Raw genomic sequence first — 72,089 nt, 5'->3', positions numbered from 1 at the left:
TTTCAAAGACCATGGAATTAATCTCGCAAGGATATTGGTGGCCTCAACCATAGAAGTTCGTCAAGTAATTCATCAAGACATGTGATACTTGTGCTCGATCCAAAGTCACCCACCACAGACCGTACGGTTTGCTCCACCCACTTCCCAATCCCAATCGGCCTTGGGCATCTATTTCCGTGGATATCATCACTAACTTGCCTCTGGTCCATGGATATGACACAATGCTTGTCATGGTGGATCGGTTTACAAAGATGACTCATTTTGGCCCCTATGCAAAGACTATTTCAGTAGAAGAAACAACCAAACTATTTTTAAAGAATGTGGTGTGGCTTCATGGGGTACCGAACAATCCCAATTTGTCTCTCGTTTTTTGCGACAACTCCTTTAGAAACTTGGCACAATAGTGAATTTGTCCTCGTCCTATCATCCTCAAATTGATGACCAAACTTAGTGGGTGAACCAAATCCTCAAGCAATACCTTAGGCGCTCGCTTAACTACCAACAAGATGATTGGATTAACCTCTTGCCACTTCCAGAGTTCACATACAATAATACGCTACATGGTTAACCCAAGGTCACCCCATTTTTCACTAACTATGGCTTCCATCCTCGCATCAGTATCTCCATGCCTGGTAACTCAACCAACCCTTTAGCGGAAATAGTGCCCGTACTTTAGCGGACATTCATCAAGACCTCTCCCTCAAGCTCATCCTTGCAGGGGACTAATACAAAGCGCAAGTTGATCGTCATCACTCAACCACACCCACCTTTGTAGTTGGTGATCAAGTATGACTCTTATGTCGCCATGTCAACACTACTCGACCTTGCGGAAAGTTGGACTAGTAACAAGGAGTTTGGGCCTTTCCGTATCATTGAGCGTATCAACCCTGTCACTTTCCGATTGAAACTTCCTCCACATTCATAATGTCTTCCATGCCTCTCTCCTTGAACCTCTTCATCCTTCCACCATTCCTAGAGACACTCTCCACCTCCACCTCCAATCGAGCTTTCCACAAGTGAGGAGTGGTTCATGCATTTCATCACCAATATCCACAAAAACGAGGGTGGCATCTTAGCCAAGGGAGGATAATGACATGATTTGAACTCCATTAGCCTCTTGTATTATAATAAAGTTTTATGTTTTAACCAATACATCCAATAAATTGTCATGTTATGTATATCTTAGTAGATTATTAGAAGAGTATCTATTCCATGTTTAAAGATTGTTTAGAAGCTTCCAAAAAGCTCCAGAGGTTGGAAAATTCAAGAAGCTTCTACATGAAAATGGGTCTCTGGATGGAACTACATGTAGAGCCCACAAACATGTATAACAACGTCAATTGCGGAATCCTATATTCTACTTTGTCTATCTCTTGCATCTCGCTCTATCTCGCAATATCCTACCTCTTGCCTAGCTTTGTTCTACTTTGCTCTATGTATCCGTGACAATTTGACTACATCGAGATTGTGATCGTGTGATGAACACTCTTGTAGAGGGCACACTAGTACGAAGTACGACTCGATGCCATGGCAATGGTATGGGATGCTGATCAAGGCTTGAGTCCGTTTCAATCCCTTCACTTGGGGGTGGTCAAGTGTTTTAGCACCCTTCTTTCTCTCTCTTTCTCTATCTACCTATTTTATATTTCCTTATTTCATGCTTACATTAGGATTAAGCTCTAACATATGGTATCAATAGTGTAAAGAAGGGAGGATTATTTTTAGTCCTAGGAATTGAGACAACCCTCACACTTTATCCTCGTGAGTAGAATACTACGGTACAACTTTAGTACATATAAATTACAGTCATGCGCGTAACAAAATATCATATTTGCAATCATCTTTTGGAGACTCAAACACCACCTTAAGTTTATGTTTATGCATATGTCACCATTTGTAATAATTACTTGAATCACCCACCTAATTCAGTATTTAATTAATGGTACAATAATGAAATCAAGAATACAACTTATCACAAATTAATAATTGCACCTTCATCCTATTCAAAATTCGTCTAAGAAGTCCTTTGTCTAAAATATCATAGCTTCTATGCAGCAAATTGTGATGTACCCCCAAAATCCGATCATTTCCATTCATCCAATACACTATTTAAGCTTCATACAAGTACTCAACCTAACCTTGGTTTTCAGTTGCTTAACCTTGGGATTAGTTCCTTCCCGTTAGGGTAGGTGTACTTGTGATTATGTGGAGTTGTGGCTCCTTACATGATGTGTCGTGTGGGGCTTACATGGTTCTTGTGATGATGTGGAGTTATGGTTCCTTACATGTTGTGCCTCATGGGTCCTACGTGGATGTGGGTCCATGGGCACGTTACAATATAATCACTTAAAAGCTAGTTTTGCATTTTTCGTTACTGCAATATCACTACTTGTTATGATTTAAAATCTAATGTCTCTAATTATTTTTGTGCTTGGCAAAGGTTCAAATACCATTTTTGAGGACCATTATAACAATTCACTAAATATACGTTGGTCTTCAAACTTCAGCATGCTAAAACTTTAAAGCTCAACCATGACTACTAATGCCTAAACCCTAAACCCTAAGTCGTGATCTTTTCACTTTGGCGGCCATCTACATTGCAAGAAAAAAGGAAATATGTCATAAAAGAGCCCTATATTCCAATAAATATCATCCTGTCTACATCTACACTAGTGTTATAATTTGAATGTGAGATCAATCACAAGGAACATATTATGACAGAATCTGAATATATCTTCAGATTTGGAGACCCACTCTACAAATGTCCAAAAAATGCTGAGTGGGTACCAACATGAAGCCGAAAATGAAGCTTAAAATGCACGCATCTTCATAAAGAATTCACCAGACTCACATGTCAAGATGTCAAAAGAGAACATTTAAAGTGCATCCATTTTCATGGTCTCACACATGAATCATATATCCAATTTCTGTATACTATCATTAGCATATTTGTACACAGGATCATGGGAACAATAGTAGTGGACAACAGAGCCAGACCACAGTACCATCAAATTATAAATGCCAAATGAGCCATGACCAAGATATCTTAGAAACAATAAAAGACACAATCATGGCAACAATATGAGGTGATGCGCATTGAATGCCTCACAACTTACTAGCTGATTTCCGAGTTTATCCCAAGGCACTTCTTTGAACTCACTCACACAAGTTGGGTGTTGAGGTAGCATCATGGCATCATCACCCTAGTATGAGGATACGCAAAGTATGCAATGAAAACCTCATGGAGGATGAATATCACAAGAAAACCTAGTGTATAAGGTGATTCGCAAGAAGTATGATGACTTATTAGACAGGCATGATAAAATACGCATTAAACTCAAATCCACACCAAGAAGGGTGAGCACACATGTGTGTGCATTATTCACATAGTCTTTACTACAGAGTCGTAATCCCCCTCTTAGGAAGAGGACACATGCAATATGATACGTTTACTTGATCCCATAGGCCTTCTCGTGGACAATAAAAAATCTATTCTATTCTATTTTGCTTGCCCCAACATCAACATGCAGTATTAAAGGCTAGATTTTAGCTCATAAATCAGTTCTCATAGAAACAGGAAGATTGCTTACACGTTCTTCTGGGTCCCAGGTATCACTTGACAATCCCAGGTCACAGAGTTATCAGCAACTGAGATACTAAGACGTTAAGATGGTGAAATTAACTTCACACCATCTATAGTCATTGGGAAGGCAAGTTTGACAACAAAGTTGTGGATTTGATGATGGCGTTGCTTACCTCCAAAACTAAATATAGTACTCAATCATTTAGCTGATCCTTTCCTACGCACCCCAGTAAAACTCACTTAGAAAAGAATCAAGCCCAAGGATGTGAGGAATTCACTCACTACATCAAATCACAACATGATTCGCTGGTAAATGAATCATGATTTCTATCCTTTTTAATCTTTTTACACAAATTTCTATCTTTTTAATCATCATTCACTGGTAAATGTGTAGCAGGCATTCGAGGTTAAGTATTGTTGTATAGCTGATATGACTGCTATAAACATCCCATACGGATGTTTTGTTACAACTGCATAAAAACTTACTGAGGTCACTTTTAATTAAGTGATAGACATGAGGAACACCTGCGAATCTTTATAATTCTACCAAGGGAAGATCATATACAGATATTAAGTTCTCTATTCAAACTTAATAACGTCACCTTTAATTAAGTGATAGACCTGAGGAACACCTGTGAATCTTTAAGATTCTATCAAAGAACGATCCCCTGACCAGAAGCCAGAGGGCAACTATGTGATTCTACATGCCCATATTCCGTCCCTGGCGTTATGGGAGTATTATGAACCTATCTATGAGAGGTGTGTGCAAATACTATTTGTGAGCTCTACACCATCTGCTACTATAACATCACCTAGTCTTATTAATGGACATCCATGGAAGCCTGAAGGTAAAGTAAAGGCAAAATCGAGCTGCAAAACAATCTAGAAATTGCAAAGTTGTAAGTGATTCCACTTGCAAACATGCAGACAAAATAAAATGGCAAATAACAAGCGCACAGCAAATGAGAGCAGCAATCATATAATCATGTTCCTCCTCAAATCATTAACCATTAAATTACATGGTACTGCAAATTTGCTATGTGTAAAAACAATCAAAATCACTACAAATTCAATTTAGAAGAAAAAAGAAATTCCAATCTTAATGTCAGACTCCATGTTATTGTCCCATATGGAGTTTCATAAAGACCATCAGTTCTATGAAACAGGGAATATGACATTCTGCTGAATCCAAAAATGGAGCACTTACAGGCAGCCAAAAGGGCAAGATCACTCCCTTGACTGACCTGCACGAGAAGAAAGAATAATTCCCACAATCAAGCCATACAGCGCAAGAGCCTCGGCAAAAATAAGGATGAGAATCATGCCAACGAATAGTTTTGGTTGCTGTGCATTTGCCCTGCAAGAAACAAAAGACAAAAGCATTCAATTTGGGGAAGTGTAAGCACAAAACTGCAGATAAAACAGTTGATTCTTCAATAAGTTAGACATAGCTAAAATGCACATGAAGACATTCGCCTCTTTAGAGAGAGAATAACATATCTATAATGCACAATAAATAGTCCTTTCTTCAAGAGATGATAGTATGGCAATGATGCACACTACTGAGTGGTTCTCTTTTCAAGAGATGATGTCAAGATTATAATGCACATTTTCCTTTATTATTAAATTGTCTGTTCCTGAAAGAGATAGCAAAATAACCATAATGTTAACTAAATGCCCCTTTTTTTCAAAGAGAAAATAGCATAGTTACCTGACACCAGCATCGCCAACAATGCCAATAGCCATTCCAGCTGAAAGGCCAGCTAAACCACAAGCGAGCCCAGATGAAAGATGTGCATAACCATCAAATAAATAGTAAGCTGTGCTCTTTGGGTTGATTCCTGTACTAATTATGACAGCTATGATCAATCCGTAGATACCCAGCACACCAGCCATAACTACTGGAACAATTGACTTCATAACCAATTCAGGCCTCATCACACCCATGGAGGCCACACCAACACCACTTTTAGCAGTTCCATATGCAGCACCCATACCTTACACAACCATCATTATCATCATTCAGTTTGCAGATGTAGAAAACAAAAGAATCGAGTATGTGTCTAATAGATGCAAAACCAAATTTGCACCACCATTTGGTTGCAGATGTAGAAATATAAGAACCAAGAATGTGCCTGCTAGATATGTGCTTACCGCAGTATTATTATCATTCATTTGAGGGGTAGAAAAAATGAAACCAGCGTATGATGCATACCACACCATCATCAATCACTTGCACATGTTCAAAACTTGATCCCAATCATGTATCTAAGAGATGCATATCACACCATCATCACTGTTCATTTCCAGATGGAGAAAACATGTGATAGACTATGTGCTTCATTGACGCATCCCACATCATCATCGTCGTTGCCGTCATTCATGTAGATGTGGAAAGCATCAGAGCAAACATGTAGCTAATAGATGCTTGCCACATCTTCATCATCATTTATTTATAGACGTGGAAAATATAGCATGCATGTGCCTGATACATGCACGTCACATCATCATCATCTTGTATTTGTAGATGTAGAAAACATAAGATTGTGTTCTATAAATCATTGCTCTGTCTACAGCATCATCGTCGTCATTCGGTTGAAGGTATAGAAAACATGAAGTGTGTCTAATAAACGCATATTATATCATCATCAGTTCCATATCACACAAAGTTCATAAATTAGGTCTTAAAATATGATCCTATTAGATAATAATATATGTCTGATGGCTTCCTCAGAGTGATTTTGCAGTGATTGGATCGAGCCTATTTCTAATAGATGCTTAACACATTATTCCCATTATCAGTGAGTTGGAATCAAGGTATAATAGATGCTTAACATCCATTTATCTTCAATCGCAACATTCATATTAACCAGAGCACATAATCTCAGTGTGCACTCGGATGTTTTAAGTTATGAAATCACTTTCTGGAAACTGTAAATGCTTCACAGATTGCACGGTTGTTGAATCCAGGTTTGTGTCAAGTATATGATAGCATATCACCATCAAGTGCACATAATTAGGATCATACATCCAATATTGTAAGGTAAGAAATGCTTCCTTTAAACATTACTCGGTGATTGAATTCAGGTCTACGACCACAAGATTGTCCATGAACTTCAGCATCCATCATTTGCACATAGTTAGTGTCTTCAATCTGATCTCGCAAGTTAAGAATTTATGACAACCCTGAATGCTCTACGCACAAAGCAATTGAATCCACTGTCTATATCTATGCTTATTAGATCGATATAACAGCATCATTCTCCATCGATTGCACACAATTAGGGTTATAAACTAAAAAACTTGATTTTTCAGAAACCCTAAATGCTCTACAGAATATGAAACGATTACGCTTAAATCTATGTCTGATATATTCATAAAACATCATAATCAAACTTTTCTAATTTCAAATCAGTGATTGAATCCAGAAGCATATAATATAATCCAGACACAGAAAAAGAGACTGTACATGAGAAGACAAGTGCGGCTGCCGCTCCGAGGAATCCAAAGAATGGAGCTGTTGTGTCTCCATTAAAATCTGTTGTTGACATCTTTGCGCAGAGAGAGAGGGGGGGAGGAGGGAGGGGAGATGACAGAGATTAGGTATTTTTCTCGTGTACTGCTCAGAGAGGTGACCTTAAAAGGCAGGGTTGTTTTGGTCCATAGCGCTCGCTAGCTAGCTACATATGAATGAGAAGAACTGTATAAATCTGAACCCTACTTATTCTGAAACTATAAACGTGGCCCGGATGCTGTATGTACATATATCACTTTACTTGGTTAGCTTTTGGGAAAAATGTGGTCCATCCCACATAATCTAAATTGTTGGATTCCCGGAAATGTTTGCCTCCCTCATTCACCCATTCATGTATGGAATGCCACAAATTCCTCGGAGCTTTGTTTCAATTGGTTTCGTTTTATCTTTCTATGAGATGCCATCGACTTGAAATTGGAAACTTCATTAAGCATTTTTGGGACGGGACACTTGGTCATTAGTCCACATATAAGTGTCGGGTTGTTGATCCAAACACATCATGGTGACAACAATGAAGGAATGAAGGATATGTAGCTATCACAATGGTTGTAACGACACATTTCTTAACCCAAATTCCAAGTACATGGAAATGAATGGTTTTGAGCGAAAAATATTGAGTTCATTGATAACATGCCATTAGAGAGAGAGAAGGGGGGGGGGGGGGTGATTAATTAACATATACAAGGGACAAAATGATCCAGATTCCAAATGACCAATATGATCAAGCACTCCCCCCAACTCTATAGGTGGGGGATTTGAAAACAATAAAATAAAAAATAGAATTTGGAAATGAAAAGCCAATACTTCCAAATTCCACTATTTGGGGGTGTATCATGTTCCATTGAGTAAAGAGCATGCCTACAATTATCAACAATGGCTTTCCCTTGATGAGAGTTCTTAAAAGCTACTATAACCTTGTATGAACCCTTGAAAAACATGCCTAATGTCATCATATGAGAGGCATTCGAAAGTGACATATTTTGCTTAATGTTGTCACGTGTAGGGGATTTCAAGATGACATTTTCTTTGTTTCTTCTATGTTGACACAACTCAAGTAAGATATTCTCTTTTGTTGTTATGCGCGCGTCGCTATGATGCCAAATCTCACTTTCTTTGGCACGAGTGTCTAGATATAAGCTTGGGCATCGACCAACAACACTTTAAATTTCTCAATGTTGAGTATTAAAATCATAAAGTGGTTGTTATGATTTGCAGTGTTGGATTATCCTCCGTTTTGTGTGGAGAGCTTTTCTCATGATCATACCAAATGTCAATGACCTCACCATAACCACAAGGACAACCAAATATACTTTGATAAGCTCTAAACAAACGTCAGCAACTAAATAGTCGGTACTCACTTACATAAATTAACAAGTGGTGGGTCACAAAGGAACATCTTCACCCCCATGGAAACAACACATGGACCAAACCTCGGTGATACACTAAGAAACTCCCACCACGCGTCACTTGTTTCTACCCCTCTCCTCCCTAATTGTATGATGTTTATATCTCATCAAACACATTATCTCCTTTCTCACCTTTATCATCTTCCTACTTGTCTTCCCAGATCCTATAGTATTCTTTGTTTCATCCCCCCCCCCCCCTTTCAATGTATGTTTCCATCATAATCTGGGGATAATCCACACCCCGTCCTTTATTTTTGTTTTCCTCGTAAACTCCTCTTCTCCCTACTCTTCATCGCCATAGTCAACGTCCTTGTCTCTACCGTAATTAGACATAACTCTACTCCTCCCCCCCCACCACACCCCACCAACTTTATTATGCCTTGCCTCATCCCCCTATATGATAAAATTAGTTTTGGTTTTTCCTTTATTAAATATCTTTGACTTGCCAATTCAAACTTCATTGTGCATTTTGGGGTAAGGGACCTAACCACTACCCCAACTATAAGTGTCGGGTCGTTGATCCAATTGCATGTATACTACACTAAATGCGCATTAGAAAATAGATTATGCACATCGTTGTTCAATGAGAAGAGACACGTGTAACATGTGACCTTCCCGTGTTCACGAGACACAATTTGTTTTACATTAGATTGTCCTGTTCACAATGCACATTTACAAGAATGTAATATCTCAAGTTTAGTTTGATTAATAGGCTTGATACATTGCATGACAACATTAGCCCATTCACAAAACAAAGACCGATGAACATTCATAACAACGTGTTCACATGAAACAACAATGTGCATAGGTGAACTAAACATGTGCACAAATAGGAGGTTGATGAATATGCTCGGTACATTGCACAATGACAATAGCCCATTCACGAAACGAATACTAATGCACATTCATAACAATGTGTTCACATCAAACAACAACGTGCATAGGTGAACTAAACGTGTCCACATATCAGAGGTTGACAACCATATCGAAAGGTGCAACATGTGTCAGTTGTTGGAACATAATTCATTATAATGGTGGTTTTGAGTGCATGTGCGATTCTAAATGCATCCACTGAACCAAAGAAAGACATCAATTTCAAGTTTGTGATGACATTGTTCTCTTATGAAGCCACCCATACTTTATTTGTTTTCAACACAACCTATTTCAAGTGAAAGGACCCTCAATGTATGTAAGAAGAGTGCATATTTATGAGCATACATATTAAAACATATGGATGTAGACATTACAAGAAAACCATTGGGTGCACATAGATGTTAGCCTCGTCTAGAAAAGGATGATGTAATACGTCATAGATGTTAGCCAATCATCACCATGTGAGGCAACTCGAGACCTATTGGCTTTGATGGAACCATTGCCACATATATTTAGAGTCGATAGCTAAAAACGGTTTATGCGCACTATATACAACACATGGAACCAAATAGCTTTAATGTCCTCTAGTGAATCCATGAATTATAGTGTCCCTGTTGTGAACTCAAGAGCATCAATCTTCTCTACGTGAGCTTCAAACTAACGGTATTCATACTCACAAATCCTAACGACACAACCTTTGATGCTCTCCAATGTTGACACAAACTAGCTAAAGTATATGTAGACACTTAAATAGAAAAACGAAGATGGTTGACATCCTCCTCTTGTGAACCTTGGAGCATTGATATCCTCATCTTGTGAACTGTAGAGCCTCAAGATCACGAGCTTGTGAACACAACCTAACTACCAAGATCTCTGTATTTCTTAACAACAAACCATAAATAAACTATGTCCTATGATGGCATAGCACATGTATACCCTCATACACCGATAACGAAACAAGGAGGTTCTATGTCATCTACGCAACCTACCTAACAATATGCTTACACACGAATGTGGAATCCCAACGTTTCCTTTTATAATGGCCAGAATCTAAGCTCCAAGAGTCTCGTATGCCTATGGATTGAGTCCAAGAGGTTTGACGTTGTTGCAATAGCCATCCTCCTCATCTAGTGGGAACAAAGACAAGCCCTTTTTGGCTTAGAATTCCTTTGGTGAATCATCTATGCTCCATCCTCCTCCCCCTTGTAGAAAAAACCTAAATTACCATTCGTTCACACGGGAATACACACACACACACACACACACACACACACACACACACACACACACACACACACACACACACACACACACACAATAGCCATCCTCCTCATCTAGTGGGAACAAAGAAAGGCCTTTGTTTGGCCCAGAATTCCTTTGGTGAATCCTATATGACCCACCCTCCTCCCCCTTGCAGGAAAAAACCTAAAATGCCGTTCACACGGGAATTGCTCAGCTATCTACACGGAGATCTCATTCGCCCTTTACATGAGCGTACAGAGAGAGAGAGAGAGAGGGAGAGAGAGAGAGTTTGAGTGTATGCCGACCTCAGATGAGCCAAGTGGAGGGAGTTGGGGGTGGTGGTGGTCATCATGGGCGGTCGTGAGCCGCAGAGAGTTGATGGTGAGCTTTGCTGCCCTCCTCATTGTCCTCTTAACTCTTCTTCTGGGAAGGGTGAATTCCACTGTCGTCCTCATAACTTCTCACAACGACTCCATCCCCTTTCCTGATATCGAAGCAACCTTTGGTATGTCTCTCATGATTTCATTCTCCTTCTTCTTTCATCAACCTTAGGGGATCCATTTTACACTTTTACTGCATTGATTTATGGTGATTACCCACAATTTTGCTCTTCAAATCAAGCCTATAATTACCACAAGGTTTCAAAATTGAAATTTTGTAGAAGCTAAAATTAAAACCCCTTTTGGGCTTCATTTGAACCATACAATTGTCAAGGCCGCACAAATAAAGCTAGAAAGAAAATGCCTTCATTTCGTTGTTTAAATTTGAAATCTTTTTGGGGTTCAAATGAAGTTTGCAATCGACCAAGGTTGCAAAAATGGCAGCCAAAGCAAAGTTCACATTTTAATGCAACACATTTTGGGCTTCTAACAAAAACTACAATAGCTCGGGGTGGCAATAAATGAAACTCAAAGAAATGTTAAATTTAGAACACTTTTGGGCTAAATCCATGCATTTAAGCTTCAAAACGACATTTCCCCTTTCTGAAAAAGATTTTGGGCTTCTAATAAAGCATGCAATCACCCAAGTTTGCAAAAGTAGAAGCCACAGAAATGTCTCCATACTAGTGCTTCAATGTGAAACCCATCATGGGATGCAAAGAGCATTTAAAGCTCTTAATCAAGCCAACTATCACCCAAGGTTGCAAAAAAACATTCATAAGAAAGTAAGTATAGATAATTTGGAGAAATATTGACGATTTCACATTCGAATTTGAGACTTTATAAAAGGCGAAGTTTAATGTAAAACCTTGCCTTAATTTATGCCCTTCTTCATTCTCCTGGTATAGATTTGTGAACTCAAATATTTTTGTGGGATGTGTCAGTGATGAGGTGCGAGAACATGCGTTGTTCATATCTCATTTAGTTGGCCTGCCTTGGGCATTTCTAATGTTATGGTGCCCAATTTGGCTTCATCATGATGCCTTTTAGCTTGGCATTTCTATTTATTTTGAGCCTAAATTTTCAGTCTAGGAAAGTAAACATATTTGACATAGCTTAGGATATCGAAATAGCCAAGTAGTGAGCTTAATGATGCTCAATTCCAGTCAGAAATTTCTAATTTATTATGTTCCGGAACATGATTTATAAACGTAATTTATCTGGGATTCGTAAAGTTATGGATCATGATTTTTCACGACACTCTTAAAGACAGGAATTGGATGATAAGATTAACCTAGGAAAAGGTGTGCTCTATTAGATATAGACAGTATAAAACAGTAGAACACTAAAAATGTAATATTATGGATCTGAAGAACGCTAAATAAGTAATATTGTGCGAGCGAAAGAACAGTATATATGTAAAATATTATGCAAGCTGAAAAATGTTAAATATGTAATATTTATGCAAGCTGAAAAACACTAAATTTACTCAAGGACTTCCTGTGGTGTATTGGTTTGGCTTTCAAAATTTAATGCTGGTTACTTTCTTCTACCCAATAGGAGAATGTCTATTGTGACTCCTGAGTTTAAGAGGAAATTTTGCTCAACTGCATTATAAAATCTTCGAAGTTGCATTTTGTCCAACGGTTGAAATCTGGTAAGTTCTGATGTTACCAATTGTGAGTAGAGTCTAGATGTAATTATTTTGGTGGATGGCCGTATAAGATGATACTAGACACCACATTTCAGAGATTTGGAGTACAGACGCTGGAGTAATCAGAATATTGAGATTGCCACAAGAGTTTTATTCAATGCTTATACCATCGGTTTGATGAGAAAAAAGGATTGGTACGCTGAAGTGATTTGTCTCCATGCGTCCTCATATTGGAAAGAATTATTCACAACCACACATAAGCAAGAAATTCTAGAACCATTTTGAGCTACATGGAGCGACAATTTAGTTCTACATCGAGTCAAAGAATTTTCCTTTTAGACCATGATAGAGAAGACATTTGTTTCAATGTCAAGATTATTGAGATCGCTACGAGAGTTTTATTCAATGCTTATACCTTTGGTTTGATGAGAAAAAGGAGTGGTATGCTGAAGCGATTTCATCTCCATGTGTCCTTATATTGGAAAGAATTACTCACAACCACACATAAGCTAGAAATTCTAGAATCATTTTGAGCTACACGGACCTACAATTTAGTTCTACATTGAGTCAATGAATTTTCCTTTTACACCATGATAGAGAATTTTTTTGTTTTACCTGCAGGGTCAACAATTCCGCCAACAGGCATTATTGGGTGGTTGTTTGCAGCAAATCCATCCAATGCATGCGTACCACTTCAAGCTTATGACGCTCAACACAGTGTGCTTCCAGCCTTAGTCTTGATATCTCGTGGTGATTGTGATTTTGTAACAAAAGTGCAAATTGCACAGGATGCTGGATATGCAGCGGCAATCATCTATAATGATGAGGATGATGGTGACCTTGTAACAAGTAAGTGGCATGAAGTCTTTCTGTTAAGTTCTGGCAAAGAATGATAAGTGGACAATAAAAGTAGGAAGTAATAGAAGGTAAATTTTGTTTCGTCATTTCTAATACAACAGCAGAAAATAGGTTTAACAGATTATTGTCTTCAGTTTTTATCTAATCATCAACATGTCTACTGCATACTCCTCTGGTACTAAAATTTAAGGTGATGTCTGATTGATGTCTAATTATCATAAACCTCTATCTCGTTTCCTTACTCTCTGGTGCACGAGAAAAGCAGATCGCAGTGCTGCTGCTTTGATGGTATTGATGTTGATGCCCCCTTTATGGATGATATGCACAACAGAATTTATTTGACTACTGCAAAAGCACGTTTCACGGGATTTAATCCTCAAGCTTCTCTACATTATTCCAAGCATTTCTTCATGTAGACTGGAGTTATTTTTCTTTGGAGTAAACAAGGCAAAATTATTATGCAAAAGCCACATAACTCCAGGGATGAAAATGGTCAACGATTTCTGTAATTATTGTTGAAACTGTCCTTATGCAGTTTTTTGGTTGAGCATCATGGTGATGGCTGCAAATATGGTCCTTTATGTGATAAAAGTGTTTACTTTTCCAACTTCTGTATCCACTTGTATTACTTTATAGTGGCTGAAGCTGTTCCAGGAATGGGTATTAGTTATCACTTACAAGATCATCTGGTATGGCATCAATGAAGGGTAGCAGAAAGGAATCCAAAACTGTAACTATGCTGAATTTCTGTGATGTGCACATATCCTATTTGTCTCGTTGAGTTTTAATGTTATAATAGCATGTATGCATATGAGAAACTTGCCTTTCTAACCAAATGGATAGGAGTATAATTTGTTTCTCTAGAGTTATTATCTGCTAGGTGAGATATTCCACTAAACCAACACAAATTGAATGTCTTGAACGAGAGTCCTTACTCAGCTAGGCAAAGATATCAGCCTTTGGTAAGGATTATATATGCTTTAATGCTGTGATGCTTCCATGATGCATTTGCAGGGTTTCCATAATTTGGAGATTCAGAATCCATAAACAACTATTTCTTAATAATAGTTATAAACAACTAAATTAAATTGTAATAAGATATCATTGAAAGAAGAAGTGTAATTTCTGTAAAAAATAAATCAAGTGCCATAGGCCGCACTAAATGCGCCAAACACTATGGATATATTATCCTACTGATGAAATGAACGTAAAATATTTCTTGATAAGAGATACTCTTATTTGGAATGAAATCTTGGACAAGGAAGATTGCTGGTTCAGAGCTTGAATGAGATCAATTGTTAATCCAGATTTGGAAGGTTGCCTTCCACTGTTCAGTTATCTGTGGTGAGGTTCTTCGTATGAGGGGTGGGGCTTGCATGTACACGTGACAGTGGTGTGCAAAGAGTGATTAGGTGATGCCAATTAAATTGTTTCTGCCTTCATCCACCAGCGCAGCAACTTGTATATGTAGCCGAACATGACTTCCATAGTATTAATACTTCCTTTTGAGTCTGAAAATGCAGTCTTCTCTGATGGCATTTGTGTATTTCTTGGTGTCGCTTTGGAGGCCAGTCATTGAATATCTTATTTTGCAATTTTGAGGTGTGAACAACATTTATCAGCCTGTAACTGGTCACTCTAGATGGAACTATGTTCCCCCTCCCTTTTAACTGGATCTTCTTCCACCTCTCCCCACTGTGGCATGTGGCTAATAAACATCAGGTCTCTATTTCCATGTTTATCCCACCCATTGTATTATCCTTATTTATTGTTGCCTTCGCTGGGGAAAACGTTCCCAGAATAAGCTCTATTGGCACAATGTGAAAGTAAAGACAATGATCACAAACCTAAGGAAATTGGCCTGGCAAATTAATCCGCATTTTCCTGTCCTATACATATGCCCATCCTGCTGAATATGACTTTCTTCCTTTCTCTGACCACCTTATGTGTAAACTCATAACAGGTATAATAATGAACATCAATCGGCAAAAGGGAGACAACCCCTTGAAAAGAACGCTGAATACAATTTTTGAGTTTGCTCATACAGGGCTCAATGTGATCTTCAATATAAACTTCATTCAGACCTTGCAAGTGTGATGGCAGTGATAAATGTTTCTTGGAAAACACTAGTATGCTTATGTGAAAATGACAGTCAAGTCTCATTTGATGTTTATTTAGCCTGTAGTTTTGGTTGGTTCTTGCAGTGTCTGGTAATGGGTATGGTATTGAAATACCTGCAGTGTTCATATCAAAGGAGGCTGGGCAGACGTTGCTCCAGTATGTGGGGGATGTGGATGCTCGATTATATATGCTGCCTACTCTCCAAAATACTGCGTGGTCGGTCATGGCTGTCTCGTTTCTAACTCTTCTGGCTGTCTCAGCTATTCTTTCAACTTTTTTTGTTCTTCGGAGACAGCGCCTTCGACTCAATGGCTCACAGCATATAAATCATGGATCTGCCCGATTGACTAAAGGCGAACTCAAAGCTCTCAGTATTTCAGTTTACAGTGGGATCGACAGTGCTAGCTGTGACATGTGTGCGATTTGCTTGGAAGAGTATGAGAATGGAGAGAAAGTACGGTTATTGCCCTGTGGGCATGGTAGGTGCATAATAATAATCCAAATTTGATGGTTTTCTTTGTCGAGAAAATGTTGTTTACCTTCTGGGCTTGATTTTTTAACAGAATTTCACGTCTCGTGTATAGACCAGTGGCTCACAACACGCAAAGCCTTTTGCCCCATTTGTAAAAGAGATGCCCACAGTAAGAATGCTAAAGATATTCCTTCAGAAACCACTCCCCTTTTAGCAACTTCAGCAACAGGATCTGGAATCGCAACATCCGGGTCAGCAGTGTCTGAAGCCTCTGTCTCAGGATCAACACCAGAAATACCAGGTAATACTTGCAAATACTATGTTGCATTAACTCATGTTAAATTTTATACTCAAGTTTTGATTGTATCTCGCTTTGTGATGTCCAGATGAGCTGGTACTAAATACTTTGAAAGTTAACAGAATGATTTGTCTTTTGGGTTAGGTGATATTTGTTGAGCAAATAGATCGTTTTAAGCATGAGAAGGACCATTTGAGGAATGATGTATTCAGCAATGTTTAGCTCTTATATTTGGATGACATATTTTTTATGAAGTTGGTTTCATTGGCATATAGTGTCGACTTCCAACTATTCTCTTTTGGATGTACATATTCTGTGTTCTGAGGTTTCAAGTATCTATAGATACGAGTTTGATAACATTTTAATCCTTGCTGCAAGAAGCGTCATGCTTCAAATTTTCAAAAGCAGCTGAACCTTTTCCACATTGTATCGTGTTTACTACATATTCAGAATGCAATCGACATGTGAGATATGAATTTACCTTTATGTAACTTCACAGTATTTAAACATCAATAGAACACACTGTATTGATCCTTTGCAATATTGGTTAAGCAACAAAGGACCATGCATGAATATCTTAGACACTTTGGGATCTTCCAACTATTCTTTGAGATTAATGTGTATATGACTATGATGTTGCTGGTTGTGATTGGTCTCTCATGATTGATTTCAGTATCTTGAATGTAGACTAGATAAGCCACAAGGCCCACCATATTAGTAGAGAGAATGTTGAATTGAATAGTCTTTTTAGGAGCATCTCATGCATACATTTTAGATTAAGCTTTCACCCATAGATTAAGGCTCCATAAGAACTTTCTTTTTTTAAAAACCCATAAATGAGTAATATTGTTACATTCCTTCCAACATAGACTATGTTCATTTGTTAGTGTATGACAAATCTAAAACAATTGACGTAACATATTCCATGGTAAAAATCATCATAGACCATATTGTGAGTTGCTAGTGAAGAAGAAATCTAAAACAATTGATGTGATTGTGCATTTAGGAATTGGTAACCGTTCAATTTAAGTTGAACTATGAATTCGTAGCTTAACAGTTCATGCATGCACTTTTAAAATGTTTATTAAATATATGAATTTGTATGGCTTCATGTGCATCAATTGATTGGAATTAATTAGTGGGTTTTTGGGTGCATCAGACTTCGCTCCACAATGGTTTCCACATTCATATTTCCGATGGACTCCCAAGGGTAGCTCAATTAGGTATCTAGGATGCCAAGTAGGTTTGAATATTTCTACTGAAATTCAGATTGCGCTTCTGATATTGAAAATGAGGAAAAAATTGTTATTTTGGAGTAAAGCTAAACTACCATTTGCGAGTACCATGATAGTAGTCAATCAAGTTCTTTTGTCTAGTCTGTGGTATGTATTGGAGTTTTTATAGATCATGTATGGGACAATTACAAAGATTAATTCAAAATTATTTGTGGTCTACTAATGACAAAAGTCATGCAAGGGCAAAGGTCTCCTGACCCACATTTGTTGAACCATTGGATCAAGGAGGATTAGGAATTGTTGATCTATGACAACAGTCAAAAGCTTTACTTTCCAAATCGGTGATTAGAGGATTGTTACCATGATAAGAACCATGGAAACTATTGTTGCTATATGAATTGCAATAGTTTTGTCCCATAAATTGGTGGGATTGGAGGCCCGGTTTTCAATGGAGTTTTATGGAAGACAACAAGTTGCCTATTTCCACAAAATGGGAAGACAAATTTGCTCAATCTATTCTTAATTCATGGAAAGGTGTCCCTCTCGATTTAGTTGAGAGATCTCCCAAAACAAAAGTTGAATTTTGTAGAAAACCCTTGGTTTGGAATCATTTCATTGACCATAGGGGACATATGTTGGGAATGCATACTCAATGTGCATGGGCATAATTAGATCAAGGACTAACATAGTCTGTAGGTGCTTGGACAACATTTTTGTCTACATCTATAGACCAAAGAATGGTAAAGCTTAATAATACAAGGGGTAGAAAGACAATGTATTCTGCAATACAAGCCACCCTTTCTAATATTCAAATGCAACTTGGATCTTCTACACAAAAGTGGATACGTTTATTTACTTCATTGGATGTTTTGATTGCGGTAAAAGCCTCTATTGGGGAAGAGACTTTTATGAACTTTGATGTACAGGATGATGGTAGGTTAACTTTCACACATACAGAAACTAATTTGTTTAGTTCTTTTTGGCATAAAGAAGTGAGGGTGATTGCAAATGATGGACCAAATTGGGTCTTAGATCCAAATCCACAAAAGGTGAATTCTTTTCTCAGGATTTGGATTATGGAAAAAGACCAATATCTCAATTAACTTGGGATATTGAAGAGTTCTATTGGAATGTGTGGGTTCAACCTCAAATAAACATGTGCTTTTTGGAAAATATTTTGTGAAGATTGGTAGGAAAATATTTGGTGTTGGATCATGAAAAGAACCGATTGTAAATGTTTTTTGGAGACAAAGCAGACTTTCTCCACAACATCTTGAGCAAATTTGGAAATGGTTGTGGGGCATAAAAATGGATAGGAATTTTTTTTGTTTCCATTGGTTGTTGGTTCATAGAGCCATGCTAGTTAATGGTTGGCGAAAGGAGAATGCATACAATATGTGCCCTTTTTGTAAGAATCTGGTATTTTAAGATATTCCAAAGTGTGATTAAAAGACCTGCTTAGATATTTTGGACAAAGATTGTGCATAATCTCTGGGGTTCTTTGGATAACATAAAAGGTAATACGCAACAGGCGAAGCTCAAAAGATTGGATTTTCATGTCATCTAGGACAAAGGAATATCTTATAGATGTATTTCTGATAAGGTGGAGTGGTTCTATTCTACACCGAAGTATTTTTTTAAGCTGACAATTAGAATTTAGAAAGGGGCTCATTACCGAAAGGTACATCTTTTATGTATAACTTTAGGGTGTTTCTTAATACTAATGTAGTATCTTTTTGGGGAAAAAAAGAATTAGTTACATAAGTTAAGCAATATGTAGTTATATCCTAAATTCTTTCAAGTTTTAGTTAACACTTAACAAATCAATTTGAGGTAGAACCAAACCATGAAAAACACAAATTAATTTGTTAAAACAGTTTGTATATCTCTTAAACCGTTTGGTTTGACTTTGAATATCTCTCAAACGGTGGTGTGGTGTGGCATGTGCGAAGGGACAAAATGGAGAAAAATACTAGTTTTACAAAACTCAAGATTCACTTTGTTATTAAAAGGAAAAGAAAGCTCAACATTGTCAACACCGAACATAAAACCACGACATGATGTCTTAACATTGTATATATCTCTTAAACCATTTGGTTTGAGCTTGAAACCTCTCAAATGGTATCATGATGCAGCATACGTGAAGGGAGAAAAAATGAGAAAAAGATTAGTTTTACAAAACTCGAGATTAGCTTTGTTATTAAAAGGAAAATAAAGCTCCGCATTGTCAACAAAAGGGTTAAGGGATCAATTTGTGCAAAAGATTGTTGGAGAGTATAAAGGAATGGAGAGTCTAGGTGATCTAGTGTAGCGGAAGGAAACTCTGTGTGTGTGTGTGTGTGTGTGTGTGTGTGTGTGTGTGTGTGTGTGTAAGACAAACAGAGATAGATAGATTCTATCATCATTTTCGGAAGTCAAATATGACCTATGAGACAAAAAAATATTACATTTCACGTTGTCGTGAAGATTTCCGGCCATAATGAGAAAATTGAGACGTTTGGCGAAATCGGCGAAGTGCTCCACGTGCACTCATTCTTGTAAAGATTATACATAATTAGTTGGTGCCTTAAGTGCACTAGCCTGTATTGTAATGCGTGGGAAATAATGGAATTAATTGTGTTGAAATTGGGTTACAGAATATCCCTCGAAAGGGGGGATATTTATCCCACATTGAAATCGAGCCAGTGTGTGTGTGCACGCGCGTGCTCTCCCTGTCTACATTCCGGTCGCTTCTGGAACGTGTTCGGGTCTGTCTGGTACGGTTGTCTCCAGCTCGCATCGGGAACCGTTCCAATCGGTGTCACGTTGGCATATCTGGTTCCGGAGAACTTGGTCTTCCGGAAACCCATCTCTCCCCGGTCCAAGACCCCGGTGGTCCCGCCTAGGATCCTACACGCACGCGCGGATTTCCGCGACAACGTGATACATGTGAAAGTGAGTAGCGACTCTCGATGTTCAAGAACTTTACCAATGAATGTTGCAATTGAGAGTGCACATTGTGTTTTTGAGAGAAATTTGTGCAAGGATCGGGCTTGGTCGAAGATATGTGGAAAGCATGGTCAAATATAATCAAAGGTAGAGAGAGCATTGTATGAAACTATGATACTCACACTCTCGAACTTGTTTAGTGCAAAGTGTGCATAGCCAGCCACTCTCATCACTTGTGCCCCAACGCCCCATCTCACATCACAATGCATGCGAGCTAAGTCGCATGGAAGCAATGGTTCGAATGGCAGATAACAGGATGGGTTCTAACATGTATTGATGTGTACGGTTTCCCCGTTTTGTGAATAATATGGTTTTGTAGTTAGATGCAAAATGTGTAGTAGAATGTGTGAAGCATGAACCTACACATTTGTCCCATGTCATGATACATTGGTGTTGCAAAAAGGTCTCATTTACAGAGGAATCTAGTGATGCATGATGAAACAAGTGTCTTGCATCCCATCTACCAAACCATTTTTCCATATCTTGCATCCAAACGAAACACAAAAAATTGCTTTTATGCGTCTTTTTGCTTGCTTCCCATGCAATTCTAGGAAGTCGATGAGAGGGACTTTTTTGAACCTTAAGCATGTATTTATCAACCCTTTCCATGGTCATGATCTGAATGGGAAGCAATCCCGTCTCAAGGAGGAGGAGGGTGTAGGGCATTTGTTTCTTAACTTGTTGACACTTTGTAAGAAAATGGTTTTTGACATTTTCAAACTCTTTCCATGTAGATTTAGGGATGCTACCCCCCCCATACTTCCACCCCATTGAGAAGAACCAATGTCACCAAAGTGTCGAAAAGATATTTCATACAGACCCAATACTTTGCATGTGTTCTCAAATGCATAGTATGCTCACTAACCCGCCTCTTAATAGCGTGTAGCACATTCATTCCATCTATGATTTGAAGGAACTTCAAGGCCAAGTTTGAAGCTTTCCACACATTCAAGTGGCTCATTGTTGTACATAATGCATGGTTTATGTCTTTTTTGGCTCTTCACAAGCATAATCTTTGTTTTAGAGCTATTGACACTTAATTTAGTATGCATACAAAAAATTTCCAATGCCTTCATAAGCTTTTGTGCATCTCCTAAAGTATTTGGAAAAAGCACAACATCATCCGCATATAGCAAAAGCATAATCACAATATTCCCAATGGCAACTTCTTCAACACATTCTTCCTTTACAAACTTTGTAACCATTTCTTCCAATTCATCAATGCATAGACCAAATAGTGTCGGTGAGAGTGGGCATCCTTGCTTAACACTGATAGTGCTATTGAAAAAATCTAAAAGTCTATCTCTCATATGCACACAACATATAACCTTCACATATATTCAGGAAATTGCAACCATATATTCACTTGGCACCTCGAGTTCTTCCATTTGCCTCCAGAGAGAGAGAGTGAGTGAGTGAACTTGTAGACAGAGAATAAGAAGTTGTATTAGCAAGAAAACAATTACTACAAAAATACATCGAACAATCCAACAATAGCTAGGTTACAAAAGAGTTGGTTTAAATACCAACTAACTTAGGATATTGAGTCGGCTTGCACTCTTCTGTTCCAAAGTCGGCATCGAGCTTTAGGTTTCGATTGCAAGGGGTTGACACAGGTTTGCACTTTGTCGTCCCGAACTTATATAGAAAGTTGAGGATGTAGTCTCGTTGGGAGATTATGATCCTGACTGGTGTTTGAATTATCTCTATACTAAGAAAGTAATGGAGCTCCTACATGTCTTTCATTTCGAATTTGCCGTACAGGAGGGATTTTACATTATTGATGTCGGCTAGATTCTCTCCTCGGATGACCAGATCATCCATGTACAGGATGATGACAATAGGGGTTTCAGAATCCCTTCTTACGTAAAGGGAGTTGTCCGATTTCGAATTTGGAAGTTGATTTGGTGAAGATACTGAGTAATCTTCAAATGCCAAGCACGAGATGCTTGCTTGAGTCCGTACAACATCTTCTCAATTGGCAAACTATGGTCGGATGGGTGGTCGATTTGAAACAAGGTGGTTGAATCATGAAAACCTCCACTTCTAATTCGCCTTGAAGAAAGGCGTTCTTCATGTCCATTTGATGAAGGTGCCACCCTCTAGTAGTTGCAAGTGCAATGATTATCCGAACAATCATCATCTTTGCCATCGGAGCAAAGGTCTCCTCATAATCGATTCCGTACGTTTGAGCATATCCATTTGCTTTGAGTTGTTCTTTGTAGCGGTTTATTGAGTTGTCAGCATTATATTTTACCTTGTAGATCCACCTGCAACCGATTGCTTACTTGTGTGATGAGCGGGGGACGAGATCCCATGTCTCGTTCTTACATAGCACATGCATTTCCTCATCATGGATTCGATCCATTGTGGATCCTTGGTTGCCTTGGAAAAAAATTATGATTCTTGGACTGTCACCACCTTCATCATAAAGGCATAGTGATATGCCATGTGGTAATCGTAGCCGAATCGACCGACCGAGTTTTTCTCTCGGGTGGAGCGACAGAGTTTCTTGTAGCTATGGTTTTCTTTACTCCATTCATCTGCATAGTCGGAGCATCAAAGCCTTCGAACTCACTATTGAGTGAGTGAGTCGATTTGTTGTCGTCCAGATCTTCGTACTCGGACAATTTGGCCTTCCCTTTGTCCATCTTTGGACTCAGGTAAGATGTGATTTGGTCACTCAGAGGCTCTTGTGGCCCACTAAGCCTAGTTGTAATCTAGCTTTGTTTTGTTATACGCCACAGTTGACTATCGTCTTTTATCTCTTGGTCATCCGAATTTGGTTGGGGTTGAAGTTGGAATCGATTATGGTTCATACCATGATGCTGACTCATCGAAAACAACGTCCCGACTCATTCGAACTTTTCGGGTAGATGGATTATAACATAGTTTCTACCCCTTTTGTTCGAGTGAGTACCCTATGAGGATACATTTCTCTGACTTAGGATCGAGCTTTTGTCGCTTCTCGTCAGGAATATGTACATAAACAATGAAGCTGAATATCCTGACGTGGGATAAACCCGGCTTCTTCCCGAAAAACTTCTCATGGGGTGTGGTGTCATGCACTCCCTACATTGTGTATTGATTCATTAGGTAGATGGTTTTGTTTTCCGCTTCTGCCCAATACGACTTTGGTAGGTTTTTCTCATTCATCATTGCTCTTGCCACCTCCACTATGTGCCAAATTTTCCTTTCGACTACTCCGTTTTGTTGAGGTGTGTGTCAACAGGTAAATTCTTGTTGAATTCCTTCCTTTCAGAGATAGGTTGTAAATTCGTCCGAGAAGTACTCTTTTCCTTCGTCCGACCGAAAGCATCAGGCATGCGGATCTGTTGATTTGTTTACTTAGTTTTAAAATGTCTGGAAGTGTCTAAACACTTTGTTCTTTTGTCGCAGGGGTAGATCTAGGTGTGCCTGGAGAAGTCGTCGATGAACGTCATGTAATATCGGCATCCACCGAATGTAGCCGTCTGAACCGGTCCCCATATGTCGGAGTGGACTACATCCAAGACTCCTTTACTCACATTCCTATTTTTCGGGAATGGATGTCGACGTTGCTTGCCGAATGGACATGCTTCACAAACTGTAGTGTCTCCTTTTTCCATGAAGGTCGGAAAGTTCGACGATGACTCCTTTTGCCTTCATGTTCTGAAGCTTCTGGAAATTAATGTGGCCGATTCTCTTGTGCCACACTTCCAAGTCAGTGTCGACTTTGAGTTCTTTCATGAACATGGCCGACTTCACCTCATTCGAATCGAGGGTGAACATTCAACCTTCTCTTCAAGCCCGAGCAACAAGTCAACCATCTTTTTTGATAAAGAAACCTTCGTGATTGAACCGTACTTGCATGTCTTGTTAGATACAATCTGACTGACTAAAACTAGATTTTTTGTGATGGTTGGGACATGCAAGACGTCTCAAGGTAGGTTTGTTTTCCGTCGTTCCCAAGGAGGACATTTCCGACATGCTAAATGAGGTGAGTTGTGTTGTCCCCAGTTTTGACATAGATGGGTTGCTTGGGCTTTTGCAACTCTCGAAACCTATCTTCGTGAGAAATCATGTGATTGGATGCTCCAGAGTTGACAAATCATACATTATCTGGAGCAGACGTGTTGGTCGGACTCAGTGCCCACATTCAGTGTGCTTTATGTCTCAGTATGAACATTCCGCCATGGTCGTCATAGTCAGAATTCGTAGCATAGTTTGTGAGTTGTCTACTGGTTGAAGCTGGCTTTTGTTTCTTTTTTCGGCACTCCTCTTCATAGTGGCTGAATTTTCCATAGTACTTGCATTCGATCAGGCTGTTTTGGCGACTTGGTCTGGCATCATAACTCCCCCCTCTATCAAACTCCCTTGGTGTGTTCCTAGTCGAATACGAATTTCTAATGGACGTATTGACATTCTCCCATTTGTACACGCTAGGTTTAGGCCATTTTTGTAAATAATAAGAAGGGTACTTGCCCTAAGTCAGATAGACCTTCCTTTCTGAGGGATGTAGGTGTTTCCAGTCTCTCTCCTCTTTAATACCACAAATGACAATGTTCTTTGATCGTCGTTCACGTTCTTTCAATTCTCGGACATCTATCCTTTAAATATTCTTCTCTTGATGCATCACATGAATATTAGATGAGTTTGATAACACGTACATCGGCCCATGACTTCGTTGTACATACATTTTTCATCTCACTTACATCTCGCCTGATCGTGTCCAATTTTTCTTCTTTTAATGCTTCCTTTAACTCAATCTTGTTAAGGTGCTCATTTGTTTCAAAAGAATCTTTCTTACATTCGTGAATCTTATCTTCAAGTTTTGCAACCACTTTCTTGAGACTTTCATTCTCAATGACAACAATTTGGAGCTTAGCATTCTCTTTCATTAACGTCCTAATCTCTTCACCTTGCTTGTATTTTTGGTATGAGACACATAGGTTTTGGAATCACAAAGAAGTGTGGAAGGTTTTTTACTACCAAGGTGATAAATCCAACAATGCAAAAACATTATTGGAAGACAACCACTACATGTGGTTGGACAAAGCATGGTAATTTCCATTACCAAAAGCCTAATCATAGGGATGCATGATTCATTTGACAACATAATGACAAACTTGATGGTAGAGGTGTCATGTCACAAGCAAAGATCAAAACATATGGCCACGTGTCTCCTCGATTGTAAGAATTTGTTTTACATGGAGCCCTATGAAATCATGCATCTTAGAAGGGCAACAACATATCCACTCACCAACACATGTTTGAAACACATGTGTCTACTCTTCTTGTCCGGCTAAAGAGTCGACCAGTATGAATGATTATTTCGAGAGAGTTGAGTTTGAAACACGTTCTTCGCTTCTTGCATTCCCGCTAAGCCGACTCAGGGAGTGTGAGCAGAGAATCAGCTTACGTGCGTGTTGTGTAAGAAGGAGAATCAGAGGAACAACAGAGGAAGAGGGTACGAAAGGGAGGGGGGGATGCCTGAGTACAGGGTCAGTGGCATCCATGTCAACTTCCCATTCCCTGCATACGACTGTCAGATCGTGTACATGGAACGTGTAATCGAAGCGTTGCAACAGGTATACAACCTTTCTCTTTACCTTACTTAGCTCAGTTTATATATACATTTATATACATACCTCTATGCATATAATACACACATACATTATGTAGGAACAACTTCAATAATTTATTCATGTTGGGAGAAGTCCAGAGTTTAAGTGTCATTGTACATGCAATATTTGAAAATTTAGCTTATGAGAAGTTTGGAGGTGTTTAGAAAAAATAAAAAACGATCTAATCTGGGGGTATTTGGTTCTGATTAGTTTCTACAAATTTAAATGAAGGTTTATTATCTTGAGATAAAAAATATTATTTTTTAAAATTGTATTGATGCGATGTTGATGGAGTCTCATCATCACGAGTTCAGGGGTAATGTCTTTGTAATATCTACCAGAATGCATGAGACTATCTATGCTTCAAAAGAGAAAATATAGAGCGTTAACCTTTTTGATGGACTTACATTATCATAAGCTCAGGGATATTGTCTTTGTCATATATAGATGAATGTGTGGGACATTATATTTTAAAATATAGAGCAATTTGGCTTGGGTGGACTCTCATGATCATGAGTTATGGGACATTATCGATATCATACATAGATGAATGTGTATGAGACTTCTGGGCTATATTGTATGCATGCCATACATAAATGAATTTGAGTTGAGATATTCTTCATTACAATAACAGATCTGGAACATCTGTTGCTCAAAGTTGTGTATATATGAAGCCATTTTTAGTTCATTCAATTTGTTGTAAATTTCAGAGGCAGAATGCTCTGTTGGAGAGTCCGACAGGCACAGGCAAGACACTTTGCTTGCTCTGTTCTACTCTGGCTTGGAGAGAGAGTTTGGGACCAACAATACTCAAACCAATTCATGAAATGGGTGATCCAGATTTACCTTTCAAGCCGAAGCTTCCGACCATCATTTATGCATCCCGCACTCACAGTCAATTGCAACAAGTCATCCGTGAATTGAAGTCTACTTCATACAGGTCTTTATACTTTGTTCCGAGTAGATTCATTCTCACGATATCGCTTTGTAGAAAATATGCTCCCTGTAGGTTTTGGACAAAATCTGAAACAGAAACTTTTTCTTCCACCAGTAAATAAATTTCCCCTGTTTCCAGTTTTGATTTGGACTTCTTTAGCAGGCCTAAGATGGTTGTTCTGGGCTCTAGAGAGCAAATGTGTATAAATTCTGATATCAAGCAATTGCGTGGAAGGGTTCAAAACCAGGCTTGTCGTGCATTGTGCAAGTCACGATCTTGCCATCATCAAAACAGAGTCGCTGGTACATGACATGATTTAACTATAGCCTTAGAAATCTTAGAAATTGCATTCTTAATCCAGTCAAAATATATAATGCATTTCTTGAAGGCTTAAAACAACCTTGGTGCTGGTTCTATTGGGTTAAAGTATATGATAGTTGCAAAAGAGGGATCTTGTACACTGAAGGATAGTTCTTACAATCTGTATATTGTGTTGTGATGATTCTATTCAGGATATTTGCAATCTTATCCTCAAATGGGTGAAGAGCCTTTTGATATAGAAGATATTGTCAACGTTGGTAGAACACAAGGACCGTATGTTCTACATAACCTCTTCATAAATTGATTTATGCTTTAGGAGTTCCGTCATGATGATATTCTATGAAGAGCTTAGAGAGCATGTTTTTGCGTCAAGTTTTCCAGGTGTCCGTACTATCTATCGCGGGAACTTCACAATTCTGCTGACATCCTATTTGTTCCTTACAATTATTTGATTGACAAAGAAAATAGAAACTCATTAACAGGAATTCATTGGGAAAATACTGTGCTCATATTCGACGAGGCTCACAACCTGGTAACCGGACTGATTCTTGTGATATATAATTTGTTACATATTACTAGTCTGATGCTACTTAAGACACCTTGTTTTTTCTTAGTTTATGTAGCTTATGAATTTTATGATACAGGAAAGCATCTGTGCTGATGCTGCATCATTTGACTTACCAGCATCACATTTATCTGCGTGTGTTGCGGAAGCGAGGCAGTGTGTGGATCTTGCATTGATCCATAAGGGTCGAGACAATTCATCTGACACATCTGTTGATCCTGAAAACTTTGCTATTCTTAAAGGTGCTTCTTATTTCAAATATTGCATTAAGAAAATTTTAAGAAGATTGATGTAGCTGCTTAATTTTGCAGCACTCTTGATTGAGCTGGAAAAAAGAATCAACGATTTATCTCTCACAGCAGAAGCTGGGTTTACACGACCTGGGCCTTACATTTATGATTTTCTTGCTGACATAAAAATCAATCAGGATACAGTCAATATGTTGCTTGACACTATTGACCATGCTATGAATTTACTGGAAGATGGTACTTTATGTGATCTTACTTCACTATTATTATGAATGAAATAAGAAGTGTTTATAATTTGTTTCTTTGGAGCAATGCAGATTTGGGATCTGTTAAGCCACAGAAAAGGCTTGGTAATGCCTGCCGTCTCCAAGCATTGAGAGATGCCTTACGTGTTATATTTCGGGGAAAAGATAAATCGCATGCAAGTTGTTATCGGGTTAGTGATACCTCGTTAGGTGTACCAAATGTATTTCTCATCATCTTGCTCTCTTCCTTAACATAATAATATTTTTTTCTGAAGGCGTTCATATGTATACTTTTAATTTTGTTCCAGTTTCATGTTCATGAGCCTTACAATCAAGAATTAGATAGAAGTCAACACAAAGGTGTGTCAAACTTATCCAATGCAAAATGTCCAACTTATTGCATTCTTTTGTCTCTTTTCAATGTTACAGTCGACTAATCTAAATCAAATGCATAATGCAGGGTCAAAAGGTCGGACATTGAGTTGGTGGTGTTTCAATCCAGGATTTGCTATGGAAGAATTTTCCCAACTTGGTGTTCGCTCTATAATTTTAACATCTGGGACATTGGCACCTCTTGATTCATTTGCCCTTGAACTGAAACTGTATGATCTAACTTTCTTCAGTGGTTATTGATGACAATCTGTATCAAAGGAAATTTAAGTTGCCTTTAAATATGTGACTAGGCCATTTAATGTACGCTTGGAGAACCCTCATGTTATTGGACATGACCAAATTTGGGTGGGAGTGGTGTCTACCGGACCATCTGGACGAGCCCTAAACTCCTCATATCGAACGCGAGATACCTTGGACTATAAGGTTGATCTTGGGAATACAATAGGTATAAAATGAGGCCATTGCTAAGTTGGAACACACTTGCCTGACATTACTTGTGCATGAAGCTCTACAGCCTCAGAGACACTGATCTGTGACACATGGAGGGGATTGATTTTCGTTTTTAGTGCTTAAATTTTAGAAACTAAAGAGAAAACTAACATGGTTTTTATTTGCAGTGAATTTTGCACGCATTGTTCCTGATGGCCTCCTCATCTTTTTCCCATCGTATTACCTTTTGAATAAGTGCATTGAAGCCTGGCAGACACCGGTTTGTGCTTTATTAAATTGTTGATGAGATCTCACTACAAATGAACTATCACTTTCTTTTCTTTCTGCTTAGTTGTATGTTAATAGTAAGACCTGTAAAGTGGTAAGAACTGCCTTCCTGCTTCTAGACAATGATGATTAAATTGACATGTTCTGACTGTCAAATTGTGTCAGAATTTGGAGCTACCAAAAGTGGCTACTATTTGGGAAAGAATTTGCAAGCATAAACAGCCTGTGATAGAGCCGAAAGAATCAGCACTTTTCAACCATGCTAATGAGGTTCTAGTCTCATGGGATTAATGTGTTTGCATCACGCATACGACATGTTCGATGCATTTTATAGGATGCATTTTTTTCATGTAAGATGACAATCTGCTCTTGTTTATAGATCCTTTAAATGTTTTTCTTAATACATTTCAGGATTTTATTACAAAATTGAATGATTTCAGCTCCTCTGGTGCTATTTTCTTTGCTGTTTGCAGAGGCAAGGTCTGTATTAATTTGATCAGCCCTTCGTTTGAAATGATATGCTTTCCTTGTCTTCAAATAATGCCGTAAAAATTTTCATACTCGAATGCTATGGAATGGAAGTGTTTCAGGTTAGTGAAGGCCTGGATTTTGCAGATAAAGCTGGGAGGGCTGTTGTAATCACAGGCATTCCATATGCAATGAAGACAGACCCGAAAGTATGATGTATACCCAAAGCTTAGAAATTATCTTCTTCAGGAAACATGAAGTATAAGAAAAACACTTACTCATGCAGGTTAGGCTGAAACGGGAATATTTGGATGAGCAGTGTCGTCTTCAGGCCAATAAAAAGAAGGTATCATCTGCGACGAATTATGTCCATCATTTACTTATTACAGTATTATAGTTGATGGGAACTTTAAGCAATGGCGGCAGGCTTTGACAGGGGAGGAATGGTATCTACAACAAGCCTCCCGGGCTGTGAATCAAGCTGTCGGTCGTGTCATACGGCACAAGAAAGACTATGGTGCAATTATTCTTTGTGATGAGAGGTATGTGTCCTGACTTCATTATCTAATACTGCGAGAAATTGGAGAAACTTATGTAAATCTCTATAGAAAATCTGGAATCTAGATCCATTTCTGATGGAACCTCGGGTATAGGATATAAGAGTGTCAAGGTATAACAGATCTAACTGCATTTTATCTTTAGATTAATTCCATTCAAGGTGGATGGTATTTTACAGCTGACTGCAAAACTAAATGCACTTCCTTTTGGACATTTTAAACATAGCAAGAAGCTAAACACAAAAACCAAGATTCTGATTAGTAACGTCTATCGAGACTTTCCATTGGGAATAAAGAAGTTCTTTACACTGTCATAATATCTGAGGCAATCATTGAAAAATGAATATGATGGCGTGATGCAAGGAAAATGATTATTGCCCTAAAATCCAGTATTCTATAGAGATAACAATCCATTTGATTCCCATAAACTATTCTAGAAATCAGCACACTGTATTATTCTTCTTTCCATGATATGGCCATAGTATGTATATTATTTATTTTTTGAAGGTCTGGCTCTTTATCCTTGTTTTAGTTTTACCATATATCTATTTTTGTGTTTTCTTGGAATAGTGTGAGACAGGGATATCTCTGCTAAGTGCGAAATATACAAGCACAATCCGTAGTGTTGCCCTCTTTTTCACTTGCCATTTTCTCAATTTACTTTGCCAGTTGTCAGATACTATAAAGGTAGCCACATTATGCGATCTGTGGAGGCTATGTATGAATTTGACTGTAATACAGATTGTTTTATTAAGAAAGAAAAATTTGGCCGTTGCTCCTGATTCTAGAAGCTTATTATTGTCTGCTTATATAATCAGACTGATGATAAAAAAAAGTCTTTAAACAGTTGTTGCAGATGGTGTCAATAGAGTGAATATTAATTTGAAAACCAGATAATAGTACACGACATAAGGTTCATTATCTACATTGTTTTGATAATTTGGTTTCTCCGCAAAAGGTTTCCGATAGATCGGGCAATATCAAATTGTCATGCAGGTAGGCCTTGGCCCCGTGGACCATGATCTTATCACTCTTTCCAGCAATAGATAAAGGCCATTATCTCCCACCAAGCTTCCCTTACTTTGGCGACTTTACCATTCGGGATTGACCTATGCTAGAGATTTTTTGAAGACAAAATTTAAAGTAAATATGAATTGAGAATCTTACATGTATAGATGACAAGATTCTTTAGTCATGTCTTAGTCTATTTCTATTTCTATTTCAATTTACTTTTTTGCATTAATTTTGGTTTGTTCTCAAAGATGAGACACCGTTTTAAGATCTAATCTCTTATTTAGTCTTATAGGTCATTTTGGCCTCTTAAAAGACGTTAATTCATCTTTCTTTCTTTCTTTCTTTCTTCTCTCTTGCAACTGAAATTGTGAATTCAGAATATTCTAGTATTTTAACGGTATAACCCATAATCTATGCTTGCATCCCTTTCCTAAATGGCAAAGGCTTGTTGTAAAATTTTGAACTAGATGATCATGGTTTAGATCCTGCATTTCCAATGTAGTTCTTGGTGTCAAAAGAATTAATATTCTCATTCTCAAGCTGAGGAAAGTTATGTATTCGTGCAGGTTTGCTCAAGGTACTATGCAAAATCAGATGTCTCTTTGGCTTCGACCTCATATTAAGGTATCAGGTTTCCATGATTGTATCGAAATTTATTGAAACAAATATTATTATCAAAGAGATTAGTTAGATATGCACTATTACCTCTAGAAGAAAGAATCTGCCAATTGTGTCATCAGGGAGTGAAATCTGAAGAACATTCCGTTTACCATTGTACCGTTTTGTGTAAAATGAGAGAGAGAGAACATTGCCTCACTAAGCAAGGCTTTGGCCCACTATGCAAGGTAATGGAATATGAGGATCAACGATGTTTAGGGCTGTTCTTCCTAGAAGTCAAGAGACACAATGAGAAGTTGTTGAAGGACGACAACACAACCATGCAAGCTAATCAACAAAGAACAATCACAACTTTCTTTGTCCCCATCACTCCTACTCATGCTACAAGCAATCAAGGGCTATACAAATGGCCCCCCTAACCTGTCATTGCGAAGGGGTTACAATAGATCGAGCATTAGCAATTTGCCGTAAACGTAGGCCTCGGCCCGTGGACCACAATCATGTTAGATATAATCAATGATCAGCCCCAAGTTGTAAATCTATCCCCATATGTGCTCTTAGAGTGCACATTTTGTGATAGCGCCCCAAATGAGGAGCGGCTAGTGTGCAACTCGACCATATGGGTCGATAAGGTGTTAATCTAGGAAACCGTAGATGCGTAGGACACAATATATTTAGGAAAGAGAGAAATAGATAAAAGGATTGGCTAATCAAGTCAGCTAGAATATTTTGTGGGCAAGTTACGATGTACTTAGTCTTGAAGTATGCGTCATTGACTTCAAGATAAGTATTATCTAGCACTAGCCTGTACCTAGGGAGTTGGGTCATATTAAATGACAAGTCAGTTGACAGAAAAGGAATATCTCCACTACTGTCAACTGACTTGCACATATATACTAAGACCAAACATAGATTATAAGTCACTTTTCTCACACAGTGGTCAGATTGATCATTAGTCCCCACTAATTTTGTAGTGAGCCGGTCCATATCCTATCTAAGCTCTAAGGTGTGAGCGCATGGGAAAACTACCATTTTGAACTACTCTCATATGTAATAGAAATTCTGTTTTCATATATCCATCTCTGCAGTTGTAACTCTATATACCTATCTACTCGATTCTCAATATTTCTAATATGGTATCAGAGCAAAGAGGTTGATCTAGATTAGGTATATACGGGTAGTTGCTGTCTAGCAACAGAGAGAAATAGAGAGAGAGACAGAGTATCAATGGCCTTGTCCACGAATGTTGCAGCTGCTCCATTGCGCATTCGCCCACCTCCATTGTCTGATGGAAAGCTAGATGGAACCAACTACACTCTATGGAAGTTCAAAATGTCTGCCATTTTGGATTCCTACGAGTTGTTGGAAACAATCATGGGACCCACAGGGGGAGACCCTGAGCCCATGGCAACCTTTGACCCTGCACACCCTACCACATCAATTCCTCCAAATGCTGATCTACTTCGAGCCTGGAAGAGAAGGAATGCTGATGCGCTATGTACCATAGTCACTGGTGTATGTGACTCCGTACTAACACTAGTGCAACATACAACTAGGGCACATGAAGCTTGGAGCATATTGGCCAGCCAGTATGAGACCAGAAACTATACAAGGATACAAAACCTCGAAAATCAGCTTGCTGCAGAGAAGCTCGCTGATGGAGAGAAAGTAGAATCCTTTGTAAAAAGGATTAAGGATCTTCAAGATCAGCTGGCGGCTGTTGGAGTAGTCGTCTCTCAAGAGGATATGGCTCGTCGGTGCATTCGAGTACTTCCTTTCAAGTATGATGGCATTGTGACAGCATTGAACACTCAGGTTCGACCCACTCCTTTAAAATTTGATGAACTAAGTGCAATGCTGCTTGAAGAGGAGCTTCGGCTGAAGACAAGAGAAGAAAGGGAAGATTCAGCATTTGTCTCTAGGACTAAGGGTGAAGGGGCATCCAATTCAAACAATGCGAATAGGATACCGAAGAAGAAGAAGTTCAATGGATCGTGTTTCTACTGTGACAAGAAGGGTCACACAATCAAGGATTGTCGAAAGAAGATGGCGGATGAGAAGAATGGTTCTAATAAGACTTCTTGGAGAGAGCCCGAGTCCGCTAACAATGTCGTAGATGAACTTGAGTTATGGGTCGCAACTGAAGAAGTGTGTTCTTCAGTTGACACTCAAGTTGTTGATGAGTCTTGGATTCTCGATAGTGGAGCATCCCGACATATGACCAGTAATCGTGACTGGTACAGTTCTTGGACACCTCTACAAGAGCCCATCAATGTTGTGGTCGGGAACAATGCTCGATGTCCGGCCAAAGGAACCGGAACCGTCTCCCTCAAAGCAACGACCGGTGGGACAAAGCATCTCTCTCAAGTGTTGTACGTGCCAGATCTGAAGAAGAATCTACTGTCCATTTCTGCACTGACTGACAAGGGTCTTGATGTTCGATTCAAGAAGTCGGGTGCAGAAATAACAGATTCTGCTGGCAAGGTTGTAGGAATAGGGGTGAGGCGCAACAATCTCTATGAGCTGAGCGCGTTTACCATTTCTACTGACCACAGCACAAGTACCAACACAAAGCAATGGCATGAGAGATTTGGGCATCTCAACGTTGCTGTGTTGAAGGAGATGAAGAAGTCGAATATGGTAGTTAAGTCATGTTTGTGATGCTTATATGATGGGCAAGCATCAAAGATCAGCCATTCCAAAAGAGAGTCAAAATCGGGCAAAGACTCCTCTACAGCTAATACACATTGACCTCTCTGGAAAAATGGTGACTCCTGCAATGGGTGGATCTCTCTACTATATGCTAATAGTCGACGACTTCAGCAGAAAGATGTGGGTTTACTTCCTTCGGGAGAAGGCTGAAGCTTTTAAAATCTTCAAAAGATGGCATAAGTTTGTCGAGCGAGAGTCTGGAAAGTTAGTGAAGGAGCTACGCTCTGATCGAGGTGGAGAATTCTTATCAATCGAATTCTGTGAGTATTGCAAAGAGCATGGAATTAAGCGCCAACTTACAACTGCCTACACCCCACAACAAAATGGCGTTGTCGAACGTCGAAATCGAACAGTTGTCGAGATGGCTAGGTGTATGTTGAAGGCACAAGCGCTGCCCGACCCATTCTGGGCTGAAGCAGTGAACACAGCAGTTTACATCCTCAATCGGAGCTACACGAAGGCACTTCAAGGGAAAACACCCCAAGAAGCTTATTCAGGCAAGAAACCTTCAGTGCTGCACTTCAGAACCTTTGGGTGTATGTGCTACGCACATATTCCAGATGTGAGCAGAAAGAAGTTGGATGCTAAAAGCAAAAAGTGTATCTTTCTCGGATATAGTGAAGAGTCAAAGGCCTATCGACTCTACGATCCAGAGGCAAGAAAGATATTGACAAGCCGCGATGTGGTGTTCGATGAGGAACAACCACAGCTAGCTGAGAACAACGATTCTCAAGTTATCTCATCAACTGAAGAAGTATTTTACCCAATCCCGACCCATTATCCAAAAAAGGAAGCTGAACCATCTGATGGTAATGGTTCACTAGTTCAGCCTATGCCAGTCCCACATGTAAAGAAAATACCTAAGTGGGCTCAACAACTCTTCAATGATCATACTCCTAAAGTTGAGTTTCCTGAAACTTCAACTGATGGATTACGAAGATCAAGAAGAATACAGGAGCAAGGAAGAACCTCTGACCACATTGTCAACATGGCTCTGATGGTGGACATCATAGGCTCAGTGAGTGAGCCGACCTCGGTGGAGGAAGCTATGGCCGACCCGAAGTGGAAAGAGGCGATGATATCAGAATATGATAGCATCATGAAAAATGACACATGGGAGTTGGTAGAGAGGCCAACAAAGAAGAAGGTGATAGGCACGAAGTGGGTATGGAAAGTAAAGTATAAAGCTGATGGCTCTTTGGAGAAATTCAAGGCCAGGCTAGTAGCGCAAGGATACTCCCAAATTGAAGGGTTCGATGTACAAGAAACATTTGCCCCGACAGCTCGCATGACAACAATTCGAATGGTCATAGCGTTGGCTGCTTCAAGAGGATGGCCGATTTATCAAATGGATGTCAAATCAGCATTTCTGAATGGGCATCTCAAGGAGGAGGTATATGTGACACAACCACCGGGGTTTGAGATACCGAATTCAGAAAACAAAGTTTGCAAGCTGAAGAAGGCACTATATGGTCTAAAGCAAGCACCAAGAGCTTGGAACAAGAGGATAGACAGCTTCTTACGATCAATCGACTTTAAGCAATGTGCTTCGGATGCAAGTATGTATGTCAAAATGAAGGATGGGAAACAAGTCATCATTATCATTTACGTGGATGATCTAGTACTTACTGGTGACCATGAAGAGTGCATTGGCCAAACACAAGAGTGTTTGAAAACTGAGTTTGAAATGACAGACTTGGGGATTCTACACTACTTCCTTGGAATTGAGGTTTGGCAAACCTCGGTCGGCATCTTCATGTCACAAAGAAAGTATGCAACAGAGATCTTGAAGACCTTCGGGATGATGGACAGCAAGTCGAAGTCGACTCCAATGGAGTCAAACTGCAAGCTATCCCAAGAAGACTCATCACCAATGGTTGACATAAGGAAGTATAGACAACTAGTAGGAAGTCTAATTTTCCTATGCAACACTAGGCCGGATATTTGTTTTGCAGTCAATGTGGTGAGTCGATTCAGCAACAAGCCGAAGGAGACTCATTGGAAAGCTGCTCTACGTGTATTAAAGTACATTGTGGGTACTTTAAATTATGGAATCTTCTACAAGCCAACAATTGACCAACTTAGTGGATATTGCGACTCCGATTGGGCTGGAGATAGTGATTCCAGAAAATCAGTTTCTGGATATTGTTTTTCAATAGGATCTGGAGCTGTTTCATGGAGTAGTAAAAAACAACCAACAGTGGCACTATCTTCAACGGAGGCAGAATACAAAGCAGCATGCATAGCGGCATGCGAGGTAGTTTGGCTAAGAAGAATCCTTATGGATGTGGCAGTCCCAATAAGGACGGCAACGGTATTGAGGTGTGACAATCAGAGTTGCATGGCCATTGCCAAGAACCCCGTATTTCATGCACGTACTAAACACATAGAGATTCAGTATCACTATGTGCGGGAGCTAATAAATGATGAGATTGTGGAGCTTGAGTACTGTCCAACATCAGAAAATGCTGCAGATATCTTCACAAAGGCGCTTGGAGCAGAACAGTTGCAACAACACCTTCGACGACTAGGTGTTGGCCCAATTCCAAGTGAACTCAATGGGTTGATCATTGAGGGGGCGTGTTAGATATAATCAATGATCAGCCCCAAGTTGTAAATCTATCCCCATATGTGCTCTTAGAGTGCACATTTTGTGATAGCGCCCCAAATGAGGAGCGGCTAGTGTGCAACTCGACCATATGGGTCGATAAGGTGTTAATCTAGGAAACCGTAGATGCGTAGGACACAATATATTTAGGAAAGAGAGAAATAGATAAAAGGATTGGCTAATCAAGTCAGCTAGAATATTTTGTGGGCAAGTTACGATGTACTTAGTCTTGAAGTATGCGTCATTGACTTCAAGATAAGTATTATCTAGCACTAGCCTGTACCTAGGGAGTTGGGTCATATTAAATGACAAGTCAGTTGACAGAAAAGGAATATCTCCACTACTGTCAACTGACTTGCACATATATACTAAGACCAAACATAGATTATAAGTCACTTTTCTCACACAGTGGTCAGATTGATCATTAGTCCCCACTAATTTTGTAGTGAGCCGGTCCATATCCTATCTAAGCTCTAAGGTGTGAGCGCATGGGAAAACTACCATTTTGAACTACTCTCATATGTAATAGAAATTCTGTTTTCATATATCCATCTCTGCAGTTGTAACTCTATATACCTATCTACTCGATTCTCAATATTTCTAATAAATCATCACCCTTGTCATGGACAGAAAGGCCATTATCTCCCGCCATTGTAGGTGCTTCCCTCGCTTCAAGGACCTCTCTCCATTCTGGATAGGCCTATGCTAAAATCTTTTGAAGACCAAAATTACACCAAAATTACCCTATCAGAGTTGAGAATCTTACATATGTAGATGATGAGATTCTTTAGTCACATTGTCGTGAAGCTCACACTTCACGAGGTGAAATTGGTGGAATTGTGGGACCGATGGCTAAGATTAGCAATAAGGGGCAACGTGTGAATCAAACGTCCAAAGCCTAAGTCGTGGCCTTGTATATTTGGGCCATATTTGTAAATTGAAGAAAGGATTGGTTTAATAGTAAGAAAGACCATTCTTATAATCATCAATGAATATAAGCCCTATATATTCAAAGCCATATGTGTAATTTGAGGGAATGATAGGACTATATTTGAAAACGGCCATTTTTAGAAGGTTCTAAAAACTATATGGAAACTTCTTGAAAAGCCTAGGGGCACCTCAATCAGTGAGCAGCCTATAAAAATCACTTAGGGAGGGGGGGATCAATGAAGGAAACAAACAAGGGAAGAAATCAACCAAAGATCTGAAGTGAAGTAGGCAATAACATTAGGGAGGAAGAGTGTATAGTGAGGAGGAAAAGTGCCTTCATGTGTCAAGTAGAATTCAGCAATGGTTCAGTTCGGTTCGAGTGTCAAACTCAAACCACAAAACCGTTTAAACCAGAACTGTTCAAACCGAATTGTTGCGAAAAATTCAAGCTCAAACCAAATGGTTTAGACATTTTCAAACCATAAAACCGTTAAAACCACGGTTTCGTGGTTCAGTTCAGTTTTCAAGTTAGGTTAAAATTTTAAAATTTTAAAATTTAAAGTTGTTTTTTTAAATATCAAAATTAGGCTTAAAAATGAAAGGTTGTTCAAAAGAATATTTAAGATAATAATCGAGTGTCAACCCTAAACCCTTCAATCCGTTTTAACAGTTTAAACCATGATTTCAAACCGTTTAAACCGGCAACCAATAATATGATAAAGGCTCAAACCGAACCAAACCGAAACTAAACCATTTTCAAAAACCTGAACTTGAACTGAACCTCACCATATAAACTATTAATCCACGGTTTCACGGTTCGGTTTTGTTCAAACAAAACCATTGCCGATTGCTACTGGCCAGTGATGATTGAGACTTTGAATCTCCCTCCCCTCCCAATGTTGGAGGGTGGCAGCTCCAGACCTGCACTCTCATTCATCTTTATTATCTCTGTACTACATTCTCTCTCTTCCCAGATTCTTTTCTCTCTAGAATCTGTAACTCTTTAAATGCCTTCTCTCTCTAGAATCTGCATTGCTTTAAATGCATTTTGTTTCTTCCACTTTTTCCAAGATATTCCCTTTTTTTATTCCTAGTTTATTGTACCTGTTTGGTAGTACAAGAGTCTCTTAACTACCAAACAACCATTCCCAATTTTGTATAAATAGGTTTATACCAGCCTCTTTTGTAAGGAGATTATTTTCTGTTGCTACTTAGAAACAAGCACAACTCTTTGGCTGTGTCTCTACTCTTTGCAACCATTTTTTCTACTACTGTCTAACAGCCTTCTCACAGCTTGGCTGTGTCTATTTTGTTCTAACTCTTCCGTTGCTGCTATTAACAGCTTTTCTCACATGGTATCAGAGCAGTGAAGTCTCCATATCCTCGGCCTGATTTTTTTTTTTGCCAAAGAGCACACAGACCTCTCTTCTTTTATCCCTCCCTCCCAACATTATAGAGGAGGTTCTCTTAGCAGCCACCCTCCCAACCTACAAAGGAGGTTCCCTTTTTTCTTTCCCCCTCATCTGAGCCTCACCTAGCATCTAGGGAGAAGTAGAAAGACCCTGAGCATCTACTTACAACTGCTGTAAATTGTCCCGCAAGGTTTGGGTTTATTTTCTTGTAGAAAAATTGCAAGCCCTCTCAAAATTTCAAGAATGGGTAGCTCTCGTGGAGAACGAGACATCAAAGAAAGTTCGAAAGATCAGGTCGGACAATGGTGGAGAGTTTATCTCCCAAGCTTTCAACCATTTCTGCTCTCAACGAGGCATTGCTCGCCAATTTTCTACACCCAATACTCCTCAACAAAATGGAGTCGTGGAAAGGAAGAATTGGACAGTCCAAGAGATGGCTCGTACGATGTTATCTCAATCTGATCTTCCTCTCTTGTTTTGGGGTGAAGTTGTCAACACAACAGTCTACATCATCAACTGCTGCCCAACAAAAGCAATTGCTGGAATGACGCATGCAGAAGCATTTACAGGTGTAAAGCCCTCAATATCTCATTTTAAAGTCTTTGGTTGTGATGCTTATGTTCACATTTCAGATCATAAACAGACGAAATTTGAGTCCAAAACCAAGAAATGCAAATTTCTTGGTTACAACACACAATCTAAAGTGTACAAGTTATGGGATTTAGAGTCAAAGTCCCTAGTCATCTCTAGGGATGTTCATTTTGTGGAGTGTCAACTGGATGATTCTAGGATTTCACTTGAGTTCATGGTTGAAATCCCAGCTCCTCTGGAATCTCCTATTTTAGACGAAGATGTCTCTTCTTCATGCCCCCCATCTCCTCCTACTCAATCTCTAACTTCGCCAACAATTCAATCCTCTCCCTCAACTCCACTTGTTTCCCCTCCCTCTACAAACCAGCTTCCACCACTTCCCAAGTGGATTCAATCCACCATTCGTGATTCTCATCTCTCTGATGCTAAACTTCACGAGTATACATCTGGTTCTCGAACACGTAAGTCACAACGACCTCTTCACTCATGCAACTTTGCCTTATTGTGCACTGTTGTGCAATCAAAGGAACCCACAATTGCAAAAGAGGCCCTTGTTCTTCCAAAGTGGAAAGCAGCAATGGAAGTTGAACTTGATTCCATTGAGTAGAATCATACATGGGAGCTGGTCCCACGGCCTCCACATCGACAAGTCATTGGACTGAAATGGATTTCAAGACCAAATACCATGCTGATGGTACTGTTCTTCCAAAGTGGAAAGTAGCAATGGAAGTTGAACTTGATTCCATTGAGTAGAATCATACATGGGAGCTGGTCCCACGGCCTCCACATCGACAAGTCATTGGACTGAAATGGATTTCAAGACCAAATACCATGCTGATGGTACTTTGGATAAGCACAAGGCACGCTTAGTGGCAAAAGGCTACTCACAAGTCAAAGGAGTGGATTACGAGGAAACTTTTGCTCCAACAACAAGTTACACCTCTATCCGATGTGCGCTTGCATTTGCTGCTCACAACAAATGGCCCATTTTTCAAATGGATGTCAAGTCCGCCTTCCTTAACGGTGACTTGAAAGAGGAGGTTTATGTTGAACAGCCTCCAGGTTTCGAGATTTTAGAGCAGAAAAACATGGTCTACAGGTTACACAAAGCCTTGTATGGCTTAAAGCAAGCTCCCAAAGCTTGGCATGACAAAATTGATAGCTTCTTTCTCTCTCTTGGGTTTCAAAACTGTAATATTGACAACAATCTCTATGTTTTTTCCCAAGATAATTTGCTTTGCTTGATCATATTATATGTTGACGACCTTCTAATTACAGGGTCCCTTGCATCTAAAATCGAGGAGGTCTGCGCTGACCTCAAAATAACCTTTGAAATGACTAATCTAGGACTTCTCCATTATTTCATAGGTATGGAGGTCTATCAATCACATGGTGGTATCTTTCTCAGCCAACATAGGTATCTCAGGCAGCTCCTTGAGACCTATAGCATGTCAAATTGCAAGCCACTCTCCTGTCCAATGGATCCAAACTCAAAGCTATCTCGTGAAGACAATTCTCCCATATTTGAGGATATCACGAAATATAGAAGGTTAATTGGGTTCCTTCTTCACTTAACTTATACCAAGCCTGATTTGTCCTATAGCGTGAGTATTCTCAGCCAATTCTCAACTCCTCCAAGACAAAGTCATTGGCAAGCACCTATTCGAGTTCTTCGGTATTTGGCCAACACACTCGACTACGGTCTGCCTTTTAGAGGCGGCATTGAGCTTGTTGGCTACTCAGATGCTGATTGGACAGGTGATATTGATTCTAGAAGGTCCACATCTGGCTATTGTTTTATGTTAGGTTCAGGCTTGATTTCTTGGAAATCAAAGAAGCAAAACTAGTTTCTACTTCATCGACGGAAGTTGAATACCGCGCCTACTTGGATACTTGCTGTGAGTTGCTATGGTTAATGCAATTATTTTCTCACATTCGTGTTTTGCAAGACTCTCCTATTGCAGTTTTCACCGACAGCCAAAGTGCCCGTGCCTTGGCACATAGCTCAGCATTTCATGGTAGAACAAAACACATCGAAGTGCACTACCATTTTGTTCGTGAATTAGTAAAATCACAAGTCATCAACTTGTCATATTGCCCTACTCAAGTAAATGTGGCTGATTTATTTACAAAGCTGCTTCCAAGGCAAGCCATTGATCAGCTCCTCGATCAACTCAATGTTGGACCGCCGTTCTGGAGCTGAGAGGTGTTGGAGGGTGGCAGCTCCAGACTTGCACTCTCTTTCATCTTTATTATCTTTGTACTACATTCTCTCTCTTCCCAGATTTTTTTCTCTCTAGAATCTGTAACTCTTTAAATGCCTTCTCTCTCTAGAATCTGCATTGCTTTAAATGCCTTTTGTCTCTTCCACTTTTTTCAAGATATTCCCTTTTTTTATTTGTAGTTTATTGTACCTATTTGGTAGTACAAGAGTCTCTTAACTACCAAACAACCATTCCCAATTTTGTATAAATAGGCTTATACTAGCCTCTTTTGTAAGGAGATTATTTTCTGTTGCTACTTAGAAACAAGCACAACTCTTTGGCTGTGTCTCTACTCTTTGCAACCATTTTTTCTACTACTGTCTAACAGCCTTCTCACAGCTTGGCTGTGTCTATTTTGTTCTAACTCTTCCGTTGCTGCTATTAACGGCTTGGCATCTATTTTGCATAATCTCGTGCTCTTTCCCCCAACCATCTCATTTGCTTCTACAATCTCCTGTTGGATAAAATCTCGGTGATTTGATGTTGTCATGATGTGGTGGGTCCAAAAGTAGAAATATGGAAAAGGGGAACAACAATATAAATGTTATATATATTTATATGAAATATTTGATGGAAAAGGGGCAGGTGAGTATTAAATGTGGTTGGTGATGCCTCTTTTACTATTAAAAGGGGAGAGGAGTTTTCATTTTGGGGGTTCTTTTTTTGGCGTTTTGGACGTCTTTATTGTTTAAATTTAGGGTTTCCTCTTCTTCTTTATTCTACTTGGAGTCTAGGATTTGAGAGTGAGTGAGTATGAGAGTGGAGTTGGACCAGCTCTTCTTCAATTTCTTCTATTCTTGTTTTTGGGATTTCTTCACCACCATTGAGCCATCACACTGTGCTAGTGTGTTAGAGGGAAGAAATAAAGTTCGACTACCGGTCGAGGAAGGAAGCTCAAAATGGCATGAGGACACTACATCAACAAAAGTGCATCGTTACTGTTGATTGTAGGCAAGGCCTCATCGATACCACAAAGTTTGGATCCTTATCATTAACTCAATGCTTTTGTTACACCATTAAACACCGCTCGCAATCACTACTAGGATTTTTTTGTAATGACATTGTAAAACCTATTGTAAATTAGCGGTTTTGGTCTTAATCAAGATTTATTGTGTTAATCTAGTGTAATTAGACCTAATTTCGTTCATAACCATTCAAGTGCGTTCGTGGTAAGAGAGAAGTCGAATTGTGACGCTACTGGAACAAGACCCCAACTCACAACTAGCGAGCCCTAGAGTCTAGGAATTCTTCAAGTCTAGTGAGCCCTTGGCGCGAATCAAATACTTGAACATGACATTGCTTTTGTACATTGAAGGGGAGTATGCAAGAGATTACCCACAAGGGGGTTATAAGACTTTTCTCTTGGCATCTTGCCTTCCTTGGTTCAGTTCCCGTGTGATCCCACTCGAATAGCACAAGCACACTCATTTACATGACAATGCGATGAGACTGTGAACTACAGGACAGCATCTTAGTCTATTTCTATTTATTCTGTCGCATAGCTACATTAATTTTGGTTTATTACTCTCAAAGATGAGACAACATTTTAAGATGTAATCTCTTCTTTGGTCTTATAGGCCATTTTGGCCTCTTAAAAGACGCTAATATTTTTTTCTTCTTCTATGTAAAATAGAGGTGTACTCTCATTGTGCTGTAGCCTGTGTTGCTTGACCACTTTTATGAGACTTTTGCGCTTGCTACATCCTCTGTTCCTGGCTTCCTATTCTCACTTGCTCCTAATGTTGTAGGTGCCATTAGACTGCCCCGCCATTACAACCTTGTCTATTGCTTTCATATTCCACTTTTTTGATTGGTGTTTGCCTATACATATAAGTTCATTATGAGCAGTAAAGATAGGGGTTCTTGAGATGCACTTCAAACCCTAATATCCTACCTAAATCAAACCTAATGGAAAAAGGATAACTGTGGCAGCAACAGTCTATAAGAATGTGATTAGAAAATGGTGATTGTGCTTCATTTTTTTTATCAATTTTCTATTAGTCTTAAGCATGAATGTGGTCAGAGCCTAGAGATTAGTTAATGATGACTGTGTAAGGTCTAGAAGAAAGGGTTCATTAATAGAATTGTCATTTTATTCATCCAATAAATTTTATGACCTGACTCGGAACCAAGGAACCGTATTTGACCTCCTACATGTAGGGATGGACCTAAAATTGAATGTAGAATCTTAGATGCATAAAGATTCATCCAGAGAAATGCTATAAACAGATTAAAACTATTAAGATTACATGACAACCAAATTACGATTGCTTTATGGAAACTTTCACTAACAGTACAAAGACAAACTATACATGACAGAAGGACGTCTAAATATAAAATACATATATCTGAAGAAAATTTCTTTTGCATGCTGCCAAGTCAGCGTCATGAACTTATTTATCTCAGAATGAAGTTAGTAGACTGTTCAAACATTTTTCTACCTCAGAATATGTATGAAGTTAATATACTGTTCAAACTTTTTAGAGGTCTTCCTTTATATTTAATCAGTGCTACTCAAAATTTGGGGATGCTACATATACATTGACAAGATTTTTCCGGGACAGATGTAGTTCTGATTGTACCACAAAGCCAATCCTCAATCAACATGAGAATGGTATCTTCTCCCCCTGTATATTTCTTAGTTGGCTTTCTCTGCTTATTATTCTGACAAGAATGGCTTGAATGTATTTTGTATCACACTTAAGGGTTCAGTAACAGTTTTTGGACTAACTTTTGGTAATAACAGTGTTGAATATCCCTTCTGTAGTCAAGTTCTTCCTTGGAACCTAGAAGTGGAGTTGACACAACTGATTCCATGGATTGTTTTCATTATTCACCAGAACTACATCTTTCTATGTCTATTTACAGAGGGTCAAAGCTTGTATGCAGTTATTTTGTGAGACTTAAGAGTTGGTCACGTTCTTTTATATTATATGCAATATATAGCATTTTCTGCTTCTCATTTCTAGTTCCTGCAACATTGGTAAGTAGGATGGTGATTCAAAGTATACTGTTGGGAATTTGTTATTGAGCCAGATAACCATATCTCCCTAATAACTTATATATATTTCAGCCTGACTTGTTCCAAACGTTCCAAATTTCTGCCCATCAGAAGGTGTTTCATGGTCATGTTGCATTAAAAAACTACCTTCACATATATGGTTTTTTGCAGGGATCAGCAGCAAATCATCGCTAAAGCCAGATTTACATTGTATTGTGTCACACAATCAGAGGAATGCAAAATCATTTTACCCTAGTGAAGGCAAGCATTATTCTCTTTAAGATGAATGGCTTGGTGAAGCTGTAGATAAAAGATATTCCTATTAGCTGTTATGGAATATATTGTATGCACACTATTTAACCTTTGCATCTGCAGGAGATATATGAATGAAAATATTATTGTAGAGTCATCTGCATAGCTCATTTGAATTGGAGTAAAGTCATCTCATGCATGTCTTTCAAATGTGGCCACAGGTCAAGGGGTGGCTGAAGTAGAAAAATATTCAAGCATAGACAAGGTTGGATTATTGGGTCAGAAATTCACCCAACCATTTGTAAGGCCTCTCCTCGTTTTATTGAGTCATGTATATACTGGTGGAAGGGGGAAGTAGTTTGACTTGTAGAAATATTTTAGGCACTTGATTCACATTCCACTTTAAATGCTGCATCATTGAGCACTCCGAAGTCTTTGTCTGCAATTCTTGCGGGTTCCCGTGGCAATTCAACAACCAAACGCATATCTTCTCTTGATATTACTCCAGCTAATCGGGCAACTGGAAGTGAAGCTGTTGCAAATGTTTATGGTGGTTTGAAGACAAAAACAGGGTTGCAAAATGATCAAAGTTCAGAAGTTTTTGTGTTAGATGCTATCAACCTTGCTTCACCATCTCCATCTTCCAAGAGGAAAAGAGACTCTGAACCCCTCAAGAACATGCATTCTACAAGTGTACACATTGGCCAAAATCAGGGGGATAATGCTTCCAGGACCAGTTCTTCTGATAATCTGGAGTGTGGTGGGCAAAATCAAGATGGAAAAGATAAGCCTGATAGGAAAGCCTTAGTTAGCTCAAAGGATTCTGTGAAGGGTGATATAAAAAGCAAAAATGCTGCAGACTTCTTGAAAGAGGTGTTCATCCTTTTTTCTTTTTTAATGATAGGCACATGGCTCTAGTTTTCACCACAGTGCCATCCAAATGTATTAGGATGTTGATGCAGGTAAGTGAATTACAGATTAACAATACATTCTTGTATTAGGTCAAAGCACATCTCAGTTCTCCAGAATACAAAAGATTTTTTGAATATATGAAGGGCTTGAGACAGCAACTTACAGATATGAGAACAGTTCTGGAAGGTGTTGCAAATTTATTTTCGGCCCCTCAACGTCTCTTCTTGTTGCACAGGTAACAGATAATGTTTGTCTTTTACCGCAAATTAGGAAATCTTCATGAAGCCTTATGCATCAAAATTGTGATTCTAGATTTTGCGATTTTGTCCCTACCCAACACCAAGAGCTTTATGCACAATATTTGGCTGAGAAATGTGCGGCAGTGGAGGAATTGTCTGGTATGTAGGCATTTTACAGTTACCATGAAAGATTTGGTTAATCATAACGGGTGGTGGCTCTTATTGGATGTTTTGATGTCAGGTCGAAAATTTCCTGGGGATAAAGAATCTGTGGATGGTCAGAGATATCCTGCTTTACATGGGTTCCCATCCAGAAGTCGTAAAAGACCTGAACGTTCAAATAATTGATGAGTAAGAAGAAAATAGCTTTACTCATCATATTGTTTTACCTCAGTAATTGTAATGTACTGAGAATGTCTTCGCTAAATGCTGCAAGCTGATGCAATCGGCATCAGCCAACCATTTTGACTGTGGTCAAGCTGATTTAAGAAGAATAAAAATCTTGCTGCCACTAGAGATGCTTTACTGTATTTGGTTTAACATCACTATTGCAGCTATTGTGAATTATCTTGCTCCAAAAGTAGCGTTGTCGTCTATGAGGAGGCCAAATTTGACCCATGGGACCACGATTGCATCAGCCAACCATTTTGACTGTGGTCAAGCTGATTTAAGAAGAATAAAAATCTTGCTGCCACTAGAGATGCTTTACTGTATTTGGTTTAACATCACTATTGCAGCTATTGTGAATTATCTTGCTCCAAAAGTAGCGTTGTCGTCTATGAGGAGGCCAAATTTGACCCATGGGACCAAATAAGCATATATTGTACGTGACTCCTTCCTAAGAAAGAGGATTTGAAAACTCTTCATGTGGAGATTATGCAAACACCCTAACCCTCACCCTATTTATTGGTGGGGATTTGAGAATGTGTTTAGGGTTTAGGGTTGTTATCATGCTTGTTTAATAAATCATCGTAATTATTGCAAATTACCTTGATACCTTGCATATCTCCATATGAGGGTGATGATGCACTACTGAAATGCCATCATTAGGCAAATCTGGATTTGCCTAATGGTTGCAAAACTGTGTTGAATTTTCATTAGACCAAGAATTAATCTTTAGATTGGCCAAGATATTATGATTCTAGTGCTACAATGTCAATGGTAGAAAATCTTTTATGATGCAACTATTGAATTTTTTATGATGAAATACCTAGCATTGATTTATCATATGATGAACACATGCATGGTAACCAAACCTTCTAATTGAGCTCTAGTTTGTGATATGGCATGATTATGTTTTTATGAGGAATGAGTTTTCAATTGACGAGAGGCCAGAAATATAATTTCCAAGAATTACAAAAACATAACAAATGTTTGATTTCTAAACATATTTTCTTCATCACAACATTAGTCTTTGTTTCAAGGTGAAGTTGATAAGGCTTTTTATGGATGGAGCTTGCAACTCGTTGCAAATTAAGTTTAATCATTATGTAGCAAGTTCAATGTCTTTGAGGCAACACTAAGACCTTTCTTAATCCATGGCTAGTATAAATCCTGGAAGTCCATGATATCTGCAAGGACACCAGCAGCTGTTGTATCATTTCCTGCTCCAGCTCCTTGAAGGACAAATGGAGATTTACTATAACATCGGCTGTATATTTCAACCTGTTCACATAAATCAGCACCGAAAAAGAATCCGTATTTGTATTAGTAATGGGAAGACTACACAATAGCAATTGGATCAGTCAAAATATTAAACTTGCATAGTCTATAAATACAATTTCTATTACACAGCCATTACTTAACATACAAACCAGATAATGAAACGATAAAAAGATCAAATCCCAAATGTATAACGATCCTTTTCACAATGACATTATAAGAGAGAGGAAAGATATATCAACAACTTTTAAGGGCCCAAAATGGCCTATAAGGTCGAAATAAGAAATTACACCTCAAAATGTTGTCTCATTTTTCAGTACTACCAACTGAAATAAATATAACTAAACAAAGGTACTAAAGCATCTCATATTATTTATAAACACTGAAACTTATTGCTTTTGAAAAATCACCAACATTGGCCACTCCAATATGGAGAGTTCTCGTATGTCCATGAAGCACCATTGGTGCAAGGTGATAATGGCCTTTGTTAGTCAATGAAAAAGCATGATAGGGCTGTCATCAAGAGGCCATGCTATTGCCCAATTTATAGTAATCCCACTTTTGATGCACTGATTAACTTAGCGCTTGAGGAGTGATGAAACTAAAGAATGTTGTAGTGGTTCTTCGATTATGAGTTGTGGTTGTATGCTGTCTGACAATTCCAGTGTGCACAATCCCATTTATACTTATGCATGGGGTCTATGCATTTATACTTATGCCATTTGATTGGAACCATTGTTACATTTGATTGGAGCTCCTAAATTGGTTGGATAATAGTCACCCTGATTGGAACAATGCATGGTTTACACCGTATCATGCGGTAATCATTGAGACTAAATGTCTCTTGAACCTGTCTAGTTATGAGCCCTATGAAGCCTCAATTTCCCAAAACTCTATTACACACAGAAGTGTTGGTGGACAAGTGCATCAAACAGCCATAAAGTTCGTAGGTTCTCAAAATTGCATATATGCACATTATCTTTCAAGGGCACCAAGATCAGTATAACCACGGGCTCAAGAAAATGTCATTGGCATACAATAATATTGGTATGGTTATCATTGCTAAGCATGCTTCTGAATTACCCAATCTCTCCATGTAATTAGCTATCTCATCTATATAAGAACAAAGAGAGTTTGTGATGCTGTGTATCCTTGTTTTACTTCAATTGTGCTAGCCAAGACATTCAACAATCCATAGGAGTTTGAACTTCTTGTAACATTGATTCATATAGAGGATAGATTCCCCTTGCATATGTATTGGAGCTCGGAAGGCTTTTAATCGTTGCATGAGCTGAGCACGTGGTACAATGTCAAGGCTTTTCAGAATACAAAGAGAAATAAGTACCGGTGATACCTTCTTTGTATGTGCTTGGTTCGGGAGCAGTACGTAACATTCTTCGCTAGGTGTATGGCGTTTTGGCTGTCGCAATGAAGCAAGAACTCCCTTTGCTTCATCCCCAACTCACTGAGAAAATTTCTCATCCAAATAAGCTATTTTCCGGCCTCTACCGCTGCCATGTACTCTACCTTCTCTGTATGTGCTTGGTTCGGGAGCAGTACATAACATTCTTCGCTAGATGTATGGCGTTTTGGCTGTCGCAATGAAGCAAGAACTCCCTTTGCTTCATCCCCAACTCACTGAGAAAATTTCTCATCCAAATAAGCTATTTTCCGGCCTCTACCGTTGCCATGTACTCTACCTTTGTGGTCAACAAGGCCACAGACTTCTGCAGTCGTGACTGCCACAACATTGCTCCCCACGTACCCCGAAGTGGATCTGCTAGAGTCTACATCCCCCGAAATGCCCGAGTCGGTAAGCCCTTCGAGCATAGGTTTTCCGACACCATACCTTAGGCATACCCCCGAGGTGCCTTTCAAGTACCTGAGTATCCACTTGTGACCACTCCAAGATCTTTGTCACATATTTCTCTTGTGACAGCCAGAACACTTTCTTAGTTTTGTCCCGAACTATGTGCATACCTAAGATCTGCTTGGCCGGTCCAAGAACTTTCATGGCAAACGACTTGCCTAGAGCTTTCTTTAAGCTCACGATCCTCTTCATGTCTTATCCGACTATCAACATGTCATCCCCATATAATAAGAGAATTAAGAAGTCACCTTCATCGTACCTTTTGACAAACACACAATGATCTGCCTATGTTTTCTGGAACTTATGTTCCTGCATGAAGGACTCAAACTTCTTGTACCATTGGCGTGAAGCTTGTTTCAGACCATACAAGCTTTTCTTTAGTTGACACACCAGGTTCTCTTTCCCTTTCTCCTCAAAGCCTTCGGGTTGCTGCATGTAGATCTCTTCTAGTTCCCTGTGCAAGAATGTTGTCTTGACATCCAACTGTTCGATCTCCAGATCCATACTGGCAACTATGCTCAGAACAATTCGGATTGATGTCATTTTTACGATTGGTGCGAATATTTTGTCGAAGTCGACACCCTTTCTGTCGAAACCCCCTTTTTCTATCGACTTTGACCATTTATTTTTGACTACTCTTTTACCTTTTGGTAGCTCCACCAATTCGTCGGTATAATTTCGGTGCAAGGAGTCCATCTCGTCTTGCATTGCACTCTGCTATCTCTTTGTGCTCATCAGCTATGGCTTCTTCATAGCACTCAGGTTCACCTTCATCAGTCACAAGGATGCATTGACTGGCATATGTAGTCGGTGCTCTTCTTTCTCTAAGTGGGTATCTCCTTCCACTCCTTGTCGGCTCCGGTTCGGATGTCTCTACTAACTCTTCTCTTGGCTCGGGTTCATATGTGTTGATTGGTTGCTGAGGGTTAGCCGATTCCATCTCGTATTCCTGGATCGACTTTAATAGGTCTGCTGATTCCGACTCATTTGTATTGGTCGGTTGCTCCGAGTCAACCGACTCGGATTCGGTTGTGCCGACTGGCTGTCTCCAAAGAACCGATTGTGTCGGTTCACTTGGCATTAAGTCAATAGTAGTGGGAGTCGACTGGGAAATTGATTCCGACTTCTGTTGCCTCCAGCCCTCAATCGTCTTGTCTTCCAAGAAGACCACATCCCGACTCCTCACTACTTTCTTATCGACTAAGTCCCACAACCTGTAGCCGAACTCGTCCTCCAAGTATCCCATGAATATGCATGGTTTCGACTTATTGTCAAGCTTCGACCTCTGATCCTTTTGATTCTGACTTCTGTTGCCTCCAACCCTCAATCGTCTTGTCTTCCAAGAAGACCACGTCCCCATTCCTCACTACTTTCTTATCGACTAAGTCCCACAACCTATAGCCGAACTCATCCTCCGAGTATCCCATGAATATGCATGGTTTCGACTTACTGTCAAGCTTCGACCTCTGATCCTTTTGCTTCCAACTTCTGTTGCCTCCAGCCCTCAATCGTCTTGTCTTCCAAGAAGACCACGTCCCGACTCCTCACTACTTTCTTATCGACTAAGTTCCACAACTTGTAGCCGAACTCGTCCTCCGAGTATCCCATGAATATGCAAGCTTATTGTCAAGCTTCGACCTCTGATCCTTAGCCACATGCATATACACCAGACATTTGAACACCCTCAGGTGTCGGTAGGAGACATCCTTTCCTGTCCACACCCTCTGTGGGACATCACCTTTCAATGGCACTAAGGGAGACCTGTTCATCATATATTGTTCATCATATAAACACTAACTCAGGGGTCTTTGGCACGATGTATTCGATTCGAATACCTTGGGCCTTGCAGTATTCCTTGAACTGGCCTCTATATTCGCCACCATTGTCGGTTCGAACAACATTCAACTTCCAACCCGACGCTTGTTCAATTCTTGCCTGAAACTCCTTGAACATTGACAATAATTGATCCTTCGACTTCAGTACGAAGGCCCAGGTCTTCCGACTATAGTCGTCAATAAACGTTACAAAGTGCTGTCCACCTCGATGCGATGGAGCATCTACATAGCACACATCCGTGTGTACTAGTTCCAATGCAACTTCTCTTCTTTTTGGTGGTCTTGTGTGGAATGCTTCTCTGTTCTACTTTCCAACTGAGCAGTCAACACACTTCTCCAAGTGTACTCCTTTCACTTATGGGAGAAGTTCTTGGTCAGCCAAGATATACATTCCTTTTTCACTCATGTGGCCTAGTCTCTTATGTCGTAATTCTCCATTCGAGGCGGCTGCCACATTCACTTCTGACTTGCACAGTCAGGCATGCATCATATACAATGTGCCCTCTTTCTGTGCTCGGGCCAATATGATGTTTCCTCGGCAGAACTTCCACTTGCCGTTTCGGAAGTTGCCATCGTAGCCTTCTAGTCGATATCAAATTCAATCTGATATCGAGGACTTGTAGAACTTCCCTTAGAGTCAATTGACAACATGTTGACGTCATCATGCATACACTTCCTATGCCGGCTATCTTGCACTCCCCATTATCTCCCATCTTTACATAGCCATGATCCCCAACTGTGTAAGTCGAGAAACACTCTCTTGATAGAGTTATATGGAAAGATGCCCCCGAGTCGATTACCCAAGTTCACTCTTCACTTGCAAGATTTGTTCTTGCTTGCTCACAAATGAACAAGATCTCCTTTGCACTTGTAGTAACGGCTGAGGTACCCTTTTCATTAGAAATTTTCCTGGGTTCGACACCATTACTGACACCTTTGTCCTTCCTCATGTATCGGCAGTCCTTCTGATAGTGTCCAGGTTTTCCACAATGAAAGCATGTTAGCTTACCTTTGGACTTGAACCTGGCTTGGGAGTTGTCCATTCTTTGTGGACTTCTTTGCCGGTTCCTTCCTCTGCCGGTTTGTTGAATCAAGTTTGACTCTGATTGAGACATGACACTCTTGTCCTTTCTTCTTGTCTCTTTGTTCAAGAAGCTTGTCTTTACGGCTTGTAAAGACAAGTTCTCTTCTTGACACGAAGTGCTGAGAGTCACCACCAGGTTCTCCCAACTGTCTGGTAGGGTACATAGTAGTAGTATGGCCTGCATTGCATCTTCAAAGGGAAACTTGGTTGCCGCAAGTTGGTTCACATACCTCATGAATGTGCTTACGTGCTCAACTATGCTATCCCCGTCCTTGTATTTCAGCCTCAAAATCTTTCTCATAAGAGATGTTTTGTTTAGGGCGTTCTTCCTCTCATATAGGCCTGCCAGCTTCTGCCACATCTCGTAGGCATTTGTGTCGTTCACCACATGCTGAAGGACACTTACATTGACGCACTGTCTGATGGTGGCCATCGCCTTTCTATTCAGAAGTTTCCATTCAGACTCTAATACCCCCATGAGTATTTCTGCTCTGTCGATGGGCTCGTATAGGTCTTTGACTATGAGAAGGTCCTCCATCTTTATCTTCTAGTCTGCATAGTTCTGAGAGTTTAGAACTATCATACTTGGGAAGCCACTCACACCTCCTTCCATGCTTGCACCTCAAGCTCTGATACCAGTTTGATGGGATTCGATCCCTATGATTCGTGAGAAGAACCAACTCGAAAATGCACAACAATGCGGAAGACAAAAAACAGCAAATGCACAGTGCTCAGAGTTTTACGTGGAAACCCTAAATGGGAAAAGAACCACGGGAACAGAGATTCCACTATACAACAGAGAATACGAGATGAGATCAGAATACAACACTCTTTCTCAGAGTGCATCAGCCACACAGGGCTCTTGATGTCTAACCTCACTTGGCTATGGCGCTCCTCTCTAGCTCTCTCTCTCTCTCTCTGCAACTCTCTACCACGCTATTCTATTCTTTCTGTTCTACAGCTCTACACTACTATGTTTCCCCCAAGTGTATTTATAATTATACATTGTATGCGCTATTTACAAATGTAGTCTCTACTACTTTCATTCATATTATTATGCTACTAATAATAGTAGTTAATCAACCGACTGGTCGACTAATCAATTCAACTAGCCGATTCTTATGTCGATTGTCCAGTCGGTCCAACTAGTCAGTCTTGTCATCGACCATCCGGTCGGCCCAACAAGTCGGTCATGTCTTCGACTTGGATTACATCTGCAACATTGTCGACTCACCATGTCGACTCTTTCTTAGCCGTCTCTCCATGTCTTCGACGATTGGCTCTCGGCCCGACCAGTTGGCTACTCATTGTCTTCGACTGTCGACTCTCGGTCCGATTAGTCAGCTCCTCCCATAGTATGGACATATTCCTAACATGATTGTCCAATAGCTTGGCATCATGGGGTCTCCACTCTTGAGGATTGGCACAATGGTATGCTGAGTCCATTTGTAGGGAAACCTAAACACATGGCTCTATTAAAGATGTGTGCGAACAATGGGAGCAAGATGTCACGGGCATAGATAAAGTGCTCCCCAATCATGATCCTAGGCCTTCCCAAATTGTAATTGATAAATGGCATTTCTTAGATTTTGTGGAGTAAAAAAGGCGCATTCATGTGGGCGTGAGCCATGTGGGCGGGGAAGAGGAGGTTGCCTCGCGATATCATATAGGAGCTTTGCATATTCATGCCATACTTGAGGTGATGTTACTTGTGGGGAAGGTTGCCTCTCATTAAACATTTTCCATGCTCTTTTACTTTCTTGTCCTAGAAACAAGCGATACAAATGATCGTTAAATTAAGCTAAATACAATCTCTTCTTCTTCCTTACGAGCCGTTGAAAGGTTGCTTGTTTGTGTGTATCACGGCATTCCTCAAAATACCAACTAGGACATTCCTCGACATACCAAGTTTGGGGGGATTGACCGTTGTGTGTGGAAAGGCATTTGTGGCTGCTTTATTCAATGATTTTGACAATCCTTGGGTAGAGAGAGAGAGAGAGAGAGAGAGAGAGAGAGAGAGAGAGAGAGAGAGAGAGAGAGAGAGAGAGAGAGAGAGAGAGAGAACCAGGTTATCGCTGCCTTGCAATCGACCAAGGGGAGATTCTAACGGAACTTCTTCAATTCCAACCTTGCACCTGCAGAAAATTAGAAGACATGGATGGCAAAAGTTAAGAAAATCTAGAAAACTCAAAATTTATGCTACAATTATATGCAATTCTTTCAGTGCAAAGTGGTGAAAATATACTTGTTCAAATAATAACTTCATAGAAGAGTAGTCTCATGGAGTGCTCGCATTCTTCCTAAAAAATGAGTTCTGGATATATATGCGTATCAACCTAAACAATGCGATGAAATTTTGCATATAATGATTCATATTGAAGCATACAACTTTACCTTCCTTCCTTGATGGTTGCAACATAACACAGGACACAGCCTCTTGATCTTGCCAGATTAACTCGGTTATCAATCTTCTCATTTAGTGAGGGAAGACCATCAAGCATGAATTGTTCTAATGACATTCTGTCTTGTTCCATTTCTTCAGGAAAGAGGCTTTCCACCTTTTGTTGACAGAAACCAAAACAGATAGATGAGATAGATAGACAACTCGATAATGTTTCAAGAGGAAATCTTTTGGAAACTATTATGTGAAATGCAAAGTACAATATTTTGTCTGTAGATGAAGACACATCAACAATCATATGTTGTATAGTGACAATTAAATAAAAATATTTCATTTTTTTCCAATAAGATCAGAAACATAAAATGTACCTCCACGTCTCCCATATCAATATGCCATCCCAGAAGACGACCAAGAATGAGTGCCTATACAAAATACGAGAATATAACTGTAACAGGATTTATGAATGATAAAAACGGACCTTTAGAAAAAAAGACCTTAAACAAAATTTATGAGTACCTTCCTTGCAACATCCATGCCACTTAAATCATCACGTGGGTCTGACAGAGAAGATAAGTCCCAATGGATTTAGTACTCACACATAAAGCCTATGTAAACAAATATTCTTCAGGCCAGAAAACTTGTCAAGTGTATGCTGATAACCTGGTTCAGTATAGCCATGAGACTTAGCTAATTGTACTGTTGAGCTGAATGTTGTTCCTCTTTGCAAATTGCTCATAACATAGGCTAATGTACCTGCATCATGAGCAAAATGGTGTAATACTTCTCATAGTTACCTTGTTAGAAGGCCTTATGAAGACATCACGCCTCACCACTTAAAGCACCAACAATTTTATAGACAGGATCTCCAGCTGTTAAAAAACGACCTAAAGCAGTTATAACTGGAAGGCCAGCTCCAACCTGCAACACATAAATTCACCAACATGAAATATGATGTAAGAGGATGGACATCTCCAGGAAACCAGATAAGATCAATTTATTGCAATGTAAACCACTAATCAAATATGAAAACCATTTAGTCATCATCTGTCTCCAAGTCATCTCCATTACTTAATCGTACCGTAGATTCATAGCGTATCCTGCGCCTTCTTTTGCACAGCTCAGAATATATATCCTGTATTAAAGAAAAAGGATGATGACTCCTTGTATATTCCAGTTTATGGCCGAAAACAATATGAAAGCTCACCATAGAAGAGGTCAATGGCTTCTTATTTGCTAAAACAATACAAAGACCCCATCCTGCAGCTCTACTAAGCAATAACGCTGTATCGTCACTTGCAGAACAATCAACCACAACCAGGCCTGCAAAAATCATCCTGTATTTATAATTAAGATGTATTGTTTTTTATCCTTAGTCTACTAACAAAAATGTAGTTCAAACAATACCTGTGGAATGGTTCCACTGTTCAAGGTAATTGGATAAATCCCAACTTTCACCCTCCCTCTCAAAGACGTTGATGTTGTATCCTTCAATTAAATCCATTCTGATTATGTAAATTGTTGGAGGTTGAGAGCCCCAAAACTAATCTCTCCCCTGTACACTCTCTCTAAATGTTTTTCTCTAACAACATGTATTTCATTTGATTTTCAGAACTTTCCACTACTTCATTACAATTTACTACATTGTTTTATTTTTTCCACTACTCCACTTTAACTCATTATGCTCCTACTCATATTTTATCCCCATTCATAAATGCATCTGTCACAAAACCAAATCCGTTTCATAAAACCCTTCTAAACCCTAAACCCTAAGGGGGTCTACATCTGGCTATTGTTCTTGCTAGACTCAGGTTTGGTTTCTTGAAGGTCCGAGAAAAAAATTTCAGTTTTCACTTCGTCTACATAAGCTTATCTTGTGCCTATTTGGATACATGCTGCGAACTCTTATGGCTAAGACAAATCCTTGAACATCTTGGAATTCCACAGGTCAATCCTATTTGAGTTGTACCTGATAGCCAAAGTGCTTGTGCATTAGCACACAATTCCTCCTTCAATGATCAGACTAAACGCATTGAAGTTCACTACCATTTTGTTTGTGAGCTTCTCACTAATCAAATTATAAGATTTACTACTGTTCCATTCAAGAAAATGTGCCTCACCTCTTTACCAAGCAACTTCCTAGGGACACTATTGATTAATTCCTTACTCATCTCAATGTTAGGGGAATTATTCTGGAGCTGAGAGGAGGTGCTCCAGGGTGGCAGCCCCAAAACTAATCTCTCCCTTCTACACACTCTATACATGTTTCTCTCTCTCAAGATTTACTTTATTCCAGCATTTATTTCATTTGACTTTCTAAAACTGCCACTACTTCATTACAACATTTACAACATTGTTTTCTTTCTCTCTGCTACTTCAACTCATTATGCTTCTAGGCATACTTTATTCCCTCTCATAAGTGCATTTGTTATAAAACCCACTCTCATTCTTGTATTTAAAGGCTTTCCGCCTCACTAAAAAATATAGTTCTTGTTATGTTTATTTTTCTGCTATTGCTAGTGTCTTTGGCATCTTACCACTGTCCTTAACAGTTTTCTGCTATTGCAACACATAAATGAAAGAATAAGTTTGTAGTCAGATTTTTCTAAATGCAGTTTTTTCAAAGGATTTTAAAGGAATGCAACTTTTCTTGATAAACAACATAATTTTGGCGATTACCACATGATTGCAGACTTGAAAGTGGAGATTTTGAGGCCTTTTCAACAAGAATTCTCTTAAGAACTGTATCATCAAGTTCTGATACATCACCACCCCCTATTACAAAAGACCTACTGTCACAGACAGCTTTAATGGAAATGTGTACTTCCTGTCACAGTTCAACATTTTTGTTACAGGAATTTGAAATGTAAAGATGTATTAAAAATTCTAATCATTTAATGATCACGTTAGTTTCATATGACAAAAAAGCACATTTTAGGTACAACAGTTACTTCAAAGAAAGAAGAAGAAATGCTCGTTTCTAGAGGAGCCTAAATGATGCTGCAGCAGATGGAATAATATGTGACCAATAGGTTTTTTGAGAATCGAAAATCTGAGAAAAATGTATAACTTTCTTTCCTTTGCGGCATTGTGAATCTAGTAGAAAAATGTCAGTTGCATGTGAGCCATGCAGTATGTCCATTTTTTGGTGATAATACAGATCTTAAATGCAATTGTTGACACTGTTGCAATGATGATTGATATAGTTGATAGGAATCCATCCATTCGTTTTAAAAGGCAAGTTGAACTAAAATTATAGTTTCCTGAAGGATAAGCAACCTTTGTACAATGTTATTGAGAAGTGGGAAGTAGTATGTTCATTTCCTGAAAACAAATGCAAATTTTGTGCATTTCATGAAGAAGTGGCATATTCTGTGTCGATTTCCTGAGGAAGTAGCATGTGACATGCATCCATTATTTTACGAGAAATTCAATGTCTGGGATTCTCTTGGACACTGTGATAAGAACCTTGATGTGATCTCAGAAGGAGATGAAAATCCATGACCTCACAGAAGAAGATATGAGATGACTGGGTCTACAACCAGTCGGGATGGGAGAAGAAGAAGGCGGGTGTGTATAGTTATTATAACTGACCTGGGAATTGGCATGGAGAGCTCGCGTAGCTATGATGTGGTGAAGGAGCTGCTGGCCAACGCCACCACAGCCTATCAGCACCACGGGAATGCTGCTGGTCTTCTTCTTCTTCTTTGACGTTGCATCAGCCATGTAAATAAGCTTCGCTGTGGAAGAAGAAAAGAACAGCAGCAGCAGCAGCAGCAACAAGTGGGTGTTGTAAAAAGGAAATGGGTCTTATGACCATTAATATACATACATACATACATACATACATACATACATACATACATACATATATCATATATGTATGTACATGTCATCGTAATAACGTTATAAGAACGACGTCAAAATACATACATATGGGAAACGGTGCAAAGAGTGATGGAAGGGCGGGTTGGCTTCCACCACGTAAATAACGATATCTTCAAGTCTATACAATACAAATACAATACAATACGTGCTACGAAATTGATTGAGAACTTGTGTGTGCCTCTTCAACACCATTCAATAGAATTCCATGCATGCATACATAAATAGAATGAACCATACGTATCATACGTGTATTCGCATTCCAGAATGATTCAATCAAACGTGTGTGATAAATCATCTCAAAGTTGGATTGGATTGATTGTGGTCTATATTATATATTGATTCACTCTCAATCCCAATAACTGGACTCTAATCCATTGTGAACCACCAATACTAGTATGGTTGCAATATTTGCATTGTATCACATGCATAGTTTTGGGATGCTTCTTAAGAATCAAGACATCTCTATCATCCTCACTTTAGAACTTTACAAAAAAATGAGTATGAACTATAAAGACGGAATCAAAATATGTCATTATAAATTATAATCAAACGTTCAAAAACTCATAAAATGTATATTTGAGAATATGAAGAAAACATGACATAGGCAGTAGTAGCATAACAACTTACCACTAGGGTGACCTAATTTCTAATAACAAAGAAAGAAAGAAAGAAAGAAGGAACATGACACTAACATAAATTTTTGCCATGACATAGGCAGTAGTAGCATAACAACTTACCACTAGGGTGACCTAATTTCTAATAACAAAGAAAGAAAGAAAGAAAGAAGGAACATGACACTAACATAAATTTTTGCCATGACATAGGTAGTAGTAGCATAACAACTTACCACTAGGGTGACCTAATTTCTAATAACAAAGAAAGAAAGAAAAAGGAACATGACACTAACAAGAGGATATGAGAAAGTTGGGAATTGAATCCAAACACAAGTAATAGTAGCACGACAACTTACCACTAGGTTGTGCTTAGTTCTAATAATACGAAAAAAGAAAAAAGAAAAAAACTATTATGACACTAACGTGAAATTTTGCTATGACATGGTACTAATGAGAGAGATGAGAAAATTGGGAATCAAACCCAAGACATAGACAACAATAGCATGACTCCTTACCACTAGGGTAAGCTAAATTTGTAATGACAATAAACAAAAAAAAAGGACCATGTATTTTTCTCTTTTCAAACGTGTTCATTTCCAAACGTTTGAATGCTTGCATGAACACGAATATTACATTCTATGCATACATACATGATTGTTTGGTATAAATTCTGCACCATGGAATCTAGGAAGACCTTTAGCAACTCACCAAATAAAATAGAGAAATTACATAAGAAAGTTCTACTTTGTGATTTACGGGATAAAGAAAACAACCTTTTGCATTCTCTAATGCATCGAGAAATTGAAGAAGGTCAATGGAGTTTTATGGTCCTCAAAGAGTTTACAAGAACATACAACAAGAAGTAGGTATGAGCCCGGTTATGTTTTAGTTTGGTTTGGTTTCTTGGCCTTCAAACCAAGCCAGACCATTTATGTATAACAAAAGCAAAGTCAAACCCTTTAAGAACTATTGAGCCACTTAAGGTAAAGGTGAAACTAAGTCATTTAAGGAAAAGGTTTTTTTTTTTCCAAAAACATATTCTTCATTAGTAGAAATTCTACATACATGACAAAATGATTAGTGTAACAACCTTATAAAGGTTGTAGCCGTGATAGGCCAATAAAAATAAAAATAAAAAAACCCTCGAAGACTACAAAGAATGGTGAACACATACATGAATCTTCTTTCCATCTCATGTAATCATTGGCTTAAACATTGAACTGTACTTTCTCATTGTTCATCCATGTAGTTATCCATATGTGGATAGATACTACGCCATTATTCTTCTGTAATAATTGCTCATCACCATGGCTTCACAATATATTTGGCCTTTATCTACCATGGTTGTATGACTACAAGCAATTCCAACAGGCTTTGGTAAAACTCCATTTCCTCTCATATGGTTTCTCTTCAACCTGCCCCATCTCCTCAATCTTTACATGCATTTCTCTGCCCTTTTCTATTGCTCCAATGCTAACAGAAGCTTTTAGAGTACCTACAAATGTGACAAAATTAGAAGAGATTCTCTTCTTTTGCATCTACTCAAAGGCATTAAGGGCCTCCTCATCATTCTCATAGTGCACATAACCTGTGAACAATGTATTCCATGTCACTGTATCACATATGGGAAGTTTATCAAACATTACATTTACTTTTGTTAGCATGCCACATTTCAAATCATCTCTACTAGTGCATTTCCAGCAAGTTGGCTTTTTCCGAAAAGCCCTTTCCTCTCAGCATCGAAATGTATCTCATTGCCCTTGTTGCGGATCTAATGCACCCACAAGTTTTCAAAATGCATGCACATGTGACTTCATCTCTAGACATTTGTTGAAGTTGCATCTTCTTGACTTGATCAGCGCGTCGTCACCTTGCTCCTCTTTTGCTTTTTCAAGTGAGCCAACATGTCAACTATTCATCTGGGATGATCCCTTGACATTGCATATGCTCGAAACCTTCCAACGCTTCTTGATATCAATCATGAAGACACAATCCTGGCTTTTAAATACAAGAAACAATTTGCTGAATCAATCAAATCATCAAAACTAGCATGATAATCCATTTTGATACATTGTTCGATGATCAAAACTAGCATTACATTTTGATTCAAACACAGTTTTGAAATAAAGGAGTGTACTATATGGTTTTTATTTGATTGGTAAATTTCTTAGAAGAGCTATTGCGCTCTCCAAGAATACAAGTAGGTTCCCCAAACAAGTAAAAGCAACCAAAACTAGCCTATAGAAAGACCCCTAGAATGTGAGTGAGAATTAGGAAATTCCAACGATTTCTCTATCCCTTGATGTTTGCTCCCATGTTGCCCTGACAAATTGAGCACCCACAACAACATTGAGCTCATCAATCAACACATCTAGGATATTGAGACCTTTCTCTTTCAAAAGATTAGTGGGCATACTACATGCAAACTCGAAAAGCAAGCATCACAAAATGTTGGGGCTTCTTCACCCAACATTCCCTTCAACCTTGTATAGCCTGCTATAGTCTTGTACACAAAGGCATGTTTGAATATTGATGATATACATACACTAAACCCATTTGAATAGAGTTTTATGCATCACTTTTAATGTATGCAAATGTTAATGTCAATATGATGTCCCAACCTGCGTTCATAGGCATAGTCATTACGTACAGAAAGGAATTTAGATAAAGAGATCGAAATGTAGAAGGTTTGACATTGATGCAAACAATAACTTCAATGATGGTCATGGGGTGTATGTTTTTCGCTTTAAGTTTTTCTGCTTCTCGTAAAAGCTCCTATGTTAGAACGACCACTAACGTTATCCAATCTCCAACCTCATCATCTTGAACTTTCGATATATCTGTACAGACAAGAACACAAAGTGACATGAAGCTTAAACATTTCATGTTTTCTCCCTAAAAGGAGAGCTCCAGAAAAAGATTGGCACATCATTCACTAAAATAACAGTCATATTATACGAACTTGCCTACTAGAAATATTTATAAATCACATTTATAAGGTGTTATCTCACAACTTCCACTACATAAAGTGAAAGGTTTATTTCCAACAAGAGGTTTGTATTATTAGAATGTTTGCCGAATGGGAATAAAAACATTTATAAGGAAAATGTGTAGTTCTTTTGTTAGCATACTGATCAATTTTTTCCTACTCAACTCTTGTGAGGTTGCAGTGTTTTCTCATGGTTTCTTATTATATTTCATGCATGAAAAGAGAACTCACGCAATATTTCCCAAACAATGCTGTCAAGAACAATACGCAAAGAGAATTATGTTAAGGGACAACTAACCAACTATCGCTTTTGCGGCTGGATTGTCAATGTGTAGAGATTTGTAGATAGTAGCTTCATCATTCATAATAGTAACCGTATGAACTCTTTCAGGGAACTGCAAAATCTTATCCTGTTCACAGCCAAGGAAAAAACATAACACAAATATCAAATTTTGCGTTACCCTACCACATCTGCGGAGGGAGAAACAATCAAATAATCAAACAACATATGAGAAACAATGAAGAAAGAGATGCAGAAAAAATTGAGCGAGAGAGGGACTGGAGAAAGCTTTACCGGAGAATAGAAATGGAGAGAGAGAAAGAGATGGTACAACAAGACGAAGGAAGACATGCCTTAGAAAGAGGTGTATGTGAGCAGAGAAAGAATTTAAGTACAGACAGAAAACAAAAACACACGAAAAATCTATGTGGGCGTGGGATTAAGTAGTACATACACATAGGTAGGATGAACGAAAGAATTAGAGAGAGAGAGAGAGAGAGAGAACCCTAGTAGTCATGGAGAAACAAGTGCAAATGGAGAAGGAGCTCTTCTTTTTCCATTTTCCTAACAGTCATAGAGAAGCAAGAGCAAATGGAGAAGGAGCTCTTCCTTCTCCATTTGTCTGGTAGCCATGGAGAAACAAGAGCAAATGGAGAATTAGACTTACATACACACAAGCAGGATGAACAAAAGAATTAGAGAGAGAGAGAGAGAGAGAGAGAGAGAGAATACCTTGGGGCCTGGTAGCGATGGCGAAACACGAGCAAACAAAATGAAGCTATGCAGAAAAAGGGCGGGGGGCTTTGCCTGTTTTAGGGAAAAAAGGGGGTTGAGGAGGAAAGAGGGAATTCAAGGTAAAGAAACATAAAAACGTTTTTTAAAACATTTTTTATATAAGAATTCCATAAATAGCCGGTTCGAAAAATATGAATAGGCTAGATTTCAATTTTTGGAAAATTCTAACAGAAATAAATTCCGGCTCTTCCCCATCCCACATTGGTCGACAAAAGTCCCACCGTAACCGGAACACTGACACTGTTCAAAGGACTTTGTCCAGCACTGTTGGAGACTCATTAGTCATGGGGAATATTGAGCTCATTAGTTATGTGTCATAGAATATGATTCTATGACACATAGTTAATGTGTAGAGAGTAATGGTGATTTTTGATCACTGAGTGCTCATATATTCTCAAATGGCGTGTTCACACATTAGACTAGGTTGAGCTTGATTCTCAACATATGATTTATAAAACATAATTAGAAGTGAATAGTCAAATGATTATATCCATTCTCACTTAGTTCAAGGGGGGTGTAGAGTTTGATTCTTTGATAGTCCAACCACCAACGTTTTTAAGGAGCATTTATTCCCCTTTTGCTTTTCGAAGAAAAAGAGGAATAATTGCATTAAATGCAAATAAGGCACCCCTCCCTATAAAAGTAGGGGAAGAGAGTACAATTTGGCTTCTTCTTCGAGTTTTGGAGTTTCAAGGTTTTCTTCTTCAATTTGGGATTTCCTTTCGCAATTTTCACTTCTAGTTTTCTTTTCTTCTTCAACTCTTCCTTGTTTAGGGGTTTCAACATCTTAGAGGAGATGGAGGTCTCCCATTTCCCACGTTTGGGTTTTAGCATTTTGTCATGAAGGTATACTGTTCCTTCACTTCTCCTTTTCGATCTCCTCTTCTTCTTAGATGGATGACATGGTCTCCGACATTACTGAGCTTGTTACGTGACGGCATCAAGGAGGGTTTTCGAAGGGAGGACAAATTGACCGAGAACATTACTCCGATTTGGGGCATCATAGCTATCAAAAGTAGTTGTGGTCAATGGACCACTAGACTCACTATCATCGTAAGCATCAACCCTACCCTGTCAGAACCAAGACAGAAGATAGAGTGATAGAAGAAAGATATAAAGAGATCATAAGAAGAGAGGAATGAAATGATAAGAGAAGAATGAATGTATTAAAGTAGAATGAGAATGGATACAAGATAGGCGATGAGATCTTAAGACCGATGTTGATTCGAATTGATTTGAGAATACATGTATGCCCCTATTTATAGGTTCCTACAGAATAGCCTAGAGATTTCTATAATGTTCTAGAATGTTCTAGACCTAGAATATTCTAAGATGTTCTAGGATATTCTAGAATGTTCTAGAATGTTCCAGAAATAACTTTTATCATCTCATATGATCATAGGCTATCTTAATGGTTGGGTTCTTAATTATGTATTACAAGGTCTTGGGTTCAAGCCCAAGTGAAGCCATGATGTTTATGTATTCATGACACTATCTCCCATTTGAGAACGACGAGCGGAAGTTGGCCTTAACAATGTAAGGCCTGGTTTGTTTGGATGGCGGTGATGGAAGTTGTCGACAAGAGCTTAAGCATTAAAAACATTATTGCATGGTTTCCCAAGTGCGATCACTCGGAGGATAGCCTACCCAACCAACCAGATAATAGAGCTTATTACGCACAATCTTAGAATCAAGAATAACAATTGCCTCATATTTGGGGCCGTCAGCAAGTTGGATAGGGGGCGGAGGTGGCACAACTCGATTAGGAATGGAAGAGGTGCGACAAGGTTCCAAAAGAGAGCTATGAAAGACTAGGTGAAGCCGCATGTGTAATTAAGTTTCTCACATGGTCGAGTAGTCTTGATGTGACGACGAAGCAACCATACTCAGTCACCAACCTTAAAAGGAGACTTAAGATGATGGCGATCTACATTAGTCTTATGTTGTGCTTGAGTTGTCTGAAGATGTGAATATAACGCTAATTGGATCCGGTGTAGTTGATGAAGCTGATGCTCAGCACTAGGGTTTTGTGCGAGAAGATCTAGGATACACCATCGAGGATCGTTGCCGGTGTAGGAAAAGAAAGGTGTAACCTTGGTAGAAGAGTGTACCGTGTTATTGTATGAAAACTCAGTAAGATGTAAAATATTACTCCAATCATCTTGTTGATAACTGATGAAGCAACGAAGATATTGCCCGAGCGTTTGATTTGTGTGCTCTGTTTGTCTGTCAGTTTGTGGATGATAAGTCGAAGAGAGTTTGTAGGAAATTTTGAGGCCTGCCCATAGGTGCTTCCAAAAGTGAGAGATAAAGTGAGGACCACGATTCACTAATTATATTATTTGGAAGACCATGATGTTGAAACACTTCACGCATAATGAGATCTGCGGTTTCCTGACTACTGATGCTCTTTACACATGGTAAAAAATACGCCATCTTAGTAAATCGATCGACTACTGTTAAAATAGTATCAAATCCTTTTGAAGGTGGTAGATCCATAATGAAATCCATAGAAATAGACTGCCACGACTTAGTTGGAGGCGGTAATGGTTGTAACAACCCATAAGGATGATGCTTGGGTATTTTGGCTCGACAACAAGTGTCACATGTACGAAGATAATCTTCAACAAAGTTTTGCAAATGAGGCCACCAAAACGAGCGCTTCTCCAACTCCATTGTCTTGGCAATACCAAAATGTCCAGCCATAAGGGCATCATGACAATGCTCCAATACTTGAAGGCGGGGCGATCTATCAGGGACATAAAGGAGATTCTTGCAAAAGAGTAAGCCATCTTGCCATTTGAATTCCTGATAGTGTTGAGATGACCCTTGCAATGTGGAGCAAGATGCATGGCTTGGACTAATGTGGGCTAAGACATCCTTAGCGAAATCATAAGGGTGAAGTCATTGCCAAATAGTATCCACAAGGCTTGATTCAAGCGGCGTGGCATAAATTGTTGTTGCTTGTAGCTTTGATGGTCCTAGGAGAATTTTCTTTTGATTATCGAAGGCCAGATCTCCAGGCCGAAGTGTGAGATATGATCGTGGAGACAGAGCATCCACTTTCCCTTGTTGTTTCCTAGGGCGAAAAATGATCTTGAAATCAAAACGAGTTAGAAATTGTGCCCACCGAGCTTGACTCCTATTTAACACTAGAGCCGTTTGAAAATACGGAAGATTTTTGTGATCACTATAAATGATGATTTGATGAGAAAACATTCGCGTTCACAAGTGGAAGGATCGCGCACAAGTGGAAGGATAAGGAATATTCTGTTTGATTTTGGGGTTTTTTTTGCCATTTCACAAAACACCTTGATACTGGTATCACATGTTCTCTAAAACTTGATGAAAAAGTTTAAAATTTCACCATTTGGTAAAATTGAAAAATGCCAAAATTTGGTGAAATACGAAAAGTAACTTTGTGTATTTTTAAAGAAAAAGGACAACTAATAAGTTTTTAGATCTTAAAGAAATCAAAAGCAGAGGATTTTAAAACAATAAACGTTTTTATTTCATTCGATAAAATGTTGTCTAAATTTGTTACACATAGTTGCACAACAAATACATTTGGGAGTTATTTGCATATATATCATCATTCTTTTCATGAGAATCACTGCTATAGATAATATACAATTATGACTCTTCCTCCTCATTTTTTAAATGTACTAATCAAATCATTGTCTTCACCAAATGGTGTCTCCAAATTGTGTGTAGTAAATCTTCTTCACCTTCAATCTGAGATATCTTCTAGACTTGGTAATATCTCTTTTATTATGTATATCGTTGTTATCCTTAAACATCGAACTTTTGTCAGTGTAAAGTCATACACAATGATATCCACCTAACTAATGTCAATGATAGATGTATTGCAAAGGTTTAATGCATCATCACGTCCAAAACTTTACCAATGCAGAATTGGTACCCTAGCTCATGGCCATCTACATGTGTGGTTATTAATATCCCCACCTTGAGTTCTTGCAAGTTTCCTTGTCACCTGAGTTATGCTCGTGTTGTTATCCTTTGTTCCACATAAATGTTTCTCTGTTGCAGATGAACCAAACTATGAAGATCAGCATTAAGTGCTTGAAGTGGTCATTGAGAACCACGAGAATACTTTATAGACCATGTAAATGACATTTGCAAGGTTCAATTACCATAAACACAATTATTAATGATTTTTTGTTAATCAATGATGCACATGTTCACCATAAGGTATCTTGTTATGCAACATACATCTCTGCAGTATCGATATGCATCATTTTCTCTTGTAAAAACATAGATTTTAGTATAATTTGAGTTCATGTTTAAAAAACCTCTTTTATTTGAAAAACAAGAAGATTTTTAAACATGAACTCAATATGTTGTATCGAGTTAATGTAAAAAACAGAGTTTTGATCATAATTCCATACAATGTATTGAATTCATGTTTAAAGTTTTTTTTACCGGACTTAAAAAACATAAAATAAAATAAGTTGAGCTTGAGTTCATATAAAAACCAGATTTTTCATCACAATTCGATACAATGTATCGAGTTCATGTTTAAAGTATATTTTTCTAATTTTTTAAAATTTTTAAAATTTGTTTTATGGAAAAATAATAATTTTAAACATGAATACAATACATTGTATTGACTTGTGATGAAAACTCTGGTTTTTTCATCATTTATCACAGCTCAAATTTTTTTTTCAAAAAAAACAACAAAAAACCAAAATAAATAGAAAAAAAAGTAATTTTTTTAAAAAACCCCCCAAAAAAGCTTGTTGAAAACTCTGTTTTTCAACACAAACTCGATACATTGTATCGAGTTCGTGTTCGTGTTGAAAAATAGACTCTACCTTTCTTGAGTTGTGAATTTATGGATGTTAATGAGCACTAAATTTATAGATGATGACATTAAGGATTGCAATGTTACCTCTTATACTTAAAACATTTTCAAGTTTAACAAAAGATGTAATCGTAATCTCATCAAGATGGTGAAACCATTAATCTTAACTTGTGCCTTGAGTTAACCATTGTGATTTTCTTTAAGTTAACTACATTTCATATCTGCAAACCATCAACATTTAAACATTTACTGAAAAACTATTCAATTTTAGAAATTATCATTTTGAAACTTGTTAAATCTCAAAAAATTAGCAAAATTTACATGCTATTTAAAACATGTGATATTGGTGTATCAAGTTTTTGAAAATTGTCTAAAATCGCAAGATTATAAAAGGAATCTATAAATGGAATGTGCGATCCTTCCACTTGTGAATGCGAACGTGTTTGAGGCGATCCTTCCAAGAAATGTCGCCATTGCTCGAAAGAGTCGACCACAACTAATAACTCCTTGTCGTGCACCTTGTAGTTTATCTCCGCATTAGTAAATTTTCGTGAGTGAAACACGACTGGATGGGACTGCCCGTCCTTGCTTGGTTATGATAGAATACTCCCCAATGCAAATTCTGACGCATCCGCCTCAATAGTAAATGGCCTTTCGGGATCAATATGCGCTAAGATAGGAGCTGATGTGAATGCCTTTTTGAGTTGAGTAAAGGATATTCCCGTGAGTGCCACTAGAAGGTGGCATTGATACTGCAAATAAGAAAAGTTCCAAGTCCTTTCCTCCTAGTTGGGACAATTGTTGCAATGTAATGGTTGAGATTTGATGAAAAGGAGATGGTGCAGTGGTAGAACTATATTCTTTAATGGAAGAGTATTGGATTCGATCCTTAACAATGATGTTTTCTGATGAAGGGCACCAAATTTCTCGCCTCCAATCGATTCTTGGGTTATGTAGCTGAAACCATGGCAAACCAAGGACAACTGGATGCTCGGAGCTACAGATTATGTGAAAGGAAACTACACATCCTAAATCACCTAAGAGTATGTGTATTGGCTCAGACTCTTCGATTATCTTCCATCAATCACTACTACAGAAACCGGGCAAGGAAGGGTATGCAAGGATATTTGATGTTTTTGGGCAAAATCTCTATCCATGAAACAAGAATTAGCACCAGTATCTAAGAGGGTTTGAACTTGAAGTTGACAACTCGGTGTCCTAACTTGTACTTGGGCTAAGAAGACTCTACTAACATGCTTGGAAGAAATGGAACCTACACTAGGTTGTACGGATCTAGAGTTCTCCAACCAAATGGCTCCTATTTTGGCCAGACTTATTTGTTTGACTTCTCTTCTAATTGGCTTAGGACTTCAAACTTATTGGACAAGGGTGGATTATTCATAATATTAGGATCACTAAGTGCTTCTAAAATGTTGGACTTAGTTTTATTGTCATAGTGAATTTGATTTACCTAACGTCTTGGCCTACGGGAGCAATGAATGGCTATATGTCCTGGACCTCCACAATATAAGCACAGACGGTTTGCTCGACGTCGTTGGGTCATATCGATCTCCATGGGTGTAGGCCTATCCATTGGAGCTGGACTACGTGGTTGCCTTGGAGTTGGAGCAAGGCTATATGTTTGCCTTGGAGATGACTACTCCGTTACTGATGTATAAGTTGGTGTGAATCTTGATCTTGTTATTTGTTGTTGTTGTTCACATCGATGCTCAAAAAGATGATTACCGCACCATATTGCTCGACTAATAGCTTCTGTAATCTTGAGATTTTGGATCCTCAGGGAATGTAAGAAGTAAGTCTTTTACATCGCTACGAAGACCAGAATGAAACTGCTCCATTAGGGCTTGTTCGTCCCAAGGAATATTGCTTGTGATGAGATGAAAATTGGTTGCATATATCGATGCTGGCTGATCACCTTGACGTAGTGTACGAATCTTGTTGATCACTGTTCTTGCCCCATCTGTATCTCCAAAGCAAGCCTTAAATTCTTTGACAAATTCCTCGAAATGATGGAGTAGAGGAGAATTTGTCTCTAATAATAGAGCAAACCACAACAACGTTATGCCAGTCAATAAGGTGCCCACAAACCCGACTCAAGATGCATATGTTGGATAACACATGAGATGCATTTGAATTACCAACCGCACTTGATTCAAGGAACCTCGGAAATGCGCCCTCAAACCATCAAATTTAGTGGGGAGGCTGATTTTGGGCTCCTTGATAATTCCTTGAACTTCGCCTCTTTGTTGTTGTAAAATTACGATTGTTGACTCTAGTTGTTGCACCCGTCGCGTAAACTCATCTTCTTGTTGTTGCTTCTCCACAGTAACCTTTTGTAGGTCTCCAAGAAGACTTTGATTCTCTAATTGAAGAGATGCGAACTTGGATTTAAGATTCTCCTTTTCAGCAACAAGGGTGAGATATTCTTCTGAGTTGATGGTAGCCATGGTTTCGTGATGTTTATAGAGGAGGATAAAGGAGAGAGAGGAATTCGAATCAAATTGTTAGAACTAAGACAGAAGATAGAGTGACAGAAGAAAGATATAAAGAGATCACAAGAAGAGAGGAATGAA

The 72,089-nt window shown here is 38.8% G+C and overlaps 4 protein-coding genes across 4 annotated transcripts; 2 read left to right on the top strand and 2 right to left on the bottom strand.

Moving 5' to 3' along the window:
- Positions 1 to 4,558: 4,558 nt before the first annotated feature.
- Positions 4,559 to 7,247, bottom strand: LOC147852590 (V-type proton ATPase subunit c1-like). Its single transcript, XM_087333213.1, has 3 exons — positions 7,053 to 7,247; positions 5,295 to 5,580; positions 4,559 to 4,940 (listed from the first exon to the last, which is right to left on the bottom strand). The coding sequence occupies exons 1-3, from the start codon at positions 7,132 to 7,134 to the stop codon at positions 4,811 to 4,813; spliced, it is 498 nt and encodes a 165-aa protein (XP_087189339.1). The 5' UTR covers positions 7,135 to 7,247; the 3' UTR covers positions 4,559 to 4,810.
- A 3,568-nt stretch (positions 7,248 to 10,815) lies between these two features.
- LOC147852589 (receptor homology region, transmembrane domain- and RING domain-containing protein 6-like) lies at positions 10,816 to 16,963 on the top strand. Its single transcript, XM_087333252.1, has 5 exons — positions 10,816 to 11,144; positions 13,295 to 13,522; positions 15,736 to 16,131; positions 16,216 to 16,425; positions 16,567 to 16,963. The coding sequence occupies exons 1-5, from the start codon at positions 10,886 to 10,888 to the stop codon at positions 16,578 to 16,580; spliced, it is 1,107 nt and encodes a 368-aa protein (XP_087189378.1). The 5' UTR covers positions 10,816 to 10,885; the 3' UTR covers positions 16,581 to 16,963.
- Positions 16,964 to 25,996: 9,033 nt separating this feature from the next.
- LOC147852588 (regulator of telomere elongation helicase 1 homolog) lies at positions 25,997 to 48,159 on the top strand. The gene is made up of 25 exons (XM_087333266.1): positions 25,997 to 26,215; positions 26,962 to 27,191; positions 27,351 to 27,490; positions 27,701 to 27,782; positions 27,891 to 28,041; positions 28,154 to 28,316; positions 28,386 to 28,559; positions 28,640 to 28,758; positions 28,876 to 28,927; positions 29,028 to 29,169; positions 29,251 to 29,405; positions 29,578 to 29,669; positions 29,843 to 29,947; positions 30,089 to 30,157; positions 30,268 to 30,354; positions 30,432 to 30,491; positions 30,572 to 30,687; positions 32,283 to 32,340; positions 45,360 to 45,465; positions 46,024 to 46,113; positions 46,326 to 46,405; positions 46,486 to 46,977; positions 47,106 to 47,251; positions 47,329 to 47,414; positions 47,497 to 48,159. The coding sequence occupies exons 1-25, from the start codon at positions 26,114 to 26,116 to the stop codon at positions 47,601 to 47,603; spliced, it is 3,204 nt and encodes a 1,067-aa protein (XP_087189392.1). The 5' UTR covers positions 25,997 to 26,113; the 3' UTR covers positions 47,604 to 48,159.
- A 529-nt stretch (positions 48,160 to 48,688) lies between these two features.
- Positions 48,689 to 59,906, bottom strand: LOC147852587 (Glyceraldehyde-3-phosphate dehydrogenase-like family protein). Its single transcript, XM_087333454.1, has 12 exons — positions 59,699 to 59,906; positions 58,784 to 58,931; positions 57,512 to 57,592; positions 57,312 to 57,427; positions 57,186 to 57,239; positions 56,938 to 57,025; positions 56,768 to 56,860; positions 56,624 to 56,664; positions 56,476 to 56,529; positions 56,101 to 56,264; positions 55,772 to 55,841; positions 48,689 to 48,920 (listed from the first exon to the last, which is right to left on the bottom strand). The coding sequence occupies exons 1-12, from the start codon at positions 59,828 to 59,830 to the stop codon at positions 48,798 to 48,800; spliced, it is 1,164 nt and encodes a 387-aa protein (XP_087189580.1). The 5' UTR covers positions 59,831 to 59,906; the 3' UTR covers positions 48,689 to 48,797.
- Positions 59,907 to 72,089: the final 12,183 nt, after the last annotated feature.

The sequence above is a fragment of the Azolla caroliniana genome, unplaced genomic scaffold (assembly GCF_043228905.1).
Source record: "Azolla caroliniana isolate FFs.n. ecotype wild unplaced genomic scaffold, voAzoCaro1.0.p SCAF_17, whole genome shotgun sequence".
Lineage (NCBI taxonomy): Eukaryota > Viridiplantae > Streptophyta > Polypodiopsida > Salviniales > Salviniaceae > Azolla > Azolla caroliniana.
This window is presented reverse-complemented; position numbering and strand designations above follow the sequence as displayed.

What these genes read in the sequence shown, in the direction of transcription:
- LOC147852587 (XM_087333454.1), bottom strand. Translation starts at nt 59,830, where the DNA reads ATGGCTGATGCAACGTCAAAGAAGAAGAAGAAGACCAGCAGCATTCCC. An exon ending in CTCTCCATGCCAATTCCCAG is followed by an intron (nt 58,932 to 59,698) that starts GTCAGTTATAAT and finishes GAACTGTGACAG; the next exon opens with GAAGTACACATTTCCATTAA. An exon ending in ACAGTGGAACCATTCCACAG is followed by an intron (nt 57,428 to 57,511) that starts GTATTGTTTGAA and finishes TGATTTTTGCAG; the next exon opens with GCCTGGTTGTGGTTGATTGT.
- LOC147852590 (XM_087333213.1), bottom strand. Translation starts at nt 7,134, where the DNA reads ATGTCAACAACAGATTTTAATGGAGACACAACAGCTCCATTCTTTGGA. An exon ending in AGCCGCACTTGTCTTCTCAT is followed by an intron (nt 5,581 to 7,052) that starts GTACAGTCTCTT and finishes TGGTTGTGTAAG; the next exon opens with GTATGGGTGCTGCATATGGA. An exon ending in GTTGGCGATGCTGGTGTCAG is followed by an intron (nt 4,941 to 5,294) that starts GTAACTATGCTA and finishes TGTTTCTTGCAG; the next exon opens with GGCAAATGCACAGCAACCAA.
- LOC147852588 (XM_087333266.1), top strand. Translation starts at nt 26,114, where the DNA reads ATGCCTGAGTACAGGGTCAGTGGCATCCATGTCAACTTCCCATTCCCT. An exon ending in CCTCAATCAACATGAGAATG is followed by an intron (nt 45,466 to 46,023) that starts GTATCTTCTCCC and finishes GGTTTTTTGCAG; the next exon opens with GGATCAGCAGCAAATCATCG. An exon ending in GGCAGTGGAGGAATTGTCTG is followed by an intron (nt 47,415 to 47,496) that starts GTATGTAGGCAT and finishes TTTTGATGTCAG; the next exon opens with GTCGAAAATTTCCTGGGGAT.
- LOC147852589 (XM_087333252.1), top strand. Translation starts at nt 10,886, where the DNA reads ATGAGCGTACAGAGAGAGAGAGAGAGAGGGAGAGAGAGAGAGTTTGAG. An exon ending in TGATGGTGACCTTGTAACAA is followed by an intron (nt 13,523 to 15,735) that starts GTAAGTGGCATG and finishes TGGTTCTTGCAG; the next exon opens with TGTCTGGTAATGGGTATGGT. An exon ending in GTTATTGCCCTGTGGGCATG is followed by an intron (nt 16,132 to 16,215) that starts GTAGGTGCATAA and finishes ATTTTTTAACAG; the next exon opens with AATTTCACGTCTCGTGTATA.